Raw genomic sequence first — 71,786 nt, forward strand, 5'->3', positions numbered from 1 at the left:
GCAGTGTGCGCGATTGATCACCGCTCCACAGGAATGGCTCAGCAGTGCATGTGCTCGACCACCGCTCCACAGGAATGGCTCAGCAGTGCGCATGCTCGACCACCGCTCCACAGGAATGGCTCAGCAGTGTGCATGCTCGACCACCGCTCCACAGGAATGGCTCAGCAGTGTGTTTGCTCGACCACCGCTCTACAGGAATGGCTCAGCAGTGTGCATGCTCGACCACCGCTCCACAGGAATGGCTCAGCAGTGTGCGTGCTCGACCACCGCTCCACAGGAATGGCTCAGCAGTGTGCGCGATTGATCACCGCTCCACAGGAATGGCTCAGCAGTGTGTTTGCTCGACCACCGCTCCACAGGAATGGCTCAGCAGTGTGCATGCTCGACCACCGCTCCACAGGAATGGCTCAGCAGTGTGCGTGCTCGACCACCGCTCCACAGGAATGGCTCAGCAGTGTGCGCGATTGATCACCGCTCCACAGGAATGGCTCAGCAGTGTGCGCGATTGATCACCGCTCCACAGGAATGGCTCAGCAGTGTGCGCGATTGATCACCGCTCCACAGGAATGGCTCAGCAGTGTGTGTGCTACCACCGCTCTGGAGATCCCCTTTAAGGCCTCTTTCACATGTCAGTGTCTCCAGTATGTGTGGTGAGTTTTCACACGTACTGGAGACACTGACACACGTAGACCCATTCAACTGAATGGGTCTGTGCACATATGTGTTTTTTCACGGACTGTGTCCGAGTGACCCACACGTAGACGTCCATTTTTGTGCAGCTGTATGGATCACACAGACCCATTCAAGTCAATGGGTCCGTGTAAACACGTACCACACACGGACGGCCGCCGGGGAAGAAGCAATACAGTAAGTGCATTAATGCAAATTCCAATTTCATAAAGTGTAAAATATAAAGAAAAAGAATAAATAGGATATAGTACACTGCTCAAAAAAATAAAGGGAACACTTAAACAGAATATAAATCCAAGTAAATCAAACTTCTGTGAAATCAAACTGTCCACTTAGGAAGCAACACTGATTGACAATCAATTTCACATGCTGTTGTACGAACGGAATAGACAACAGATGGAAATTATTGGCAATTATCAAGACACACTCAATAAAGGAGTGGTTCTGCAGGTGGGGACCACAGACCTCATCTCAGGACCAATGCTTTCTGGCTGATGGTTTGGTCACTTTTGAATGTTGGTTGTGCTTTCACACTCATGGTAGCATGAGACGGACTCTACAACCCACACAAGTGGCTCAGGTAGTGCAGCTCATCCAGGATTGCACATCAATGCGAGCTGTGGCAGGAAGGATTGCTGTGTCTGTCAGCGTAGTGTCCAGGGGCTGGAGGAGCTACCAGGAGACGTGGAGGGGGCCGTTGGAGGGCAACAACCCAGTAGCAGGACTGCTACCTCAGCCTTTGTGCAAGGAGGAACAGGAGGAGCGCTGCCAGATCCCTCAGGAGACCATCCGCCGCCTCATCAGGAGTATGCCCAGGCATTGTAGGAAGGTCATACAGGCACGTGGAGGCCACACACACTACTGAGCATCATTTCCTTGTCTTGAGGCATTTCCACTGAAATTGTATCAGCCTGTAACTTCATTTTCCACTTTGATTTTGAGCATCATTCCAACTCCAGACCTCCGTGGGATATTAGTTGTGATTTGTTGATAATTTTTAGGTTTTATTGTTCTCAGCACATTCCACTATGTAATGAATAAAGATTCACAACTGGAATATTTGATTCAGTGATATCTAGGATGTGGGATTTTAGTGTTCCCTTTATTTTATTTGGGCAGTGTACATGTACCGGTGGTATATATCATCCCATCATATCACGTGCCACAATATTCAGCATAAATTAGAGCAGCTGCGCTCATTCTCTTATCCTCTGTCAATACCCTTATTGGCCAGCAGGGAAGGGGGCGCCAGAGCTACAATTTCCTGACTAAAAAAGGTGTTTGCGTGACAGACGTTAAGGGTTAAAAGCTGACCAGCGGTTTCTCCTCTTTAAAACAAAATTTACAATACCATTTTTTTTTAGGGACCACCTCAAGTGAAGTGACTCTAAGGGACTTTGATAGAAAATACCGAAAAGTGACACCATCCTAAAAACTGCACCCCTCAAGGTGCACAAAACCAAATTCAAGAAGTTTATTAACCCTTCAGGTGCTTCACGAGAACTAAAGCAATGTGATAGGAAAAAATGAACATTTAACTTTCACAAAAATGTTACTGTACTCCACTGTGTCCGGGACAGTAGGGACTAGAGATGAGCGGATGGATTCCTGGGTCTCTGGTCCAGCGTCCAGGTCAGTGCTCACTGGCGGCTGGATGGGAGGCCGCAAATCTTACCATCCCCAGCGCGGTTTTTCCCCAGGGTCAGAGCAACGTCATCTGTGTGTCCTGCTCGACTCTAGTTGTGGATTATTTTTTGTTCCTTCATTCACAGTCGGAGCTGCCATAACTTGTTATCACTATACAACATCTGGCTTTTTTGTCTGTAAGGCCATGTTCACATCTAGCATAAATCCTGTGTTTTTCCCATTACCCATGACCGCACCATGCAGAGAGAGAGGATCTGCCCCAAAGACAGGAAACCCTACAGTGTTAGACAAGCCCTCTAGTACGCTTCAGTGGTTTCCTGTCCTTGAGGCAGAACCCACGGATCGCGGGTGCTGCTGGGGGAGCGGAGTCCCGCCAGAGCGGAGTCCCGCCAGAGCGGAGTCCCGCCAGAGCGGAGTCCCGCCAGAGCGGAGTCCCGCCAGAGCGGAGTCCCGCCAGAGCGGAGTCCCGCCAGAGCGGAGTCCCGCCAGAGCGGAGTCCCGCCAGAGCGGAGTCCCGCCAGAGCGGAGTCCCGCCAGAGCGGAGTCCCGCCAGAGCGGAGTCCCGCCAGAGCGGAGTCCCGCCAGAGCGGAGTCATCTTCCCAGGAGCACGGTCGTACCAGGCATTATGCATCCCCGGGAGTTGGCTGAAGTGGACTGACATTAGTTCCGGGGGCAAGGCATGGTATGGTGCAGTGCTTCCATTCCCTACAGACTCCATCCTCTTCCTCATGTCTCTCCTGCTCAGATCCTGGCACATTCACTACAGACCTCATCCTCTGCCCACTGCCTCTCCTCATATCTGGGCACATTTTGTATAGACCCCCCCCCCCTCCTCTGCCTCTACTGCTCACTTCTATGCACACTCCCTACAGACCCCTCTCCTCTGCCCCATGCCTCTCCTGCTCACATCCTGGCACATTTGCAATAGACTCCCTCCTCTGCCTCCTGCATGCCCTGCTCACTTCTGGGCACATTCCCTACAGACACCTCCTGTCTCTTCTTCTCACACTGGGCACATTCCCTACAGACCCCCTCCTCTGCCTTCTGCCTTTCCTGCTCACAGCCTGGCACATTCAATACAGACACCTCCTCTGCCCCTGCCTCTCCTGCACACATCACAGCACATTCGCTACAGACATGTCCTCTGCCTGTTTCCTCTCCTGCTCACATCTAGGCATATTCACTACAGACCCCCTCCTATGCCCCCTGCCTCTCCTGCTCACAGCCTGGCACATTAAATACAGACGTCCTCTGGCTCTCCTGCTTACAGCCTGGCACACTCCCTACAGAAGCCCTTCCTCTGCCCCCTGCCTCTCCTGCTCACATCACAGCAGAATGTGGTTTCACAATGAGCTGTTCAAGCTCTGAAGATTCACCAAGAAATGGACAAAATTGAGGACCATGGACAGTGTTCATCCAAAGAATCTTGGTGCAGCAGATGACACCTCACTGTTACGTCCCTTCAAAGTCAGAAGACGTCTAGCAGTGGCATCCGCTCAGAACGGGCAGCAACCAGTGGGGTCGACTACACCATCTACTGCGGAAACGTCTGACAAGAAGTCTTCTTTTATAAAAGAATTACAGCCAAAACCCCTAAACTTTCTATAGGGAAATCAGAAAAGTGACTCTGTGCACTAACACAGAAACTTGGATCAGAAAAATCGAAGCTGGTCTCCAGACTAAGGATAAAAATGTGAAATGTTTGGCTGTAACCAAAGCAGATTGTTCCCAATGGACAGGAGATCGGCACAATAATGAGGACCTGTAAGAGCAGTGAAGAACGGTGAAGGGTCTGGAAAGTTTGGGGCAGCATTTCATAGACTGGGCACACTTGCTCATCATATAATGCCATTACGGAGGCATCTGACTGGCTCCAAATTTATTGTGCAGGCGGACAGTGACCCACAACAGCCAATGATGTTAACCTCCAGGATCTCACATCATCCCGTCTGTCTGGGATCATATGATGAGACAAAAGATCCTCAGATACCTCGTACACAAAAGATCTGGGCTTAGTTCTCCAATATGTTTGGAACAACCTCCTACAGAGTTCTTACATCACCTGTGTACAAGTGACTGAGAAGTGATGGCATGGTCACCATATACTGGTGAGTGAGGAGACAGGTGATCACTGGATACTGATGATGGAAGTGGCGGGCGGCCACTGGATACTGATGACAGCGGAGACGGGTGTGTAACTGGGTCTACCAAGCTGGGGTACCTCTTTCAGTACCACCCCGTGTTTCAGGAGGTCCACTCTGCTTTGGCTGGAGTCTGAATGAAGGACGCTGGCTGGAATTGCTTGGTTACATGGGCGCATATAAAAGATCACTGCTTCTCTCTGTATTTCCAGTCTGACAACACTTTATTCACAGGACACAGAATATATCACACAGATACAGAGGGCAGGCCAATAGAAAAGCGGCAGGCCAGACATACATTACAATAGCCGCAGGTGGCCGGAGCCTGCCGATATTTACTGTGGGAATTACAAAGGTGGGGGAGGACAGAAGGGGAATATTGTGTCCCCTCTGCCCAGGGGCGCAGCCTGTGGACTGATGCATCTACCATGGAACCTATTATACATACATATAACTGCACAACATATTCTGGTGCTGAGTGGTTCCGTAACACGGTGATCACTGGATACTGATGATGGAGGCGGCGGGCGGCCACAGGATACTGATGAGAGGAGACGGGTGATCACTGGATACTGATAATGGAGGCAGCTGGCGGCCACTGGATACTGATGTCGGAGGCGGCGGGCAGCCACTGGATACTGATTGAATTTAAATTTCTTTCATTCACTTTGCATTAATTGATAAATAATTGTCTGATACCTCTTAAGAGCTTCTCTATTTAATTAGTATATTGTATGCACCCCCATCTGTAAATCTACTAAGTGGAGCGGTGTCAGTGATATACGTCCTTACTGTTGGTTTAACATGTCATAATTCACCTAGGGCAGTGATTAATCCATGGGTGTCTGCTGCCTCCATCTGTGTCAAGAAAGCTCAAACTATGGTAAGTGCCGATGGTTCCCCACATCAGATACAACTGGGCAGGAGCTTTGAGTTTACACTCCCTGCATCTATATCATGGACTGAAAATAAAAATTCAGGAGATAAATCCGTCCTGATTCTTCTGAGTAAAGTTATCACTATTGTATATCGAAGTAGTGGAAATTCCTTTGGCCACATTCTAGGTTTACATACACGACACTGCTCTGAACACTCAATCTTTATGCTCTTGTGTTTGAACTTGACGATTCTGGACTTGAGTTGTCTTTTTTTGCATTCTTAATAGACACGTCTCGGTTCTTTTTTGTGAATAGGGGAGAAAATGGCAACCATGGGCATGATGGAAGAAGACTCAACAGAGAGGTGATTGAATAACCTGCCGTTGTGATGGAAGATGGCTGCATGACCTTGGGTGTTACTGTTGGGTTTGGTGATGTTTGTCTGATCTTCCTCTGGTGTGTGGGATATTCTGATAATGATTTTTTTTCTGCAGTTTTGTGGATCTATCGGAGTATGATGAAACCATACAAGATGAGCAGCAGCATCGGGAATGTCGAGAACTGTCTCATGTGAATTATGGCCAAAAACCTGATGCATCTCAGGGTGTCACATATGACCATGAGACACCAGTGGAAAAAGACCTGTTGTACAGAGAAGAAAAACAATCAGATGAAACTACTGAACTAGTCAAGATCACAGAACACCAGGAGACTCCAGAAGGCAACAAGGAAGAGGGACCTGAAAACTCTTCGACAGTTGACTCCTCTAATAAAGTCCTGCATGCACCAAGTGACACCTTGTGTACAGGAAAAGATGCTGCTCAGGACGTCCCAGTTGGACATGACACAGAGGTAGCTAATGAAGGCAATCCAAAAACCCAAACACATCCACAAGAAACCATAAGTGAGGGGTCCCAAGATGAAGATAAGGGAAGTCATAATAAAAAAATTGCTCCAGATAAACCAGGAATTCACAGCACACAAGGAGACAAAGGGACAACTAGGATGACAGACTCTAAAGAGGAAAATGGTCAAAAAGCTATAAGCAGGGAACAAAGGAGACCTATCAATACAGAAGAAACAATAGAATATTCTCAGAAGTCTAAGGAAGCCAAGAAGGAAGCGCAACATGATCATGAAATGATTGATGAAGAAGCTCAGGAAAGCAAAGATGGGACTCTGGAGGAGCAGAAGACCACACATGAGGACCAGGAACAATCAGAGGAAATCGGAGAGGACATGTCTACATGTGAGGAGCAGTCCCTGGTGATACCAAGGTTGGACAGTGCAGGTATGTGTGATGGAAAGAAGCTTGATTGAAACCTAATTAACCTTTGCCAGAACTGTACTCCATACTTGTCCTTTACTAGGCCGTACACTGTCTGAGTCTATGTGGACATCACGAGTTGATGGAGTTGTAACTTTGAGAATGGAGAAGTCTGGACCATCTGCTCTTTGCTCACTCACAGCATCCCAGTTCTTCTCAGAAGCGGTAATGAGGCACGGACAGAAAGTTGCCTTGTGTGTAAAGGAAGCCGATAAGTGGAAGGGGATCACCTATTCTGAATATGGGCAGCAGAGCAGGGCGGTGGCCAAAGGTTTTCTGAAGGTGAGACCCAAACAGATGTGTTCTTCAATAGACTGACAGTGAAATCTGCCATATTAAGAGATTGAGGGGCCTGTAAAGGAAACTGTACATGACAGCACTGAGCAGAAAGTGTCCTTGAGTCCATGTATGTACGCAAACTCCCGCAGACCGTAATCTGAAGCTCTTGGGTAATTCGGTGAGTGCAGTGATTCTGAGCAGTGTTGAGGGCCTTACACACAAGCAGACCACGAATTCCTCAGATTTATAAGAGACTTCCTTTCAAACATGGGGACTTTATTGAACTTGATATGGGTTATGTACAAATGACAGCGGGCGCAGAGTCTTATGCATGCTTCCTTCACAGTAAGAAGCCTTCTTATTCCCTCTGTATCCTTCCTCTGTAGGCTTCTCAGGGCGCTGCAGCTTATCTGTTTCATCCTACATCACCACAACCCAGGTTCTAGGCCACATTTCCTGATCGGCGAGTTTCCCTCTACTCACTCAACGGTTCCACGTCCTTTCTTCATGGATGCCACCCAAGACCCTAACTAGTCCCATGCTCTGTCCTGTTTAGGTCCTTTAACTTCGCCAATAGCAAGCTCTTGGGTATGCCGTAACTCTACTTCTTGTCCACTAATGCTTTCCGGAAAGTTTCTCATCAGTAGCTCTTTTCATGATCTCGCTCCTGTCTCGTCTAGATGTAGATCACCCTTTGCAGCACTGCACACTTGTTACAGTCCAAAATCCAGCTCTACTTGCACGCACGCACGCGCGCACAGTCAGGAAGCCGTGTCCATTCCCTGACACTAGCCCCTGGTTCTGTGGACTAGTCCCAAACATTAACTGTATCTGTACTTGCAGATTGTTGCCAGGAAGATCTCCCTTACAAAACACCATACATCTTTATAACACCATGCATTATGTAACATAGTAACATAGTAACATAGTTAGTAAGGCCGAAAAAAGACATTTGTCTATCCAGTTCAGCCTATATTCCATCATAATAAATACCCAGATCTACGTCCTTCTACAGAACCTAATAATTGTATGATACAATATTGTTCTGCTCCAGGAAGACATCCAGGCCTCTCTTGAACCCCTCGACTGAGTTCGCCATCACCACCTCCTCAGGCAAGCAATTCCAGATTCTCACTGCCCTAACAGTAAAGAATCCTCTTCTATGTTGGTGGAAAAACCTTCTCTCCTCCAGACGCAAAGAATGCCCCCTTGTGCCCGTCACCTTCCTTGGTATAAACAGATCCTCAGCGAGATATTTGTATTGTCCCCTTATATACTTATACATGGTTATTAGATCGCCCCTCAGTCGTCTTTTTTCTAGACTAAATAATCCTAATTTCGCTAATCTATCTGGGTATTGTAGTTCTCCCATCCCCTTTATTAATTTTGTTGCCCTCCTTTGTACTCTCTCTAGTTCCATTATATCCTTCCTGAGCACCGGTGCCCAAAACTGGACACAGTACTCCATGTGCGGTCTAACTAGGGATTTGTACAGAGGCAGTATAATGCTCTCATCATGTGTATCCAGACCTCTTTTAATGCACCCCATGATCCTGTTTGCCTTGGCAGCTGCTGCCTGGCACTGGCTGCTCCAGGTAAGTTTATCATTAACTAGGATCCCCAAGTCCTTCTCCCTGTCAGATTTACCCAGTGGTTTCCCGTTCAGTGTGTAATGGTGATATTGATTCCCTCTTCCCATGTGTATAACCTTACATTTATCATTGTTAAACCTCATCTGCCACCTTTCAGCCCAAGTTTCCAACTTATCCAGATCCATCTGTAGCAGAATACTATCTTCTCTTGTATTAACTGCTTTACATAGTTTTGTATCATCTGCAAATATCGATATTTTACTGTGTAAACCTTCTACCAGATCATTAATGAATATGTTGAAGAGAACAGGTCCCAATACTGACCCCTGCGGTACCCCACTGGTCACAGCGACCCAGTTAGAGACTATACCATTTATAACCACCCTCTGCTTTCTATCACTAAGCCAGTTACTAACCCATTTACACACATTTTCCCCCAGACCAAGCATTCTCATTTTGTGTACCAACCTCTTGTGCGGCACGGTATCAAACGCTTTGGAAAAATCGAGATATACCACGTCCAATGACTCACCGTGGTCACTATATAGTACACAGGAAGACATTACATTTTACGTGGCACATTATATGATGATATTCACAAAGATGCAGGACACTGTTCACAACACACAACATTGACGCAATTGGCGTCTTCAGGGAAAAGGATGCAACAGCGCAGTTCACACCCCTTACATCACCCCAATATGTAGAGAAAATGAAGGTTTAGTAGCAGCTCCCTGCCGCCTCCACCAGTGGTTTCCTGACCTTATGGTTACCTAACATGGCTCCGGTGATGGAGTATTAGCAAAAATGTTATACTCGGCTGTTCTCAGAGGACGGATTGTTCTACCTCACACCTCATTAGGATTTTCCCATCTTCAGACTAGTCATTGATCCAGCGCTGTACAGTAATGCTGAAATGGGTCCTGATCTTCTGGCTTCAGTCCTCACATGAGTTCCCAGTCAGTGTCTCATCCTGCTTGCGGTCTCCCTCCTCCTCCTCCTCATAGGTGATGTTACAGCCTGGCATCCAGACTGTGCCATGAGCATTAGTCACATGTGTTGTTGTGAAGTGACTGCTTCCAGTTTGTGGTCCAGGACCTGGATTGTGGTGGGATTCACTTCTGGCTGTGGTGACGTCATTGTCAGCACCGAGAAGGATGGAGTATCCAGCATTTGGGCACTATTGTGACTCTGAACAGGCTCTCTTATTTTTCTTCTGACTGGTTCACCTTGAGTTCTAGATTGGACAGAAGACTTACTATTTCTAATTAGATGATGGTTCTGTAGGTCCCATTGGCCGCCTATGAAGCTTCCCTTATTGACGATCCTCTACAGGTAGATTGTTTTTTTGTATACTACTTCTGTGAACCTGAGGCTACTTTGTCCCATTCTGGATCTACAGAGGTCAGTGTGAACCCTAGCCCAGTAACTAGATGGTAGGGGAATTTCCCTTTCATTTACATACCTGTCCTGGATATCCCAAGTTCTTCCTCCATCCCGAGTCTGCTGCCCTCTGCTTTGCTCCACTTCATGTTTGGAAAGTTGCCTGGAGGGGATCTGTGATCAATCGTCTTGGGATTGACACCTAGTCTAGATTTAGTTGTATGTTTGGTGTGCTCCACCATCTGTGCTTTTGTGTTTTAAACTTGCATTTGTTTCTGCTTGGTTCCACTTCTTTCGTCCTGCTGCTTCAGCGATTCCTGTGTGTTCCAAGTCCTCGCTGCCCACGTGCTTTCCTGCTCACAGCATATGGGATCTGCGTGCCCAGGTAGACTAGGGGTTTTGGAGAATCCACCTCACCTGTGCTCCTGATAGTATCCCAGGACCATTGATGCCACAACACTGTTGCCGTGGGACAGCCTAATGCTTACCAGGGACTTTCTGCCTTAGAAACATCTTCACATTGGTCCTTTCTTGCCGTAGACATTAAAGCCTGCCGGGGCTACGTGAACCAATGCACATGCATTGAGTTATGTCATCAGCAATTTTTTTGCTGACCGTTTCAAAGTGGCCCATGTTTTTTCTTGCTCTGTGGACACTTTAGCGTGGGCTGTGCCATTGTGGGAGTGGGATGACCATATGATGCATTCTGTGATCTTTACTGCAAACTGGAAAGGGTTTGATTGAACCAGGTTGTGCCCACTCCACTTCTGGTTCCATATGGCGGCCCAGGCAAGGGACTAGTTTTGTCGGACACTATGCCTTCCAGTTCTGCGCCCTGACTGCTGAATTTACCTTTAATCTCTTCTGATGCAGCGGTGATTTTACAACTGACTATATAGTTACGCGCTCTGACTGATCGTCCAAACAGATCTCCCAGTGGGGATCATTTTGTTCTTATGACTGCTTCAAAATGTCACCTCCTCAGAACCTCTGCTCCATCTAATATGTCTGCCTCCTATCAGGACTCCACAGATGTTTTCTCCAAGCATATGTAATAGTATGCAGGTACTGAGTATGTCACCACGGAACAGACAGACCAACAGTTGAGGGGTTTAATAACAGTAATAAGGTTCTCGCAGGAAGGAAGCAATGGAAAATAACTGGCAATAAAATAGTGCAAAAATATGGGAGTCAAACAGTGTAACAGAATTAAGCAGGATTTTCTTGAGAAAAGGACACTTATCAGTCTGATGAGGACTTGCTTGAAGGGTCGTCTTCTCCAACGTAGGCGTCGAGAAACAGCAGCACTTGTCGCCCCTCTGTTGTCCGTAGGCTGAGTAGTCTCTAGGAGCCCGCTGCCTGGGGTTCCGTGCGTTAATGTGGTATGCACAGGCTCTGAGTCTTTAGCCTTTACAGCACAGCAGGAATCAGGGGCTCTGCACTGTTAAGTCTCTGTACCAGGAATCAGTGGGTCGCAGTCTCTATACGGGCCGATGTCTCTACATGGGTCTCAAAGCACCCCTCACCAGTCACAGCAGAGTCCGCTTTCAGGTACTCACAAGATGCAGTCTTTCTGGGCAATCTCCCTGTATCTGTCCTCTGACCGGGAGATTTCTCTCTCTCCAAGAGCGCAGCTGCACCCTGCTCTGATCTCTGCTCGCGCTGCTCTGTCCCTTGCCTGCGTGCCTTTCCCGCCCTCTTCCTGGCTTTCTTCCTGTACCAGTCTCTAAGTCTGTCCCCTGGGGAACCTGCAGCACAGCTCAATGGTTCCAGGCACAGAGCCGAGAAGGTAACCGCCCCCAGACTCTCATTGTGCTTCACCTCCTTACATTCCCCCCCTCTTTCTGCTCGCCATTCCACGGGCGAGATTTTCAGGAGTTCTTGTTGGCAATCTTCCAGTCCTTGCACAATCTGCTGTCAGATGAACTCTGTTATGTTTGCTAATGACAGGTGTTATGAAGGCAATCCAGAAACACAGTGTGCTTAGCGATCAGAGCGCACACAGTGATCTGACAAATCCAAAAATACAAGAACGAGCTCTGAGACGTGGAAACTCTGTAGACTGCACACCTGATCCTATCCTAAACACAACTAAAAGCGGCTGTGGATTGCGCCTAACAACTACCTAGGCAACTCGGCACAGCCTAAGAAACTAGCTAGCCTGAAGATAGAAAAATAGGCCTGACTTGCCCCAGAGAAATTCCCCAAAGGAAAAGGCAGCCCCCCACATATAATGACTGTGAGTAAGATGAAAAGACAAAACGTAGGGATGAAATAGATTCAGCAAAGTGGGGCCCGATATTCTAGGACAGAGCGAGGACAGTAAAGCGAACTTTGCAGTCTACAAAAAACCCTAAAACAAAACCACGCAGAGGGGGCAAAAAAAAACCACCGTGCCGAACTAACGGCACGGCGGTACACCCTTTGCGTCTCAGAGCTTCCAGCAAAACAAAAGACAAGCTGGACAGAAAAAAGGCAACAAAAAAGCACTTAGCTATACTGAGCAGCAGGTCACAGGAACAATCAGGAGAAGCTCAGATCCAACACTGAAACATTGACACGGAGCAAGGATAGCAGCATCAGGCGGAGTTAAGTAATGAAGCAGTTAACGAGCTCACCAGAACACCTGAGGGAGGAAGCTCAGAAGCTGCAGTACCACTTGTGACCACAGGAGTGAATTCAGCCACAGAATTCACAACAGAACTCATCCTGATTGTAGCGAACAGGGTGTACACCAGCCGTCGAACGTTCAGAGCGTCTTAAATCTGCAGGGGCGGTGATGTCAACTGCTGTGGGAGGAGTCGAGGCTTCCTCCGATACGTTGGTAGTTTCAGGCACCATCCCTGTTTCTGGGTTCCCTGGTAGAGATTGGGAGTCTTCCTCATCTTCCACATCTACATTGATCATTGGTGCAGCTGGTGGGGGTGCTGGAGCCAATTGGACTGATTCAGGATCTCGAGACAAACATGGACGCAACATATTCCTGTGCAGTGTGTCCCTCTTCTGTTTCAGGCTGGACCTCATAAACGTGACCCCCATTGCCGAGCTGCCGCTTCACTCGGCACGGCCTTTTCTCCCACCGGTACTCTAGTTTGTTGTGTGGGCGCTTTTCCCTCACTAAGACTCGGTCTCCAGGCCGCAGGGCCGTCCCCTTTTGAGGAGCTACCTGAGAATGCTCCAATTCTTGCAGCCGGTTCTGCACTAGACGTTGAATTGTCCGCAGCCACCGCCGATGTTCTTGAACCCAGGAGTACACCCCCGTCCGTGGGTATTCCTCCTCGGGTTCCAGATCCAGCTCTGCCAGCCCCTTCCCAGGTCGGCCAAAGAACAAAGAGTAGGGGGTGAATCCGGTGGCGCTGTGTTTCCGATTGTTATACGCCCACACCAATTCAGGGACGGACTCAGTCCACTTCGCCTTCTGGTCCTCTTCCAGGGTCCTCAGCATTTGAATCAGAGTGCGGTTAAATCTTTCACAAGCCCCATTCCCCTGTGGATGATATGGGGTGGTCTGGGACTTATCGATTTTGTACAGCTGGTGTAGCTCCTCCATCACTCTTCCGAGGAAACAGGCCCCTTGATCAGAATGGATGCGCTTGGGGCACCCATACACCTGTATGAAGTGTTTGCAGATTGCATGAGCAGCAGACTCAGCAGTCTGGTCCCGCGTGGGCATCACTACGGCAAATTTAGTAAAGTGGTCTATCACTAAACAATGCTCATAGCCTTGGTGTGCTGGTCCAATTGTCAAGTAATCTATTGCCAGTAGATCCATGGGGCCAGAAGACCTCACTGTCTCTGTGGGAGCTCGTTGTTCTGGTGGTTTAACCAGCTCACAACTTCTGCATTGCTGACATACTTTCTCCACAATGTTCCTTAAGTGGGGATGATAAAATAGGCGCTGTAACCACCGGAAAGTTTTTTCTGGCCCAAAGTGTGCTCTGTTCTCATGTGCTTCCTTAGCCACCTGGTCTATCAAGGACAAGGGAATCACCGTCTGCCAAACAAGACTGAGTTCTGTTTGCAGGGATACCTTCCGGTACAGGATACCATCCCGCAACTGGAGCCTCTCCCACTGGCGTAGCATCTTCAGTAGTTCAGGTGACATGGACCTCCTCTCGTGCCGATTGGGCATTTGTTCAGACACGACCCACTTTCTCAACTGAACTAGCTCTGGATCCTCTTGCTGCACTCGGACCCACTCATCGCGGGGCTGCTCCAGCAAATTCACACAGGCCTCATCCTGTTCAATTTCCCACGCCGCTGCCACCGTCCTGGCTCTCCCTCCAAAACCTGGAACCTCCATATCTTCCAGATCTTCATCTTGGCTGGGTGCTGGTTTGCGATTGTTCATGCGGATGCCCTCTCTCAAACTTTCTCAGCTCCTCTTTTATACGAAATTCTGTATCGGAACTTTGCCATTCGGGCTTCCCAACGTTGTTCTAGGGCACCTAACTTGGCATTCTCGAGATGGGCCAACGGATTGTTATCGGTGCGTACATGAACTTCTGAGCCAGCCAGATATTCTGCGAATTTCTCATTTATTACCCACACCAGTGCCAACAACTCCAGCTTAAATGAACTGTAGTTTTCTGGATTCCTTTCCGAGTCATGCAAAGACCGACTGGCGTATGCGATGACGCGCTCTTTCCCGTCCTGCATCTGCGATAGTACGGCCCCGAGGCCCTGCAGGCTCCCATCAGTGTGCAAGATGAACGGTTGTGTGAAGTCAGCGTAGACCCGCATGGGGGGCCTTCTTCAAAGCCAAGAATGCCTCCTCCTGACGCTTCCCCCACTGTATGTTCCTGTTTTTGGCACAAGAGGGCACTCCCCTCAACAACTCCTGGAGTGGATTAGCAAGGCGGGTAAAGTGTTTTACGAAGCGTCTGAAGTATCCTGTGAGTCCCAGGAACGCACGCACATCTTTCACAGTTTTTGGAGTTGGCCACTCGTGTACCGCAGCGATCTTCTCCGGGGAAGGCCTCACCCCCTCAGCGGAGACAACGTGTCCCAAGTATTCAATCTCGGTACGGAAGAGGTGACATTTCTGGGGTTTCACTTTCAAGCCATACTTCTGTAGTCGACTCAGAACTTGCTCTAGTCTCTGCAGATGCTCCTCAAAGGTGGGTGCAAAGACGATGATATTATCCAAGTAGATCAAAGTGGCTTCAAAGTTCAGGTCTCCCAGACATCTCTCCATGAGTCGCTGAAATGTTCCTGGGGCATTTGCTAGGCCGAAGGGCATCTGGTCGAACTCATATAGTCCCATTGGAAGGATGAAAGCAGTCTTGGCTCGGTCTTGTTCAGACATGGGCACCTGCCAGTAGCCGCTGGCCAAGTCTAACGTGGAGAAATATCTGGCATTCCCTAGCGCTGTCAGGGACTCCTCTATCCTGGGCAGTGGGTACGAGTCCCGCACTGTGCAAGCGTTGAGCCGGCGATAGTCCACACAGAACCGCAAGGACCCATCTTTCTTTCTCACCAAGACTATAGGGGCAGCCCACGGGCTCTGACTCTCGCGTATAACTCCATTCTTCAGCATGTGTGATAGCATTCCCTTCACCTCCTCGTACATCTGTGGGGGTATTTGGCGGTACCGTTCCCGGATTGGTGCCGCATCCCCGGTGGGTATCTCGTGGGTGATGGCCGTGGTATGTCCAAAGTCATCTTCATCTCTGGCGAACGCCTCATGAAATCTCCCCAATACGGCTTCCACCTGAGGTACCTGCTGCGGAGTAAGTTCTGAGAGCTCCACCCTCATGCGTTGTAGTATCTGGCACCCTTCTTGCAGTAATTTGGGCTCTGGAGCTGCCTCTGCTTTGACGGTCACCAGCCACGGATCTTCTGGCTTTGCGGTCAGCTGTACCGCCTCAGTTGGAACCAGCTCGTCTGGGAGGCCCAGGACTTGAGCGACTTTACTTCTAGGGTGCAAAGTTGTATCTGTCTCTCCCAAATTTATGCAGCGCACAAGGACAGTTCCATCCCGCATGGTAGCCAGGGACCGTGCGACCAATATTCCTGACGGCAGCTGGTCGGCTCTGCTGGGCTCAATTTGGACTTCGACCCCTTCCAGCGGGATGCCAGCTCGTATAGGCAGGGGAAGCACAGTCTGCCCAGGGGGCAACACTCGATTGACTGAGGCGGGGGCGACGACTTTGCCGAGTTCCTTTCTGTCTCTGTATGCTTCCCGGACCTGGGCGGTCCGTATCAATTGTTGAAAGACCCTTCTCTGGGGGGTTTGGTCACTCCATTGTTGCAGGAACTGTTCCGGGGACTCGTTGAAAACCAGGCTTCCGAGGTCTTTTAACACATTCATGCCCAGGGTAACGGTATGGTCTTTAGCTACCTCTCCATCCACAAGTACCACTCCTCTTCTCCCGAGGTCTTTTCCGCAGACCTCTATGTTCATCCATACCACCCCTGCGACCGGGATGGGCAAGTGATTGGCTGCCATAAGTTTGATCACAGGGCCCCATTTGGGCCGTAGCGCCTCTGGGAAATAATGGCGGAAATATCTCTCAGGCATGGTGGTAACTTGTGAGCCGGTGTCTATCAAGCACCGCACTGCCCTTCCATTGATTTCTGCCCAGACCAGAGGGCACGTGGAAACAAGGCTGTGGGGACTTTCACTACTCCTCCTCTGTTCTTCACGCTCCGAGCGGTGCCCCTCGAGCTCAGAGCCACCTAATATTAAAGGAGGGCGCGGGGACGGTCGGCTCCGCCGGGGACACCATCTAGCAATGTGGCCGGATTCTCCACAAGTGTAGCATGTAAGAGGGCTTCTCCTCCTGCTAGTTTCACCCTCCCTTCGGGGGGCAGCTTCTCTGTCTTGCACCAGAGGACCGGGCCCTTCTGCCATACTTCTTCTGGAGGCCGCCATTTCTTCACGGACCTGTCTAATCTCCATTCTCAGGTCCTCCGCCCACTGGGGGACATTGTCTGCGGTGGTGGTTACCTCCCCGCTCTGCACCCTTCTCACCAGTCCCGTTACTCCCTGTTCTTGTTCTCGCACACACGCCTCACTTCCAACCTCAGAGAAAGTCATGTCTGGCTTTACTCGCATGCGCTCTCGCAGTGCCTGTTTCATCATTGCATCACGCAGTCCCGTCACCAGCTGATCTCTGAGCACCACATCAACTGACCCAACCCCTACAGCGTCCTTTCGTCTGATAGCAGTGTGAAGCTCTTGTAGGGCATTCATGAATTGGGTCACGGTCTCCCCCTCCCGTTGTACCCGGTGAAACAGTCGAATGCGAAGTTCCCCTACGTCAGTGGGGTCCCCATGCGTCTCAAGTATGCGCAGCACTTTATCTAGGGTATCTCTCGGGGGGACCTATGTATGACAGAATCCCGCGCCTCCCCCTCCAGGGCCATCAATGCAATTTCTGCCTCCAGGGCTGGTGTCATGGGATGCATCCGCATCATTCCCCGGATACGCTCCGTCCAACTCCACAGCATTACATTGTTCCCAGTGAACCTCGGCAAATTATTCAACATGGCTCCCAGGAAAATGCTAGACCTGGGAACTTCCCCAGCTGCTTGGTCTGCCCTGTCCGCGCTACCATGTGACATCCTGCCGACTACGCCAAATGTAATAGTATGCAGGTACTGAGTATGTCACCACGGAAAAGACAGACCAACAGTTGAGGGGTTTAATAACAGTAATAAGGTTCTCCTCGCAGGGAGGAAGCAATGGAAAATAACTGGCAATAAAATAGTGCAAAAATATGGGAGTCAAACAGTGTAACAGAATTAAGCAGGATTTTCTTGAGAAAAGGACACTTATCAGTCTGATGAGGACTTGCTTGAAGGGTCGTCTTCTCCAACGTAGGCGCCGAGAAACAGCGGCACTTGTCGTTCCTCTGTTGTCCGTGGGCTGAGTAGTCTCTAGGAGCCTGCTGCTTGGGGTTTCGGGAGTTAATGTGATATGCACAAGTTCTGAGTCTTTAGCCTTTACAGCACAGCAGGAATCAGGGGCTCTGCACTGTTAAGTCTCTGTACCAGGAATCAGTGGGTCGCAGTCTCTATACGGGCCGATGTCTCTACATGGGTCTCAAAGCGCCCCTCACCAGTCACAGCAGAGTCCGCTTTCAGGTACTCACAAGATGCAGTCTTTCTGGGCAATCTCCCTGTATCTGTCCTCTGACCAGGCGATTTCTCTCTCTCCAGGAGCGCAGCTGCACCCTGCTCTGATCTCTGCTCACGCTGCTCTGTCCCTTGCCTGCGTGCCTTTCCCGCCCTCTGCCCGGCTTTCTTCTTGTACCAGTCTCTAAGTCTGTCCCCTGGGGAACCTGCAGCACAGCTCAATGGTTCCAGGCACAGAGCCGAGAAGGTAACCACCACCGGACTCTCATTGTGCTTCACCTCCTTACACATATGGCCAAAGAACTGTAGGGAAGACGTAACTGAGCCACAGTATATTCTTCTTCCTCTTCGCTTTGTAACTTTCCATCAGTAGGTCATCCTCTGGCCTTCATAAAGTCCTCTTCTACAATCAAAACAAATCCTGATTCTACTTCAGACATGACAATAGTTGCTTAACAGAAGCCTCTTCAGATACTGCCAGCCCAAAAAACAAATGTTCCTGGGCAGAGACGAGTCTTTTGTCCCTAATGGCTCTTCATCTAAAAGGCTCAAATAATATTCGGGTAGATTTTGTGATCCAAAAACAACTAGACCCTGGCTAATTGAGTCTAGACATCAAGATGTTTGAGCTAAGATCCAGGATGTGGGGTTTATTGGAAGTGGATTTTTTTGCAGCTTGAGGAATTGCCATAAATTCATTTGTGAGCTAGATTCTATTCACATGGAACAGTCTAGTGCAGGGGTGTCAAACTGCATTCCTCGAGGGCTGCAAACAGGTCATGTTTTCAGGATTTCCTTGTACTGCACAGGTGATAATTTAATCACCAACTCATTATTTGTGTAGGTGATTAAATTATCACCTGTGCAGTACAAGGAAATCCTGAAAACATGACCTGTTTGCAGCCCTCGAGGAATGCAGTTTGACACCCCTGGTCTAGTGGATCTTCAACTTGGCTTAGTCCTTTCCCTTTATCCCACTCCCTCTGAATCTTTCAGATGATAACAGTAGAAGGTGTGACGAGGCGTCTTGCTGCTCCTCTCTGTTCTGACTACTGAACAGCTTAAAGTTGGAGGAACCTTTCATTCTTAGTCTATAAGAATTCCCTCGATCAAGGTCCCATTTTCCATCCAGATTTAGGGACATTGTGGCAGCATGGCTTCTGTAAGCACAATTCTAAAAGCTAGAGGTTTGTCAGTCATTTTAACACTCCAAAAAAAGCAGGAAGAAAGTTACCTATTCCATTTAAAATCGGCTTTGAAATATCTTTTCTAACTTTTTGGAAATGCATTTGGACAGCAAGGTGGATTGCTGTTAAGGGAACTAGAGAAAAAAAAAAATCTATAAGTCTTCAGCATAGCGAGTGTGGCCTGAGTGTGAGTGTGGCCTGAGTGTGAGTGTGGCCTGAGTGTGAGTGTGGCCTGAGTGTGAGTGTGGCCTGAGTGTGAGTGTGGCCGGCGGTAAGTGTGACTTTGGATCAGGGAGTTTCCAAGGGAGAAATTACTGAATTGCTGTCTGTTTCTTATTAATACTTTGTATTTATGTTTTATTTTTTTATTATTTAACGTTCCTGTCTGGTGCAATCCTGATTGGGAAATGTGCTCCACTCTTGTTAATGCCTCCAGTGCACATCTTGCCACATGTATGCAATCCTTGATCAGCCGGTGGAGGGTGCACACTGCTGTGCGAGATGTGAGCACGTTGTGCATTTGGAAACCCAGATTCTGGATCTAAATGTGCAGCTGGCAACACTGAGATCCATAGACAATATGGAGAGGAGTCTTCTGCTCACGGAGCAGACGCTCAATGGGACAGATGAGGGGGGGGATGGTGGGATGGAGCTGCAGGACGGTGAAGTAGCAAGCTGGGTGACAGTTAGGAAGCGGGGTAGAGGGAAGAGTGCCAGGGAGGCTAGTCCTGATCTGTTGGCAGATGAGGGGGGTGCCAGTACAGGGGTAGCACTGCTGCAGCCAGGCATGTCCTCTGAAAGCTGGAGGAGTGACTGCTCCAGTAAGGAGGGAAATAGGAGCGCAGGGCAGGCCAGACAGGTGCTGGTAGTGGGGGACTCAATTATTAGGGGAACAGATAGGGCAATCTGTCACAAAGACAGGGATCGTCGGACGGTGTGCTGCCTACCTGGCGCTCGAGTCCGACACATCGCTGATCGGGTGGACAGATTATTGGGAGGGGCTGGTGAGGACCCAGCGGTCATGGTGCACATTGGCACTAATGACAAAGTTAGAGGTAGGTGGAAGGTCCTTAAAGATGATTTCAGCAGAGTAAAGGTACCGTCACACTAGAAGATATCGCTAGCGATCCGTGACGTTGCAGCGTCCTCGCTAGCGATATCGTCCAGTGTGACAGGCAGCAGCGATCAGGCCCCTGCTGGGAGATCGCTGGTCGGGGAAGAAAGTCCAGAACTTTCTTTCGTCGCTGGACTCCCTGCAGACATGGCTGAATCGGCGTGTGTGACTCCGATTCAGCGATGTCTTCACTGGTAACCAGGGTAAACATCGGGTTACTAAGCGCAGGGCCGCGCTTAGTAACCCGATGTTTACCCTGGTTACCATCGTAAAAGTTAAAAAAACAAACACTACATACTTACCTACCGCTGTCTGTCCCCGGCGCTGTGCTTTCCTGCACTGGCTGTGAGCACAGCGGCCGGAAAGCAGAGCGGTGACGTCACTGCTCTGCTTTCCGGCTGGCCGGCGCTCACAGTCAGACCAGAGAAGCAGAGCGCCGGGGACAGACAGCGGAAGGTAAGTATCTAGTGTTTGTTTTTTTTAACTTTTACGATGGTAACCAGGGTAAACATTGGGTTACTAAGCGCGGCCCTGCGCTTAGTAACCCGATGTTTACCCTGGTTACCGGCATCGTTGGTCGCTGGAGAGCGGTCTGTGTGACAGCTCTCCAGCGACCAAACAGCGACGCTGCAGCGATCGACATCGTTGTCTGGAACGCTGCAGCGTCGCTTAGTGTGAAGGAACCTTTAGGCTGCAAGCTGAAAGCAAGGACCTCCAACGTGGTATTCTCCGAAATACTGCCTGTACCACGTGCCACGCCAGAGAGGCAACGGGAGATTAGGGAGGTTAATAAGTGGCTCAAGAATTGGTGTAGGAAGGAGGGGTTTGGGTTCCTGCAGAACTGGGCCGACTTCTCAGTTGGCTACAGGCTCTACGCTAGGGACGGGCTGCACCTCAATGGGGAGGGTGCAGCTGTGCTGGGGGAGAGAATGGCTAGAAGGTTGGCGGAGTGTTTAAACTAGGAATTGGGGGGAGGGTATTCATTTTATAGGAGGGGAAGATAGTGCAGACAGAGACCTGGGCACAAATAAGGAAGATGGGGGTGGCGGTGGCATGGGGGGTGGGGGTCAGAACAGTTAATAATTTAAGAAAGAATAGAGGTACAGGGAGGAACATCAAGTGCATGTATACTAATGCCAGAAGCCTCGCCAACAAAATGGAGGAATTAGAACTAATGGTGTTGGAGCATAATTATGACATGGTGGGGATATCTGAGACGTGGCTGGATGAGAGCCATGACTGGGCTGTTAATTTACAGGGTTATAGTCTGTTCAGAAATGACCGTACAGATAAGCGAGGGGGAGGGGTGTGTCTATATGTAAAATCGTCCTTAAAACCCATCCTGCGCGATAATATAGGTGAATTTAATGAAAATGTAGAATCCCTGTGGGTGGAGATAAGTGGAGGGGGAAAAAATAATAAATTACTGATAGGGGTTTGTTATAAATCTCCAAAAATAATGGAAGCAATGGAGAATATCCTCGTAAAGCAAATAGATGAAGCTGCGACTCAAGGAGAAGTCATTATTATGGGGGACTTCAACTACCCTGAAATAGATTCGGGAACAGAAACCTGCAGTTCCAGCAAAGGTAATCGGAGTCTGACAACTATGAGAGACAATTACCTCTGACAACTGGTTCAGGACCCAACAAGAAGGGGGGCACTGCTAGACCTAATATTAACCAACAGGCCAGACCGCATAGCAAATATAAGGGTTGGGGGTTACTTGGGAAATAGCGATCACAAAATAATAAGTTTTCATGTCTCCTTTAACCCCTTCATGACCTTGGGATTTTTCGTTTTTCCGTGTTCGTTTTTCACTCCCCTCCTTCCCAGAGCCATAACTTTTTTATTTTTCCGTCAATTTGGCCATGTGAGGGCTTATTTTTTGCAGGGACAAGTTCTACTTTTGAACGACATCATTGGTTTTAGCATGTCGTGTACTAGAAAACGGGAAAAAAATTCCAAGTGCGGTGAAATTGCAAACAAAGTGCAATCCCACACTTGATTTTTAGTTTGGCTTTTTTGCTAGGTTCACTAAATGTTAAAACTGACCTGCCATTATGATTCTCCAGGTCAATACGAGTTCATAGACACCAAACATGACTAGGTTATTTTTTACCTAAGTGGTGAAAAAAAATTCCAAACTTTGCTTAAAAAAAAAAATAAAAAAAAAAATTGTGCAATTTTCCGATACTCATAGCGTCTCCATTTTTCATGATCTGGGGTCGGTTGAGGGCTTATTTTTTGCGTGCCGAGATGACGTTTTTAATGATAGCATTGTGGTGCAGATACGTTCTTTTGATCGCCCGTTATTGCATTTTAATGCAATGTCGCGGCGACCAAAAAAACGTAATTCTGGCGTTTCGCATTTTTTTTTCGCTACGCCGTTTAGTGATCAGGTTAATGCTTTTTTTTAATTGATAGATCGGGCGATTCTGAGCGCGGCGATACTAAATATGTGTAGATTTAATTTTTTGTTTATTCATTTATTTTGATTGAGGCGAAAGGGGGGTGATTTAAACTTTTATATTTTTTTTTATTTTTTTCACATTTTTTTTTACTTTTTTTTTTTTTTACTTTTGCCATGCTTCAATAGCCTCCATGGGAGGCTAGAAGCTGACATAGCACGATCGGCTCTGCTACATAGCAGCGATCATCAGATCGCTGCTATGTAGCAGAATTGCAGGTGTGCTGTGAGCGCCGACCACAAGGTGGCGCTCACAGCTGCTGGGGATCAGTAACCACAGAGGTCTCAAGGACCTCTATGGTTACTATTCTGAAGCATCGCCGACATCCGATCATGTGACGGGGGTCGGCGATGACGTCATTTCCGGCCGCCCGGCCGGAAGCGGTAGTTAAATGCCGCTGTCTGCGTTTGACAGCGGCATTTAACTAGTTAATAGGTGCGGGCAGATCGCGATTCTGCCCGCGCCTATTACGGGCACATGTCAGCTGTTCAAAACAGCTGACATGTCCCGGCTTTGATGCGGGCTCACCGCCGAGCCCTGCATCAAAGCAGGGGATCTGACCTCGGACGTACTATCCCATCCGAGGTCAGAAGGGGGTTAAAAAGTTGTGTAATAGAGGGGTTACAAGGACACTAAACTTCAGGAGGGGAAATTTCCAACAGATGAGAGAGGATCTTGGTGCAATTAACTGGGACGATATCCTGAGACACAAAAATACACAAAGACAATGGGAGACATTTATTAGCATCCTGGATAGGACCTGTGCACAGTATATACCGTATGGGAATAAACATACTAGAAATAGGAGGAAACCAATATGGCTAAATAGAGCTGTAAGGAGCGCAATAAGTGACAAAAAGAAAGAATATAGAGAATTAAAGGAAGTAGGTAGTGAGGAGGCATTAAATAAATACAAAAAATTACATAAATTCTGTAAAAAGCAAATCAAGGCAGCAAAGATTGAGACAGAGAGACTCATTGCCAGAAAGAGGAAAAATAATCCTAAAATATTCTACATAAATAGAAAGAAACTAAAAAATGATAGTGTTGGCCCCCTTAAAAATAGTCTGGGTGAAATGGTGGATGAGGATGAGGAAAAAGCCAATCTGCTAAATTACTTTTTTTTTCATCAGTATTTACACAAGAAAATCCCATGGCAGACAAAATGACTAGTGATAAAAATTCCCAATTAAATGTCGCCTGCTTAACCCAGCAGGAAGTGCGGCGGCGTCTAAAAATCACTAAAATTGACAAATCTCTGGGCCCGGAAGGGATCCACCCTCGAGTACTGCAGGAATTAAGTACAGTCATCGATAGACCATTATTTGTAATCTTTAAAGACTCCATAATAACAGGGTCTGTACCACAGGACTGGCGTATAGCAAATGTGGTGCCAATATTCAAAAAGGGGACAAAAACTGAACTCGGAAATTATAGGCCAGTAAGTCTAACCTCTACTGTGGGTAAAATCCTGGAGGGCCTTCTAAGGGATGCTATACTGGAGTATCTGAAGAGGAATAACCTCATGACCCAGTATCAGCACGGGTTTACTAGGGACCGTTCATGTCAGACTAATCTGATCAGCTTCTATGAAGAGGTAAGTTCCGGACTGGACCAAGGGAAATCAGTGGATGTAGTGTATATGGACTTTTCAAAAGCTTTTGATACGGTGCCACACAAAAGGTTGATACATAAAATGAGAATAATGGGGATAGGGGAAAATATGTGTAAGTGGGTTGAGAGCTGGCTCAGGGATAGGAAACAAAGGGTGGTTATTAATGGAGCACACTCGGACTGGGTCGTGGTTAGCAGTGGGGTACCACAGGGGTCAGTATTGGGCCCTCTTCTTTTTAACATATTTATTAATGACCTTGTAGGGGGCATTCAGAGCAGAATTTCAATATTTGCAGATGTCACTAAACTCTGCAGGGTAATCAATACAGAGGAGGACAATTTTATATTACAGGATGATTTATGTAAACTAGAAGCTTGGGCTGATAAATGGCAAATGAGCTTTAATGGGGATAAATGTAAGGTCACGCACTTGGGTAGAAGTAATAAGATGTATAATTATGTGCTTAATTCTAAAACTCTGGGCAAAACCGTCAATGAAAAAGACCTGGGTGTATGGGTGGATGACAAACTCATATTCAGTGGCCAGTGTCGGGCAGCTGCTACAAAGGCAAATAAAATAATGGGATGCATTAAAAGAGGCATAGATACTCATGAGGAGAACATAATTTTACCTCTAAACAAGTCACTAGTTCGACCACACTTAGAATACTGTGCACAGTTCTGGTCTTCGGTGTATAAGAAAGACATAGCTGAACTAGAGCGGGTGCAGAGAAGAGCGACCAAGGTTATTAGAGGACTGGGGGGTCTGCAATACCAAGATAGGTTATTACTGTCATGATATGTACTTTTGCCCTGTCCTGTATTTGAATAATATGCCATTTGATGTATGTAACTGTTCTCTGGTTTCTATTAGCTGTAATTTATGTATTTTCTTGTGCTGGGAGTTCACCTGTAACAATGTCTCCTTCCCCCAATACTTGCAGCCCTAAGCTATAATGTAATTAAGCTTTGTCAACATCACTAGTGGAGGAATAGCCATTCCTCCTCACAGCAGGTGGCTAATCATATGTACATCCTACATAGACTACTTGGAGCCCACTAGTCTAGAATCTTCTGGTGGACCCAACCATTGAATAGAAGGTGTGACCCCCTACCCCCCTTCATGGGCAGATCCCAGGAGCGCAGACAATCCATTCTTATTTTGAGATCAGATGTGAGTTGATCCTTAAAGGAGGAGTGGGGATTCTTAGCTGAGGCAAGACCCCATGTCCAGCTGTGACTGCGGAAGCGAACGGGGCGAGACTTGAGCTGAGGACATATCTCGTCGTTCGTGAGATTGTTTTGGGATCCCTTGGACTCGTGTGGACTATTGCTTCGTTAGCTGGCACAAGGATTATCGGGAGGTGTCCCCGAACCTGTTCCATTGGACTAATTGTGGACTCTGTAGATCTACCTGCATGTGTTGTTCCAGCGTTCTTGATAATAAATCTGTGGAATCATCCCTTGGCCTGTTGCCCCTTCTTGCTCTGCTGTACACCCCGTCACAAACTGGTTGGCAGCAGAGGGATCAGAGCAGAAGGAATGGAGGACCATGGCCCAACATCGGGAACCAACACCGCAGAGTACAAGAACTGGACTTTGGGGAGCCTACAATCAAAGGCCCGTGAAGTAGGAGTCCGTTTTAAAGGACTCTCCAAGGAGCAGCTAATTGAGGCTTTGGAAGGAGTTCGCCTGCAAGATGACACTGAGGAAGGATCCTCACATCAAATGGAGGAAAGACTGCAGCCGGAGGTAAATACCCCAAAAAGTCAGTGGGTTGTGTGGTACGAGGAGGAGTTGGCATTGCTGGGAGAAGAGGCCACCACAGACTATAAGAGGGAGGCCATTCACAGAGCTCAGGAGAGGGAGGCCATTCACAGAGCTCAGGAGAGGGAGCCCATTCACAGAGCTGAGGAGAAGGAGAGGGAGGCCATTCACAGAGCTCAGGAGACGGCATTGCTGGAGAGGCAGATCGCTTTGGAAGCAGCTAGAAGCTCCAGACAGACTGTAACCCCAGCACCCACCATGACGGAACTTCCCAGAGTGTCCCACAAAGACTTCAAGCCCTTTAATGAGGCTGCAGGCGACATTGAGGGCTTCTTCCAGGACTTTGAGCATCAGTGTCGATTAATGGAAGTCCCGGAAAGGGAGCGAGTCCGACATCTGGTGGGGCTCTTAGAGGGTGGAGCTGCCGCAGCCTATAGAGCTATGGACCCTTGGGGGAACTGTGAGTATGCGGAGATTAAACGGACTATTCTAGAACATTATGCTGTTACCCCAGACACTTACAGGACTCAGTTCCGTACTTTAGCCTGTGATGAGGAAGTGTCTTTCAAGATGTATGCCCACAGACTCAAACAAATGTCATCGCTGGCTGGAGGCAGAGGAGGCCTTAACCTGGGAGACCTTCCTCCAGGTTATCCTAAAAGAGCAGTTTTACGTTAAGTGCCCTGCTGAGGTCCGGGAATGGGTGCATGAGAGGAGACCAGCCACTGTGGAGGAAGCTGCAGCTCTAGCTGATGAGGCTCTCACCATCAAGCCTCAGTGGAGGGTTCTGTTGGAGGATGGAGAGAGGCCTACCAGCTCCACAACACCAGTGGCCCCCTGTTCTTCTGTCCCCATTGTTCCCCGTTCCTCTAAGCCACCACCTCATGCTGATACCCGTGTAAATGTGCCTCCAGTTGCTTCTACTGCGTTTTCTGGAATACGACGAGGAGAGGAAGTAGCAGAGCGCAGGTGTTATGGTTGTGGGCATCCGGGTCATCTGCAGGCCTCATGCCCAGCCAGCCCATGGAGGAGTCGTCCTCAAAACCCTACAGCACCTTCAGGTGGGGGCCGGCCTCCAGGTTCCCTTACCCCTCGCCCAAGAGGACGCCTTGGATGTAGTGAGACCCAGCACAGATGCTATCGATGTGGACAGCCGGGGCATCTGCAAGCCTCCTGCCCAGCTGTTCAAATGAGGATTAATCCTGTACCCAGTCGTATTAATTATGTACAGCCAAGTGCCATGGAGGACGACGTGTCACCACTACGTGAGGACTGGCCTAGTGCCTCACCCACCCATGTTGCACCACTAGGAGTTTATGGTGTGCGACCCGCAGCTATGATGACTTCTGCTCATCGAGGTAAGCACTTGCAGGAGGTCGTACTGGATGGACAGACTTATTGGATTTTGTGACTCAGGGGCTTTCCTCACACTGGCTGATCCTCGAGTGGTTCGGCCTGAGGCAATCCATCGAGGACCTGGGATTGTCATTGAACTGGCTGGTGGACAATGGAGGACTATTCCCACAGCCACTGTGGATCTGAACTTTGGTTTTGGGGTCAGGCGATGTGTGGTTGGGGTGATGGGTGGTCTGCCTGCAGATGTTCTCCTGGGCAATGATGTGGGAGAGCTACGATGCCAATTCGTGGCTGCATGAAGCCACATGTAAGTTACGCTCTGCCTGTGTGTACTTAACCAGCGACCTGTAGAGGTCCCTGGTACATACACAAATTGGGAGGGGAAGGGATTGTCATGATATGTACTTTTGCCCTGTCCTGTATTTGAATAATATGCCATTTGATGTATGTAACTGTTCTCTGGTTTCTATTAGCTGTAATTTATGTATTTTCTTGTGCTGGGAGTTCACCTGTAACAATATGTCTCCTTCCCCCAATACTTGCAGCCCTAAGCTATAATGTAATTAAGCTTTGTCAACATCACTAGTGGAGGAAGAGCCATTCTTCCTCACAGCAGGTGGCTAGTCAAATGTACATACTACATAGACTACGTGGAGCCCACCAGTCTAGAATCTTCTGGTGGACCCAACCATTGAATAGAAGGTGTGACCCCTACCCCCCTTCATGGGCAGATCCCAGGAGCGCAGACAATCCATTCTTATTTTGAGATCAGATGTGAGTTGATCCTTAAAGGAGGAGTGGGGATTCTTAGCTGAGGCAAGACCCCACGTCCAGCTGTGACTGCGGAAGCGAACGGGGCGAGACTTGAGCTGAGGACATATCTCGTCGTTCGTGAGATTGTTTTGGGATCCCTTGGACTCGTGTGGACTATTGCTTCGTTAGCTGGCACAAGGATTATCGGGAGGTGCCCCTGAACCTGTTCCGTTGGACTAATTGTGGACTCTGTAGATCTACCTGCATGTGTTGTTCCAGCGTTCTTGATAATAAATCTGTGGAATCATCCCTTGGCCTGTTGCCCCTTCTTGCTCTGCCGTACACCCCGTCACAATTACACTTGGGGCTATTTAGTTTGGAAAAACGAAGACTAAGGGGTGATCTTATGTTAATGTATAAATATATGAGGGGACAGTACAAAGACCTTTCTGATGATCTTTCTCTAGTCACCTTCCACGACGGCATATGGAGGTTGTCTCTTTGCCCTAATGGGGAACAGGAAACACAGAGAGGTTTAAAAGGACCTTCCACCTCCCACCTGCCAGTGTCTTTCCTGTTCCCCATGGGACAGGGAGAGGTCTCCAGGTGCTGTTGTGGCCGGCGACTGCGGTACCTTTGTGCAGGCTCTGCCTGTTATAGCCGGGCAGCTGATGGTCGCGCTCCGCCTCCTCCCCTGCTGCTCCCGTCGTCCTGCTATGCAGGTGCCTCAGGGACCCCCTCCCGGCCTTCCCGCGCCCCCACGAGGGCAAAGCAGGCCTGGGATCCCTCGCCGGGCTCCTCCATGAGCTGCTCGGCGTTCTCCCCCTCCATTGCCGGCTCGGCGTTCCGGATGTGACGTCGGCGGTCGCGCGCGTCACTTCCGGTCCTTCGTTCTCCTGGAGGCCGCTTCTTCCGGGTTCGCCGGCCGGCGTGTCGGACTGATGGCGTCCCCTCACATGGATCCCGGAGGGGGAGGGGGAACTGTTGATTGCTGGAGGCAGGTGCGGACAGCGTTCTTAAACCCTGCTGAACCACCACTGAGGTAAGACTATTTTTCCCAGTATGGATGGTTCCTTGTGCCCTGCATCTGCGGAGCCCAGCGCTACCCCTGCTACAGTAAGTGTTTTGCAGGGATAGGATCTGGGAGGTAGTACCTATAGGGGGTTTAATGTCCTCACTCCCCTCTCCCTTGTCATTTCAGGGAGAGAAGTCTGCCCCTAAAGCCGCTATTAAAAAGAAGTGCCCAGTCTGTTCTACTAAATTCCCTCTTAACTGGGACAAAAGACTCTGCCAGCCATGTACTGACAAGATTGTAAAAGCTGAGCAACCATCTCTGCTGGATGAAATTCGCTCCTTAGTAAAACAGGAGGTGCAATCTTCGTTAGCAGCTTTTACTACTCCTCCACCTCCGCCACCACATTCCCCAGCTAAAAAGAGAAAAATTCAGGTGGTCGAATCGGACTCTGATTCAGACCTCTCCCATACTTCATCTGTGGGCTGGGAAGATCCTGTATCACCTAAAGCTGAGGTCAGGAAATACCTCTCTTCCTCAGATTATATTGAGGATTTAGTATCTGCTGTCCGTAATACTATGGGCCTAGAAGAGGAATATGAACCACAGTCCGTACAGGATCAGATGTTTGGTGGACTCCGATCGGAGAAGAGAGTGGGGTTCCCGGTGCACGCTAACATCGTTAGTATGATTAATCAGGAATGGGAACAGCCTGAGAAACGCCTCACTACCCCTGCAGAAATGAAGCATAGATTTCCTCTAGAGGGTGAAGTAATCAAATTGGACATTCCAAAGGTTGATGTGCAGGTGGCTAGAGTCGCCAAAAGAACAGCACTCCCTTTTGAGGATTCTTCACAATTAAAGGATCCTATGGACAGAAAGATTGAAAGTCTCCTAAAGAAATCTTGGGAAACTTCTACGTCTATCCTTAAGGCCAATGTCGCTTCCACTTGTGTTGCCAGGGCCCTCTCCTGCTGGTTGGAGAAATTAGAGTCTCATATATCTCAGGGTACCCCGAGAGGTGAGTTATTAGATTCACTTCCCATCTTGCATAGAGCCTCTGGGTTTCTGGCTGACGCTTCTCTAGAATCTGTTAGAGTGGCTGCCAGATCTCTCGTACTCTCCAACTCTGCTAGAAGAGCCCTCTGGCTTAAAATATGGAGCAGTGATATCACCTCAAAGGCCAAGTTGTGTGCTATACCCTTTAAGGGAGATTATGTTTTCGGTCCGGCCTTAGACGATATTCTTGACAAGGCTACTGACAAGAAAAAGGCACTCCCGGAGCAAAAACAACCGAGAAAACGGTTTTTTCGTGCCCCACAGTCTCAGCCCCCTCAAAGAGGGAAAGGCAAAACCGGCAGGTGGAGTTACGCAAAAGGTAGAGGGAAAAATATTTTTGTCCCCCAGCAGCAGCAGCAACAGTCCCAACAGGACAAGCAATGACTCCGACCCGGTAGGGGGGAGACTCTCGAAATATGTGGGTCAGTGGGAAAATATCACCAGTTCCCACTGGGTCCTCAATGTCATCAAGGAGGGCCTATTAATAGAGTTAATTTCTTCCCCCCCCCTCAGGGTCTAAAAATTACTACCCTGCCGACTTCAAGAGATCACAGTTTATTGACGTTAGGTCTCAGGGATCTTATGAAATCAAATGTGATCTCCCCAGTTCCACTTTTGGAACAGGGAAAAGGACATTATTCCCGGCTGTTCTTAGTACCCAAACCCTCAGGGGATGTAAGAATTATTATAAACCTAAAAGGTCTAAACCAACATGTGAAATATCGCAAGTTCAAGATGGAGTCTGTAAGATCTGCAATTCCTCTGATAGGACATCACTCCTTTATGGCAACCATCGACCTAAAGGATGCATATTTTCACATCCCTATCCACCCGAGACACAGAAAATACCTCAGGTTTGCGATACAGGGGAGTCATCGTGTGGAGCACTATCAGTTTGGAGTCCTTCCCTTCGGCATTTCCTCAGCACCAAGAGTATTCTCCAAAATCATGGCAGAAGCAGTGTCATTTATCCGGAGTCAAGGTGTCTGCATAGTGCCCTACCTGGACGATCTCCTGATAGTAGCCCCCACCGAGATGACCCTGATGTCCCATGTGTCAACCACTTTGGAGATATTGAAGTCTCTGGGTTGGATTCCAAATATGAAGAAATCACAGCTTCAACCCTCAAAAACCAGAAAGTTCTTGGGTGTGGTTCTGGACTCAGCAAAACAGATGTCCTTTCTCCCAGACGATCACAGGCTACCATTAGTAGCAAAAGTCAGAAGATTCAAGGAGACGAGATTTCCTACTCTTCGGGAGGGAATGTCTCTCTTAGGCTCCATGACAGCCTGCATACAATCAGTGGCTTGGGCTCAAGCTCACTCGAGAATTCTTCAAACCCACATTCTAGACAGATGGGATGGTCGTCCTGGCACTCTAATAAAAAGGATTCACACACCCGGTTGAGTGAAAGCATCCTTAACATGGTGGATGAATTCCACAAACCTCCTGAAAGGTGTAAGTTGGATTCAGCTTCCGCTAGTCACAATCAAGACAGATGCCAGCAGGAGGGGCTGGGGAGCCATAATAAATCATGTTCCTTACCAAGGTCTTTGGAACCAGTCAATCAGCAACAAATCGTCAAATTTCAGAGAACTCAAAGCTGTGGAAGAGGCCCTGTTGGCAGCAAGCCGTCAGATTTCTGGTCAACATGTCCAGATCTATTCAGACAATATGACCACGGTGGCTCATATCAAGCACCAGGGCAGTACAAAAATCCTCAGTCTGAAAAAGATCTCCGCTCGAATTTTTTATTGGGCCGAAAAACACTTGCTGTCCCTGACGGCAATTCACCTAAAAGGGACTGCAAATATTCAAGCAGATTACCTGAGTTGCCAGGACATTCATCCTGGCGAATGGAGCCTGGATCTTCAGACGTTCAATATGCTAGTTCAAAAGTGGGGTCTTCCAGAGGTCGACCTCTTTGCCTCTTACCAGAACACAAGTCAAAACCTTCTTTTCCTTGAACCCAAGAGGCAATCCCAGAGGTCTGGATGCCCTAGTCCAAGATTGGCACTTCCAGCTTGCCTACGCATTTCCACCAATCCCAATCCTGGCAAAGGTTCTAAGGAAGATACGATCAGAAGGGACTCCGACTATCTTGATAGCTCCTTTTTGGCCCAAGAGAAGTTGGTTCAACTTGGTCATCCAACTACAAGTGGATGGACCGGTAATATTACCTCAAAAGAACAATCTCCTCTCTCAGGGTCCTATTCTCCACGCAGACCCTCAGAAATGGAACTTAGCAGCGTGGTTACTGAAGCCCACGTGTTGAAAGCAAAAGGTCTATCGGACCCCGTCATAGCTACTCTCCAAAAGTCGAGAAAGCCAGTAACCAACGCCATATACAACAAAATATGGAAAAAGTTTTCGTCTTTTTGTTTACCTAACCTTCCAGACCCTCTCAAGCCTAATATACCTAACATCTTAGATTTTTTACAAAAAGGCTTAGAAATGGGTCTTAGGCCCAGTACTCTCAAAGTCCAGGTCTCGGCACTTAGCTCCTTTTTTGATCAAGATCTAGCAGGTCATCGCTGGATCAAAAGATTCTTAACATCAGCAACTAGGATGAATCCTAGAAAACAGATAACACAGGTCAACAACAACAAAAAAAATTTCTGGTGTCCAAAATATTTTAATGAATTTGGGGTATTTTTGGGGTGCTGATTCTGAATATGTCATCAGTTTTGCCAGATTGGCTCAAGTTTTTGAGATTTTTGGTATCTTATTTATAGCACTTGTTGGTAAATGCGACACATCATCTCATTAATTTCTTTTTCTAATTTTGGGTTAGTACTTGAACTGAGCAGTTCTCAATATAGTTTTGTGTTAATTAGTGTTCTAAAAGTTTGTTCATAGCTTGATTTTTGCACTAACTTTATGTTGTTGTCTGTTTTCCAGTGAAAAGCATGAACTCATCAAGAAGAAGTTGTCTTAACGATCCAGACTCATTCTGTTACATTTGTGGTGAATACACACTGCCAATACACACTTCATCATCATCAGGTGGGGGAAGGTCAGGTAACATGGTAACCACAGGTACAGGCACATCTTCACAATGAGGGACAGGCCTTCTTGCAGATTCCATGTTAGGTTACTCCCATTTTCGTTTCTTATGCTTATTGAATCCTTGCACTTGCACTGCACAGAAATAACAGTCATCATGATGATTTTTTTGCTCTCTCCACACCATTGGAACACCAAATTTGAAGCTTTTTCTTTGTCCTTTGCTCCATTTTCGTAATAATTCGATACATGCTTTGCACACTGTGTGGTGCCCAAAACTTGTCTTGGTCCCCAAGCATAACCCCAAAATAGGCAAAATACACTTTTTTTACGAAGTCTGTTATGTTTCTTCTATGTTTTGGCAGTGTGTATTCACCACAAATGTAACAGAATGAGTCTGGATCGTTAAGACAACTTCTTCTTGATGAGTTCATGCTTTTCACTGGAAAACAGACAACAACATAAAGTTAGTGCAAAAATCAAGCTATGAACAAACTTTTAGAACACCAATTAACACAAAACTATATTGAGAACTGCTCAGTTCAAGTACTAATCCAAAGAAATTAATGAGATGATGCGTCTCATTTACCAACAAGTGCTATAAATAAGATACCAAAAATCTCAAAAACTTGAGCCAATCTGGCAAAACTGATGACATATTCAGAATCAGCACCCCAAAGTTACCCTAAATTCGATGAAATATCTTTGGCACCAAAAATGCTGTTGACCAGTGTAATAGTTCCCCCATGGGATCTTAATGTGGTGCTTCAAGGTCTTACAGGCCCGCCTTTTGAACCTTTGTCCTCCTGCTCTCTTCAAAATCTTGCCTATAAAACTGTGTTTTTGGTAGCCATAACTTCGGCTAGAAGAGTGGGTGAACTACAAGCCTTATCTATAAGAGAGCCGTATCTTCTAGTGAGAGATGACTCAATAGTACTTCGTCTAGATCCTTCTTTTCTTCCGAAGGTAGTCTCTGATTTTCATCGTTCCCAAGAGATTGTTCTACCAACCTTTTGCCATAATCCTGCAAATTCGGAAGAAAGAAGATTCAACACTCTGGACGTCCGACGTATTGTGCTGCAATACTTAGATCAGACCCGTGCTTTCAGAATCGATCATAACCGCTTTGTCCATCCCTCTGGGCAAAATAAGGGTAAAAAAGTAGCTAAAAGTACCATTGCTACATGGATCAAAAAGGCTATAACGGAAGCCTACCTTGCTCAAAACAAAATACCTCCAGTAGGGATCAAGGCCCATTCAACAAGATCTACGTCAGTCTCCTGGGCAGAAAGAGCAGGTGCATCCCCAGAGCAGATCTGCAGGGCAGCAACGTGGTCTTCACTTCATACTTTCTCTAAACATTACAGATTAGATGTATTGTCCAATAAGGACTTAGTCTTCGGCCATAAAGTTCTGCAGGCCGTTGTCCCTCCCTAGTGCCAAATTAGTTGGTATTCCTCCATATGCCGTCGTGGAAGGTGACTAGAGAAAATAGAATTATTCTTACCGTTAATTCGGTTTCTAGGAACCTTCCACGACGGCACTAATTTCCCACCCGATACATATTCCTGGACTAGTTCTGGGATTCAGAAGGTAAACCGGTGCTATGGTTTCAGTTGTAAGTCACTGGCAGGTGGGAGGTGGGAGGTCCTTTTAAACCTCTCTGTGTTTCCTGTTCCCCATTAGGGCAAAGAGACAACCTCCATATGCCGTCGTGGAAGGTTCCTAGAAACCGAATTAACGGTAAGAATAATTCTATTTTTTAATCATAGACCTGAGACAGGAACAAGGGGGCATCCTCTACGTCTGGAGGAAAGAAGGTTTAAGCATAATAACAGACGCGGGTTCTTTACTGTAAGAGCAGTGAGACTATGGAACTCTCTGCCGTATGATGTTGTAATGAGTGATTCATTACTTAAATTTAGGAGGGGACTGGATACCTTTCTGGAAAAGTATAATGTTACAGGGTATATATACTAGATTCCTTGATAGGGCGTTGATCCAGGGAACTAGTCTGATTGCCGTATGTGGAGTCGGGAAGGAATTTTTTTCCCCAATGTGGAGCTTACTCTTTGCCACATGGGTTTTTTTTGCCTTCTTCTGGATCAACATGTTAGGGCATGTTAGGTTAGGCTATGGGTTGAACTAGATGGACATATAGTCTTCCTTCAACCTTAATAACTATGTAACTGGAGTGGACCTGCCCCTCCAAATCCCGTACATCCCAATATTTGAAATCCTGGTTCAGAATAGCCTTAAACACCGCCTAAAGCCTTGTACACTGGAGGCTCAGTTCGTATTGTGAATGGGATCTAGTAAATAATTGCGGAGCTAAGTTTTTTTTTTTTATTAACTTGTCCTATGTTTAATCGGCTTTTCAGGACATGTACTAGGAGGTCTCTCCTTACTCCTCTTGGAACCTCTCTCCTCAACCGACATTTCTGCCTAACGTGTTCTCAGATTTTCCACTTTAAAGTAAATGGTCTCACCTTCAAAGTAAAAAGTGACTTATTAAAATGCAAACGATTATTCTGAGCCTTTGCCTTAATCGGTGTGTACCTCGAGCCATGTAAGTATGACTTTAGCAGGATGTTCTCCAGACCCTGGGACTAATGACCTATCACATTTCTCTTTTCTTTGCAGTTGGGCTTGCAGCGGTTTCATGCGGTTCTGATTCTTGGGTTTAATTCTCCGGAGTGGTTTATGGCTGCGATGGGAGCGATTCTGGCTGGGTATGGAGATATTGTGCTTCTCTTCAACCATCTGGGGCACATGTTCTAATATTGTGATCTGCACTCCGACAGGGGCTTGGCCGTTGGCATTGATCCATCATCAACTGCATCCACTTGTCTTAAGTTGGCGTTAGATTCTCGGGCTCAGATTGTCCTTGTGGATGACCACAACCAGCGGGAGAAGATCCTGCAGGTGCATTTTTTTCCCTTCTCATACAAATGTTACTGGTGCTAGGATCCATTTTTCTATTGTGCTTTGCAACATTTACCCAGGCACCTTTTGTGGCGTCTGCCCGTCACTGCAGTGGTGTCACCATATATCGGCACAACCAGTGATAAATGATGACTGCTTTATTCCGTTCAGACTTTTAGCCAATATATAAAATTCCACACGTTGGTGATTTCTTCCACTCGGAATTGAATGGCTGTGGCTTGGTTCTCTTTCGCAGCTGACGGTGTCGGCTAAGTCTTGCACTTTGTTTTTCACTCTTGACCATTATTTTACAGATACAAGACAAGCTGCCTAACCTAAAAGCAGTCGTACAATGGCGGGAACCAGTGGTGGAGCCATGCTCTGGAGCGTACACGGTAAATCTGCCGCCTCCATACCTTCTCAGGTTTTCAGTCTGACTCCACTTATGTATACACAGAAATCCAGATATCATTTCATCTGTTTCAGTGGAACAAATTATTGGCTTTGGGCTCCGAATTGGAAGAATTGCATCTGTGTGACGTCACAGCAAGCCAGAAGCCGCACCAGAGCTGTGCCATAATGTATGCAATGGATGATGCTGGAGAGGCGCGAGGAGCCCTGATAAGTCATGACAATGTGAGGACGATCCCGGATTCAGGTTCTCAGAGTATATTCTACATGTGTCCATGATCAGGACCGGCTGTACCTTGGCTGCTGGTCATTATGGTGCCTTGTTACTGTGTCCAGATAACTGTACCAGTTAGTGCCCAGACAAAGGGATACAGCAGGCGCCAAAAACACGCCTGTGTTACTAGCAATGCTGCACCGAGCAGTGTACGCGGGTGGCAGCAAAAATGTGACATAAGGAACGTTCATCGTGTATTCTCTATTACTCGCGTATCTAGTGACTTCATACTCAACATCTTTACAGACATCATCACTGTCCCCACTGGGGCTTACAATCTACATTCCCACATCAGTATGTGGAGTGTGGGAGGACGAACCCAGAGACGACGCCAACTATCCAGAGATTCCAGGACTGTCCATTAAAGCACTTTTTTGCTCTCAGTAAAAAAAAAAAAATCTGAATTTTTTGAAGCTGAAGGAGCTTGTACAGATTATTAGTATTGCAGTTGTCTGCTCACCATGAATATGCTGCATATAGAATTCCGTGCGGTTTCTCACTGCTCACCCTTGTTTCTTTATAGGTGACTTGGACGTCCCGGACCATGCAGAAGATGCTGGGTTTGGGGTCAGCGGAGGTGGTGGTCAGTTACTTGACCCTTAGTCGCATGTCTGTGCAGATGTTGGACCTCTGGCTTCCTCTGTCCTGTGGAGGTACCACATATTTTGCAGAATCTGATGCTTGGAAGGTGAGAACCTTAAACTCAAAGACCAGATTTACGAAGCTGAAGAATTGCGTCCTCTCAGGATGAATAGTGGCATGGCTGTATAGCACTGTCTCTCAACCGGTGTCTCGGGAGCCATGTGTGGGCCCACAAAGCGTTCGTGTATCTCCACAGCTACAGATACTACGACACTAGTAAGGTTGGGCTATGACACTATTTCATAAAGACTTGGCACAAGGATAAATCCATTTTACTTGAGTCTTATGTAGTTGTTGCGGTGTGTAAAAAGGTGGGTCATTTGTGATAGCAGGACATACAAATGTGAGACGTGGGCAAGTGCGTACACAGATGGTACTGGGGCCCTGGAGGTAGAATACCACCGTATAGATCCCTCATATGTGCACGGTTCACAGGGCTCTCTCCTGTCTACACTGCGCGATGTTCACCCCACCCTCTTCATGGGATTCCCTGGACTCTGGAAGAAGGTGAACAAGCAGTGGATATTGAATGAGAAGGAGGCAACACCATTACAGAAGATGACCATTAGGTGGGCCAGGAAGAAAGGTCGCCTTTCCTACTCAAGGTTGGTGAATGTGACCTATTGGGTTAGGGCTGTCTCCAGCCTCCAGATAGTGGTGCCCCACACACACAGACATCATTATCTGCTGGCTATGACCATGTGTGCTCATACAGTGACATGTGAAAGTTTGGGCACCCCTGGTCAAAATTACGGTTATTGTTAACCATTGACCAAAATGAAATGATCTCTAAGGCTATGTGCATACGTTGCAGATTTCCTGCGGATCCGCAGTGTTTTTTACCGTGCAGAAACGCTGCAGATCCGCAAGTGATTTACAGTACAATGTAAATCAATGAAGAAAAAAATGCTGTGATAATGGTGCGGAAAATTCCGTGCAGAAACGCTGCGGATTAAAAGAAGTAGCATGTCACTACTTTTGTGCGGATTTGCAGCGTTTTTGTACCCATTCCATTATAGAAATCCGCAGGAGTAAAAACGCAAGAAATCCACACAAAATCCGCATAAAAAAACGCATCAAATCCGCACCTGTGTTTTCTGCCAAAAGATGCTGAATCCACACAAAAAATTCCAGAGGCAAATCCTCAATGTGGGGACATGGCCTAAAAGGCCTAAAGTTACAGATGACAGAATTCCTTTTGTATTTTAGGCAAAAAAATATGTACTACAAAAAGGGCTGATGCAAAAGGTTGTGTGCTCCGATAATATTGACCAAGGTTTCAGACCTTGATTAGCCTGTTAGGGTTATGGCTTGTTCACCATAATCGTTCAGAAACACCAGGCGGTGTAACTTTCCCAGCTTCATAAAAACCCAGCCTCCTCTAGCCTTGTGCCAAAAAACAGCAGCCATGGGTTCTTCTAAGCAGCTGCCCAGCTCTCTGAAAATGGTGGAGGCCCACAAAGCAGAAGAAGGCTATAAGAAGATGGCAAAGTGTTTTCAGGTTCTGCTTTCCTGAGTTTGAAATGTAGTTAAGAAATGGCGGGTACCAGTACCAGTGGAGGTCAAGATAGACTGGAAAACCAAGCAAAATTTCACTGAGAGCTGCTCGTAGTAGGATTGCTAGAGAGGCAAATCAAAACCCCTGCTTGACTGCGAAAGACCTTCAAAAAGTTTTTCCAGACTCTGGAGTTCTGGTACATTGTTCTACTGTATAGAGATACCTGCACAAATATGGCTTTCATGGAAGAGTCATCAGAAGAAAACCTCTCCTGCATCTTCATCATCAAATTCAGTATCATAAGAATGCAAAAGAACATCTAAACAGGTCTGGTACATCGTGGAAACAAGTCGTGTGGACCGATGAGGGTAAAATAGAAATCTTTGGCCACAATGATCAGAGGTGTGTGTGTGTGTGTGTGTGTGTGTGTAGAAAAAAGGACACATAATTTCAGGAAAAGAACATCTCACCAACCATTAAGCATTGGGCTGATCAATCAATATTTGGGGTTGTTTGTCAATGGCATGGGGAACATTTCCACAGGTAGGGGGAAGAATGGATTCAATGACTTTTCAACAAGTTCTTGATGCAAACATAACATAATCTGTGAAAAAGCTGAAGGTGAAAAGAGGAAGCGGATGGCTTCTACAAATGGATAATGATTATAAACACATGTCACAATCCACAATGGATGACCTCAAAAGGCACAAGCTGAAGGTTTTACAATGGCCCTCACAGTCCCCCAATCTGAACATCATTGAAAATCTGTGGAGAGACCTCAAAATAGCAGATGATGCGACATGCCCCAGGAATCTCACAGAACGAGAAGAATTCTCCAAGGAAGCATAGAGGAAAATCCCTCAGAAGAATGGGAAGACTCTTGTCTGGCTACAAAAAGCTTTTACAAGCTGAAATACATGCAAAAAGAGGCGCTACTAGGTACTATCCATGAACGGTGCACAAACCTTTGCATCAGCCCATTTTCCTTTTTGTAATTTTTAAAATGTAAGATGAATATGAATATATCAAGGATCACATGCCGATCTCATGGTTGCCTCTCTCCTCTACAGGTCTGGTTCGCTGTCCTGGGGACATAGTATTGCTGATCGTCTTGTCTTCAGGCCTGCCCGCATGGCTCTGGGGTTGGATCGGTGCACTCACTGTTTTGTGGGCACAGAGCCCATCTGTCACAATGTGATGGAGTATTTTGGAAGCTTGGGGATTGATCTGCTGGAGTTATCTGGGAAGAACGAGACCAGTGGGCTTCAGAGCGTTGTTCTGCCTTCATCGTGGAGGACAGGAAGGTAAGATTTCAGCATCATTGAGCTCAATATATCTTGCTCTCCAAATAGAATACCAGAAATGTCTTAAACCTGCCCTGCTGGAAATCTGAGAATATCCATAATTTCTGGAGCTCAGAAATTGGTGTTTACACCTGTTGGTATATAGGATCAGAATGTGAGATGTTTGCACAGTAACATTAGCACTGTGGTGATCACCCCCATTGACCAGTAACTGCTGCAGGGATGATGGTTGGCCTCCCCACAATGTCCGCTGCAGTGTTAATACTGGCGTTCACAAAGACCAGTGGTTGCTGCCCCACAGTGTCTGCTGCAGGAATGATGGTTGGTGTGGGAAAACGGGGGTCAGCAGGCGCCCAGGATCCGCTTGCTGGGACCACATGGACCAGGTATTGACCCTCCTAACGCTTGCTCTCCTGTTAATGTATACATAACACTACTCGGACAACACAGGGTGTGGGTAAAACAGGGTGTCATTGCTTTATTGAACCACAAAACAGGCAGATAACACGTAGAACAGTCCCAGCAAAATTCCTCAAGATGGTGCACATTGGTCTCACCCTTCCGCTGACCCGCCGAGATAATGGCAGATGTTACATCAGAGCTCCCAGGGACGCTACTCCACCTGTGATACACACACACACACACACACACACACACACACACACAGGAGGTAACGACAAGATGACAGTCCATCCGTTTCGCTCAACCCCAAATGGCAGATGTTACATCAGAGCTCCCAGGTTTGCTACTCCACCTGTGATACACAGAGGAGGTGGTAACATGCGTAGGGAGATGACAGTCCATAGAGTCCATACAAGGTCCAAAACCACTTGATACGAGATTCATTACCTGGCTTATCAGAACATCTCCATGGAACCAGGTGACCAGTGGGTCCCAATCCTGGCATTCTCCAAACATATCCATGGTTCAGCGATGGTCAATGGAGTAGATCTGTGTCCTTTCACCCGGAGCCAAAAACCCCTAGGTTGTTTCCTATTGAATGACAGATCCGTGTCCCTCGTGATGGTGCCATGATTAATTGGCTGCAGTCTTGTCTCTCGTCCGTTGGGTGTTTTGCAGAATGTCCAGCTGTGTCGCTCTCTGCTCATCTGAGAGATTGAACAAATGTCCTTCAGTCCAGCATCAAGATAAGGGAAAACAAAGGTGATGAGATCAAGTAGCATTACTTGACCATTCAATCTATTTGCAGTCTTTCTCTCTCTGCTTTTGAAATCAACAAACTGGCTACATAATACAATGCACAATTAGGATATCAGCAAACATCACTAGTCATCAAAGATAAACACACACTGTGTATATATGAAATATCAGCTTACAAGGGGAGTGCAATATTTGGGAAGATGCTGAGAAACTTGCTGACCGTACCAACATCCTCCGTGATTCCTCTGTGCCTTTTAATTATTGGGTATCCAAGCTGGACACGTGGCATGAACTGGCTCTCTACACCTTGGAGGTCCTGGCCTGCCCTGCTGCTAGCGTTTTGTCAGAGAGGGTTTTTAGTGCCGCTGGAGGAATTATAACTGATAAGCGCATCCGCCTGACAACTGAAAATGCTGACAGGCTGACTCTTATAAAAATGATCAAGGGCTGGATTGGGCCAGACTTCTGTACACCACCAAATGACAGTGATACCTTTTTTTGGGAGGTATATTCCCTTGCACCTCTTCACACCCACACATGGGTATACGCTTCCTGATTTTGGCTATTTGGCGTTATCCTCCTCCTTCTCCTCATCCTCCTCATCCACCACCACTAGAACACCAGGGTGAGCGTGTTCCGTGATGCTACAGCCACTCTAGTTTTTTGTAAGGGTGTTCATGATGCCCGTAAATTTTTATTTATTTTTTTAAAATATGTACCCCCTAGGGGAAAATGTTTGTCAGCCCATACACTTAGTGTATCGACATTCCAAGTATAGGAAACCCGCTCCTTTATAATGGGAACATTGTTTTCAGGAGGCCCACCTCTAAGTCTCTTCCAAGGCTTATTGGGGTGCGTGTGAATTTGGGGCAGGCCTTTCATTCAATGCATAGGCAAACAGTATGGCAGTACCAAATGAATACTGGGAACTAGGTTTTCCTGTGGCCATCCAGTACGTGGGCTCAAAGGGTTATTGGGATGTGTGTAACTTTGGGGCAGGGCAGGCCTTGTATTCATTGCATAGGCAAACACTATGGGAGACACACTTTCTTACAATGGGAACATTTTTTTCAGGAATCCCCCCCTGTACATCTCGTGAAAGAGGTATTGTGGCGCGTTCTAATTGTTGGCAGCCCAGCCACTCACTGAATAGGCAATAACACTGTAGGAGACCCACTGTTTAATAATGGCCCTTTAAGAAGATTAATGCCGCCTGATGCTCCTATAAAAATAGGCTTTGTGACCGAGTCCCTCCTTCATAAATGAAACAAGTTGGGTCTGCTTGTGTCACACACCACATTGCCAGCTAGGGTTGCTAAATGTTACAATGACATTTCCCAGTGAATGCATTTCTATTGGTTGAATGCAATGTTAAAGTTGAAAAACGCATCAAAAACGCTGCGTGTGAACATAACCCCATAGCCCAAGTGGTGGAGGTCCTTTTTTTTTTTTTTTTTTGTGGTGGTCTTTATTTTGCCTTACCTACAGATTATTACCCTGGAAAGAATGTTCCTTAACATATTTCCCAGGAAAATCCATTTTGGTGTTGTATTTTAGAACCAGAAACACATGGGCTACTTGCACATTGAACAAGTCTGTAGGAACCTGTTCACACACCACCAAGAAATTTGAAGACACAAAAGAGCCCAGTGAGGCCAAAAATACAAAAAAATCACAGTAATAAGCAAGTGCCAGTCAAAAGATGGAAAAAAACGGGGTATTTAGTTGATACCTTTTTTTTTTGCAAAAAAAGTGTACTAAGCTGCTCCACCAGTCGTCAAGGTATACCCTTATAGAGCAGTCCTGTTGTGAATTCTGTTGTCAAGCACCCTCCTGTGGTCATGAATGGTACATGGTGATTCTGCCCCTGTGTTGTGCCAGCCAGATGTTTCGCTCCCGTTTCAGGATGAGGTAGGGCACTGGATTTGGGCTCATCAAATACATCCCGGTAATCCGACAAAAACTCCGGGACTTCAGAAAGGGTGGATGGGTTGCAGCAGATTTGGACTCATGTGGTGGACAATTTCACATTGTCCCAGGAGAAGGCTCAACGTTTCGCTAACCGCCGGCGCTGTGTGGGTCCCCGACTTCGTGTTGGGGATTTGGTTTGGTTGTCGTCTCGTTATGTTCCTATGAAGGTTTCCTCTCCTAAGTTTAAGCCTCGTTTACATGGCATTCCGGAGAACTGTTATGACCTGGTGGTTAGGACAATAATGGACCTGGTGGTTAAGAGCACACGGAATGACCTGGCCGTTGCCCAGCGGAGAAACTGTTTGTCCCTGATAAATGGACTAGTAGAGTTATCTCTGAGGTTCAATGTTCCAGTATTGGTCTAGTTCGCTCCTGGATCGTTCTTGTGACCTGTCTTCCCAGCAGAAGCTAAGTTCCTGCTTGTTTTTCTCTGGTTTGCTATTTTTCTGTCCAGCTAGCTATTTTGATTTTTGTCTTGCTTGCTGGAAGCTCTGGGACGCAGAGGGAGCGCCTCCGCACCGTGAGTCGGTGCGGAGGGTCTTTTTGCGCCCTCTGCGTGGTCTTTTTGTAGTTTTTGTGCTGACCGCAAAGTTACCTTTCCTATCCTCTGTCTGTTCAGTAAGTCGGGCCTCACTTTGCTAAATCTATTTAATCTCGGTGTTTGTAATTTTCATCTTAACTCAGTCATTATATGTGGGGGGCTGCCTTTTCCTTTGGGGAATTTCTCTGAGGCAAGGTAGGCTTTATTTTTCTATCTTTAGGGCTAGCTAGTTTCTTAGGCTGTGCCGAGTTGCATAGGGAGCGTTAGGCGCAATCCACGGCTATTTCTAGTGTGTGTGATAGGATTAGGGAAGCGGTCAGCAGAGTTCCCACGTCTCAGAGCTTGTTCTGTATTATTAGTAACTATCAGGTCATTCCGTGTGCTCTTAACCACCAGGTCCATTATTGTCCTGACCACCAGGTCATAACACAGTCCTATCTCATGTATATAATCCCTATCTGATGTATGTAAAAACCTGATCATCTGTATAGTAACCTGTATAAGCAGGGTTCAGAGAGGGAATATCCATGTGGACATGCTGGATGGAACAGCTTAAGTGCAAATGACCCACAAAGGAGTGGTGGACTCCCCAGTCTTGTAGAAACAAGAAAAACAAGAGAACAGTTATAGAACCAGAAACACATGAGCTACTTGCACATTGAACAAGTCTGTAGCAACGAGCACCCGAGCATTTTAGTGCTCGCCCATCACTAGAATGGGGTGTTGCTGGAGTTTTCAGGAAGCCTCCATTATATCAAGTGACCATCACTAGATCATAGAGCGCTTCTTCTTACACTGCCATCTTCCGGCTGTGGTGTGTGATTTTGGGCTGTATTGGTGACTGAAGGGAATCTCCAGTGAAGTTAACAGAGCCCATCCTGGCACAAGTCGGGAAAAGTTTGGGGGGATATCGGGCCGGTGTCCTCAGATAGAGAATGTCTGTCTTACCTTGCAGAACTGAACATGCTGGATTTAAAAGCCGTGAGAACCAGGATGGATTCGGGCTTTGCCTGTGGGGGCGTCATATCTTTCTGGGTTACCTGGGAATGGAGCAGGCGACGAGTGAGACCTTCACAGATGATGGCTGGCTCATCACAGGTAATGAGAGAGGAAGGGTGAGATGATGGTGAGATGATGATCCTCTCTCCTCCTGTACTTGTGTGTGCCTTGTTTTACTCATGTTTATTCACATGTAAAGCGCCATGGAATAAATGGTGCTATAAAAATGAATAATAATAATAATGGCAATGCTAGAAATGCTGAATTCTTGGAATACTACAGACGGATGGTGAAAAATAACAATGGGGCCTCATTGGTAATGGGTAATTCAGAATTAATTTCCTCTTCTCAGGCCATCAACAACCTTTGAAGAGGAGACGAGATCTGTACATGGAGCTCTGACGAAGTGGGTGATGGCCGCCTCCTCTGTGGCCGATGCATTCTGTACTTTTTATAATAAACTCTTCATTGCCACTCCTGGTTTCATCTGTTCTAGCATCGTCCGTTGTTAGCGATGGTGGCGGCCACTGTGAAGTCATAGTAATAGACAAGTAACTCACGAGCTGTAGAGACTTACACCCAGATATCACTATTAACCCAGAGCTCCACGAGACTTGTCCTCAGTCACCTCCAGAGCTGCAGGCACAACTGATTCTGAACACACATGGAAGCTCGCCCAGTGCATGGCAGTATGTAGGAGCGCAGCGCTGGATGTGACACTACTGTGACACATGCTTTATATTAAGTCCATGTCATGATCCAGACTGGATTTTGATTCTTGTTTTCCCTTTTTCCCAGTATGGTGATGTCAAGATTTAACCTTTCTCAGCCTCTGTCCGGGTTCAGGTCGGCTATTTATCGCCTCTGCTTCTTGCATACGATGTCAGTTATAGTTTTTGCCTAGTGCTGCTGTAGCGGACTCTGATTGCTCTGATTGATCCTGCTGCGTTTGCTGTCTGAACCCGTCTCTGTTTTCCCCTATTGCCGTCTTGACTCCGTGTTTCTCTTTAGTGTGCAGACTCCCTGGTTTTGACTTGGCTTGTAATCTGACCTGCTTCTGTCTTTTCTTATCCTCTCCTGACCGTTAATGACTCCCTGGCTTGTCTCTGACCGTGAGCTCGCTTATTCCTTTGGTACGTACTCCGCTACAGTCTAGGATTTGACCCTGCTTATTTGACTATTGTTGCCACCTGTGGTAGCCTCACTGCTGCAGTGCAGGGCCGCTCTGTTTAGGTGCAGTTCTGCTTCCACTCTACTGCCATCTAGTGGAGCCTGCACCTACCTACCTGCAATGCAGCAACATGACATTATAACTGACCAGAAACACAGGTTTTTTTTTTTCTCTGCTCTGCTCCATACCTTGGTGGATCAAATGATTAGTTTGACACAAATGATGCAGGATCTGTCTGTGGAACATAGGGCCTTGGCCACGTCTCATAACCACCTGCAAAGAGAGCTTCCTGACACGTAAGATCTTTGCAGGAATCTTCTTGCCAGTCTGGCTGTAAGCACTCTGACACTGTTGATGTCTCATTGCACTCTCCTGAACCTACGGCTAGGCTCCCAAATACCTTCTCCGGGGAAAATGAGAGGTTCTGTACGTTTAAGGAGAGTTGCAAGCTATTGTTTTCTCTTAGACCCTGATCTTCTGGAGATGAGTCAGCGAGTGGGGATAATCATTTCCTTACTTCGGGAGGGACCTCAATCGTGGGCTTTCTCTTTACCTGCTTCTGCTCCTGAACTTGTGCCTGTGGATAGTTTCTTTGAGGCCCTAGGACTTATTTTTTATGAGCCTGAACTGGGTCAGAGTGGCAGGGGACACAATCATGAGCCTCTTTCAGGGTAAGTTCTTGGCTGAATGGCATAGCTCAGAGTTCTGTCGATGGTCCACTGAGGTGTCCTGGGATGACTCTGCGCTGAGATGTCCGTTCAGGAGAGGACTGTCAGATCACCCGAAGGGACGCTCTGGCTCTCCATCCACCACCCAGCTCAATGGAGGAGGCTGTGACTCAGACTATCCGTATGGATCGGAGGTTGCGGGAGAGAGGTGTTACACAGCAAGAGGTTCCGTTGCTCCCTTCTTATCCTGTTGTCTTGCCACTCTCTAAACCTCTGAAGGTGGGGGCCTCCAACCTCAATGAGAAAGAGAGGAGACGGCGATGTGAAGGAAAGCTGTGTTTTTACTGTGGAGATCCCGGACGTTGGAAAAAGGACTGCCCCTCCTGCCCACCAACTAACAAGCGACTGAGTGGGGGTGATTGTCGAGGAGGTCACCCAGACTCTCAGGTACCTTTTTCCTCACTCTTTAAAGTATTGTTGGAAGTGGAACTTGGTTGTGGGAGTTGCTTCACACCCACTTCTGCTTTCGTGGACTGTGGGTCATCCATGAACTTTATTGACTCTACTTGGTGACCAAGTATAAGTTAGGGACAGTTAGGCTAGAGACACACCACTGATTGTCTGTCCGCAGTCTCTGACATCATGTCCGCTCTCTATCTGAAACTCAACCTCTCCAAAACTGAACTTCTTCTGCTCCCGCTATCTACTAACCTCCCTAAATCTGACATTTCCCTCTCCATGGGTGGCACCATAATAACACCCTGGCAGCAGGCGCGCTGTCTGGGTGTTATGTCTGACTCCGATCTCTCCTTCATCTCCCATATACAATCTCCTGCCCGCTCGTGCTGCTTACACCTAAAGAACATCTCTAGAATCCGCCCTTTTCTCACCATGGAAACAACAAAAACTCTCACTGTAGCCCTAATCCACTCCCGTCTGGACTACTGTAACGCTCTATTAATTGGCCTCCCCCTCACTCGACTTTCCCCTCTCCAGTCCATCCTTAATGCAGCAGCCAGGGTCGTCCATCTGGCTAATCGTTACTCGGATGCGTCCGCTCTTCGCCAGTCGTTACACTGGCTGCCCATTCATTACAGGATACAATTCAAAGTACTAGTTCTCCCCCACAAAGCTCTCCACAGTGCGGCCCCCCCATACATCTCCTCCTCCCTCATTTCTGTCTATCGGCCTAACCGACCGCTGCGCTCTGCAAATGACCTTCGACTAACCTCTGCACTAAACCGTACCTCCCACTCCCGACTACAAGACTTCTCCCGCGCTGCGCCAATCCTCTGGAATGCTCTACCCCAAGAAATTAGGACCATCCACAATTTGCATAGTTTTAGGCGCTCCCTCAAAACACATTTGTTCAGAGCGGCCTATCACGTTCACTAATCAAAGTCATGTTATGTTTGTGTGTGTGTGTGTGTGTGTAGCCCATTCACTATCTCCATCTATCCCCCACCCCCTGAAGATGGCTGGACCATCATTGTAAATACATCACTGTAAATACACATCTGTACTTTGCATCTCCCCCTCCTCATTGTAGATTGTAAGCTCTCACCAGCAGGGGCGGCTTATTGTGCTTTAATTATTGTATTGTTAACATTGTTACTTATGACTAGTGTTGAGCGATACCTTCCGATATCGGAAAGTATCGGATAGGATCGGCCGATATTCAAAAAATATCGGATATCGCCGATACCGATACCCGATCCCAATGCAAGTCAATGGGACCAAAATATCGGAATTAAAATAAACCCTTTCTTTCCTTGTAGGTTCATTCTACATGAAGGAAAACAACTAAGAATAATGCAGGATGTATTTGGGGAGGTGGCGGAGACATTAAAGTCATAGAGGTTTAGCCCAATCAAATAGAATAGCCTTTTTTTTTTTTTTTTTTTTTTTTAAAGACGTTCGTAGTGACTAAGATATTGACTATGTAACTTTTTTTTTATTTTGTCAGATATTGATGTTTCACTATTCCACGCCCTTCCCCTTTTTTTTTTTTTTACTTTTCCCACACTTTCATCATCATCATCAGCATCTTTGACATCAACTTCTTCACCTTATTCATCTTCTTCATCTTCTACCTATTTTTTTTTTATTACATTCTTCATATTCATTTTCTTCAACTATTATTATTCTTCCTATTCTACATATTCATTTTCTTCAACTATTATTATTCTTCCTATTCTACTTCTTCATCATATTCTCATTTGTGACAGGCATTCCCGTAGTTGTTATCTATAAAAGTTTGAAGATTACACCTTCCGTTCTGCCAGTCACAAAAGTTACATTTGTCCGCGTTCAGTTTGGCCTGCAGCATCAGGCTTTATCCAGGGGGACCACGAGGAGGAACGGACTCACCCCCATACACTGCTTAGTCTTCTTCTGCATATAATTTAGATAATCTTTTGCTCTGATATTAAGTGTTATGCTTAATGTTCTTCTGCTTATTGTTCTGCAGCCTCTTGTTCTTCTGCTTCTCGGTCTTCCATGTCGTCGTCTCCAGGGTCGTCGTCTACGCCGTCGTCGTCTCCGCCGTCGTCATCGGGGTGGTCTTCCGGGTCGTCGACTTTAGGGTCTTCAACTTGGAAATGTAGCAGAAGGTACAAGAAGGCTGAGAAAATTCCAAGAACCAGCTGATGGAACTGGAACTCGGATGGCTACCCGAAGGTTCAAGAGCCTATGGAACTACCGAGGACCAGCTGACGTTACTGGAACCCGGTTACTAAGCAGGAGGTACCCGTGCTAAAAAGCACTACCAAGGACCGCCTGACGTTGGCGGAACTCGGATACCCAGAAGGAGGCACCTAAGCCAAAGGCTCTGCCCGGAACCAGCTGACGTTACTGGAACCAGGATGAGGAGCAGAAGGTACAAGAGCCAATGGAACTACCGAGGACCAGCTGACGTTACTGGAACCTGGTTACTAAGCAGGAGGTACCCGTGCTAAAAAGCACTACCAAGGACCACCTGACGTTGGTGGAACTTGGATACCCAGAAGGAGGCACCTAAGCCAAAGGCTCTGCCCGGAACCAGCTGACGGTACTGGAACCAGGATGGGGAGCAGAAGGTCCACAGGAGAGGAGAGAACAGCTAGGCCGCGAGGCAGCCGCAGTTACCGAACCCCAACAGTCCTACAGCGGGAGCTTGGCCTACTGGCACTACAGAACCAGCCTTGACTGCCAATTCACACAGCCCACATAGGAAGCTCCTAAACTGAAGGCACCCTGGAGTTGGCTAACCCGACCGCAACACGACGGGGCAAGCATAGGCGTCTCAGTGAGTTTGACACTACCCGGAAACAGCTGACGGTGCTGGAATCAGGCTGGGCACGAGGGAGTACCCATGACAAAAACACTGCCGAGAACCAGCTGGCGGTGCTGGAACCCAGATGCGTTGCCCCAGTGTGCAAGAGCCAATGGCACGACCGAGGACCAGCTGACGGTGCTGGAACCCGGTTACTAAGCTGTAGGTGCCTGCGCTTAAAAGCACTACCAAGGACCGCCTGACGTTGGCGGAACTCGGATACCCAGGAGGAGGCACCTAAGCCAAAGGCTCGGCCCGGAACCAGCTGACGGTGCTGGAACCAGGTGGTGGACCACAAGGTCCACAGGAGAGGAGAGAACAGCTAGGCCGCGAGGCAGCCGCAGTTACCGAACCCCAACAGTCCTACAGGGGGAGCTTGGCCTACTGGCACTACAGAACCAGCCTTGACTACCAATTCATGCAGCCCACATAGGAAGCTCCTAAACTGGAGGCACCCTGGAGTTGGCTAACCCGACTGCAACACGACGGGGCAAGCATAGGCGTCTCAGTGAGCTTGACACTACCCGGAAACAGCTGACGGTGCTGGAACCAGGCTGGGCACGAGGGAGTACCCGTGACAAAAACACTGCCGAGAACCAGCTGGCGGTGCTGGAACCCAGATGCGTTGCCTATTAAAGATTGTCTTCCTAGAGCCCCAACTAGCGGTGTTGGAGCAAAGGGTAAGCAGGGGGAGCAGAGTGTAGGCCGAAGCCTGCACTGGAGGCAGCTTTGTGTCTGCGTTGCGTTTGCAGGACACTTTGCCGGCTACACAGTGGGGGAACAGCTGGCGTTGCTGAACCCCACAGACACAATGGCGGGTGTTTTTCTCTGTGCAGCTAGCACTTCCGGGCAAAAACTAGCGGTGTTAGAGCCCGGGGGCAGCAGGAGGAGGAGGAGAGGAGCAGAGTGTAGGCCGAAGCCTAGTTGAACCAATTTCAAAGGTAACCTTTAACCCCCCCTCAGGTGTTGCAAGGTACAAGAGACACACCTTGTGCAGTATTAATGCTGCACAAGTGAAAGGTTGCTCTATTAATTTGTCTACTTGCACACGCTGAATGAAAGACGTACACAATTTAGCCCATTCTACAGTCAAACTGTAGTGGAGGCGTGACTTGGTTTTTTAAGGAGACGCAGCACAGGTGTCCCAAATAACGCCTTGGTGCTTGGCGCAGCTTCCTGAGCGTTATTTGCTGTACAGGAGTCTGCGCTCTTGTTATCCCTTGGCAATGCCCTGTTAGCGCTGCCCGTCTTATGACCTCATTTCATGTTGGCCGTTGCGGTTAATGATGGCCATAAATCCCAGACCCACAGTGCCTTTTCATAAAGTCACACTGCGGTGCTGGGATTCGTGGCCTTGAGCAGTAAATATTTTCGCCGCTCACACACGTCCTTACACCTGCTTCAGACTGGGCGGCCTCTGCTGATCCCTTCTCGCATGCCGCGGCCATGAGGCTGCACAGTCTGAAGAAGGCGGAAGGAGATGAGTGATGACAGGCGAACATATGCACTGCTCGTGCCCATAAACCACACCCTCGCTGACAAAATAAATAAGAAAGCGAGGGGCGTTGTTTCGAGCAGGGCGGACGCACAGGCGCAGCCATCTAACCAATGATGTCAAAAGACGGGAAGCGCTACCAAGGGTGGTGCTGCGTATCATTAGAAAGGAAAGTCACACCTCAGGGACAGTGGAATGGTCTCAATGAGACACATTTTGTACGTGTTGAGTTCCACGTTGGCAAGGATAAAAAGTCAGCCACCTTGTACAAATGCAGCAGTACTGCTGTACAAGGTGGCTGTTATACATAGAAACACCTGGGGGTGGGGGGCAGGCTTCCTTCAATTTCAGTTCATGTGCCTGCGTGGCGTTTGCAGGTCACGTTGCCGGCTACACAGCAGGGGAACAGCTTGCGGTGCTGAACCCCACTAACACATTGGCTGGTGTTCTTCTCTGTGCAGCTAGCATGTCCGGGCAAAAACTGGCGGTGTTTGAGCCCAGGGTCAGCAGGGGGAGGAGAGTAGCAGAGTGTAGGCCAAAGCCTAGTTGAACCAATTTCAAAGGTAACCTTTAACCCCCCTCAGGTGTTGCAAGGTACAAGAGCCACACCTTGAACAGCATTAATGCTGCACAAGTCAAAGGTTGCTCTCTTAATTTTGCTCCTTGCACACGCTGAATAAAACACGTACACTATTTAGCCCATTATACTGTCAAACAGTAGTGGAGGCGTGACTTTTCTTTTTAAGAAGACGCAGCACAGGTGTCAAAATTTACACCTAGGTGCTGGGCGCAGATTCCTGAGCGTTGTTATTTGCAGTACAGGAGTCTGCGCTCTTGTTATCCCTTGGCCATGCGCTGTGAGCGCTGCCTGTCTTCTGACCTCATTTCATGTTGGCCGGTGCGGTTAGCGATGGCCATGAAACCCAGACCCGCAGTGTCTTTTCTTTAAGTCACACTACGGGGCTGGGATTCGTGACCTTGCGCAGTAAATTTTTTCGCCTGTCACTCATGTCCTTACACCTGCATCAGACTGGGCGGCCACAGCTGATCCCTTCTCGCATGCCGCGGTCATGAGGCTGCACAGTCTGAAGAAGGCGGAAGGAGATGAGTGATGACAGGCGAAGATATGCACTGCTCGTGCCCATCAATCACACCCTCGCAGTCAAAATAAGTAAGACAACGAGGAGCATTGTTTCAGGCAGGGCGGACGCACAGGCGCAGCCAGCCAACCAATGATGTCAGAAGACTGGAAGCGCTACCAAGGGTGGTGCTGCGTATCATTAGAAAGGAAAGTCACACCTCAGGGACAGTGGAATGGTCTCAATGAGACACATTTGGTACGTGTTTAATTAAACGTGGGCAAGGAGAAAAAGTCAGCCACCTTGTACAAATGCAGCAGTACTGCTGTACAAGGTGGCTGTTATACATAGAAACACCTGGGGGTGGGGGGCAGGCTCCCTTCAATTTCAGTTCATGTGCCTGAGTGGCGTTTGCAGGTCACGTTGCCGGCTACACAGCAGGGGAACAGCTGGCGATGCTGAACCCCACTAACACATTGGCTGGTGTTTTTTTCTGTGCAGCTAGCACTTCAGGGCAAAAACTAGCGGTGTTAGAGCAGGAGGAGGAGAGGAGCAGAGTGTAGGCCGAAGCCTAGTTGAACCAATTTCAAAAGTTACCTTTAACCCCCCCTCAGGTGTTGCAAGGTACAAGAGCCACACCTTGTGCAGCATTAATGCTGCACAAGTCAAAGGTTGCTCTATTAATTTTGCTCCTTGCACACGCTGAATAAAACACGTACACTATTTAGCCCATTATACTGACAAACAGTAGTGGAGGCGTGACTTTTCTTTTTAAGGAGACGCAGCACAGGTGTCAAAATTTACACCTAGGTGCTGGGCGCAGATTCCTGAGCATTATTTGCTGTACAGGAGTCTGCGCTATTGTGATCCCTTGGCCATGCGCTGTGAGCGCTGCCTGTCTTCTCACCTCATTTCATGTTGGCCGGTGCGGTTAGCAATGGCCATGAATCCCAGGCCCGCAGTGGGTTTTCAAAAAATCACACTGCGTGGCTGGGATTCGTGGCCTTGTGCAGTAAATATGTTTGCCGCTCACACATGTCCTTACACCTGCTTCAGACTGGGCGGCCTCAGCTGATCCCTTATCGCCTACCACAGCCATGAGGCCGCACAGTCTGAAGAAGGCGGAAGGAGATGAGTTAAGACAGGCGAACATATGCACTGCACATGCCCATCAATCACACTCTCGCAGCCAAAATATGAGACAACGAGGGGGGTTGTGTCGGGCATGGCGGACGCACAGGCACAGGCAGCCAACCAATGATGTCAGAAGACGGGCAGCGCTACCAAGGGGGGTGGTGCGTGTCATTAAAAAGGAAAGTCACACCTCAGGGACATTGTAATGGTCTGTAACGAGACACATATTTTACGTGTTTAATTCAACGTGGGCAATGAGAAAAAATCAGCCACCTTGTACAAATGCAGCAGTACTGCTGTACTAGGTGGCTGTTATACATAGAAAGACCTGGGGGGGTGGGGCCAGGTTCCCTTTAATTTCAGTTCAGGTGCCTGCATGGCGTTTGCAGGACACGTTGCCAGCTACACAGCAGGGGGAACAGCTGGCGTTGCTGAACCCCACTAACACATTGGCTGGTGTTTTTCTCTGTGCAGCTAGCACTTCCGGGCAAAAACTAGCGGTGTTTGAGCCCAGGGGCAGCAGGAGGAGGAGAGGAGCAGAGTGTAGGCCGAAGCCTGCACTGGTGGCAGCTTTTGTTCTGTTGTGCCAGCGTGGCTTGTGCTGGACACGATGCCGGCTACACAGCAGGGGAACAGCTGGCGCTGCTGAACCCAACTAACACATTGGCGGGTGTTTTTCTCTGTGCAGCTAGCACTTCCAGGCTACAACTGGCGGTGTTATAGCCCAGGGTCAGCAGGAGGAGGAGAGGAGCAGAGTGTAGGCCGAAGCCTGCACTGGTGGCAGCTTTTGGTCTGTTGTGCCAGCGTGGCTTGTGCTGGACACGATGCCGGCTACACAGCAGGGGAACAGCTGGCGGTGCTGAACCCCACTGACACAATGGTGGGTGTTTTTTCTCTGTGCAGCCAGCACTTCCGGGCCCCAACTGGCGTAGTTAGAGCCCAGGGTCTGTAGGAGGAGCAGAGTGTAGGCGGAAGGCTACTTGAACCAATTTCAAAGGTAACCTTTAACCCACCCTCAGGTGTTACAATGTTGAAGAGCCACACCTTGTGCAGCAGTAAAGCTCCACAAGTTAAAGGTTGCCCTTTAAGTTTTGCTCATTGCACACGCAGAATGAAAGACGTACACAATTTAGCCCATTGAACAGAAGTTCAGTTCTGTATTGGAGGTGTGACTTGTCTTTTTAAGGAGACGCAGCACAGGTGCACATAAATAACGCCTTGGTGCTGGGCGCAGCCTCCTGAGCGTTATTTGCTGTACAGGAGTCTGCGCTATTGTGATCCCTTGGCCATGCGCTGTGAGCGCTTCCTGTCTTACCTCATTTCATGTTGGCCGGTGTGGTTAGCAATGGCCATGAATCCAAGACCCGCAGTGTGTTTTCAACAAATCACACTGCGTGGCTGGGATTCGTGGCCTTGTGCAGTAAATATGTTTGCCGCTCACACATGTCCTTACACCTGCTTCAGACTGGGCGGCCTCAGCTGATCACTTATCGCCTACCACGGCCATGAGGCCGCACAGTCTTAAGAAGGCAGAAGGAGAGGAGTTAAGACAGGCGAACATATGCACTGCACATGCCCATCAATCACACCCTCGCAGCCAAAATATGAGACAACGAGGGGGGTTGTGTCGGGCAGGGCGGACGCACAGGAACAGGCGGCCAACCAATGATGTCAGAAGACGGGCAGCGCTACCAAGGGGGGTGGTGCGTGTCATTAGAAAGGAAAGTCACACCTCAGGGACAGTGGAATGGTCTCAATGAGACACATTTTGTACGTGTTGAGTTCCACGTTGGCAAGGATAAAAAGTCAGCCACCTTGTACAAATGCAGCATTACTGCTGTACAAGGTAGCTGTTATACATAGAAACACCTTGGGGTGGGTGGCAGGGTCCCTTTAATTTCAGTTCATGTGCCTGCGTGGCGTTTGCAGGTCACGTTGCCGGCTACACAGCAGGGGAACAGCTGGCGTTGCTGAACCCCACTAATACATTGGCTGGTGTTTTTCTCTGTGCAGCTAGCACTTCCGGGCAAAAACTAGCGGTGTTTGAGCCCAGGGGCAGCAGGAGGAGGAGAGGAGCAGAGTGTAGGCCGAAGCCTGCACTGGTGGCAGCTTTTGTTCTGTTGTGCCAGCGTGGCTTGTGCTGGACACGTTGCCGACTACACAGCAGGGGAACAGCTGGCGGTGCTGAACCCCACTGACAATCAGCTAGTGTTTTTTTCTGTGTAGACAACACTTCCAGGTGGCAACTGACAGTGTTGAAACCCAGGGAATCAAAGAGGAGCAGAGTGTAGGCCAAAGCCTGCAGTGGAGCAAGTTGAAAGGGAACCTTTAACCCCCCTCCTCCCCCCAGGCATTTGTTGCTGAAAGAGCCATCTTGTACAGCAGTAATACTGCACATGGAAAATGGTGGCTCCGAAAATTATGCTCCTTGCAAACGCTGAAGTACACACTCATATAATGTGTCCCCTCACACCGTCAAACCGTCCCGGAAGTGGGACTTTCCTTTGTAATGTGACACAGCACAGCCGTCATTCCAACCCCCTTGGTGCCGTGCGCCACCTCCTCAACGTTGTTTGGTTCTGTCACGGAGCCCGCGCTGTAATGTTATCCCTTGGCCATGCACAGTTAGCAGTGCCCGTCTTCTGACATCATTTAGGTGTCAGGCTGGCAGTGCCTGTGCGTCCAAGCTGCCCGAGATCCAACCTCGCAGTGTCATCTAATGTAATCCCACTGCGGGCCAGGGATCCATGGGCATGCGCAGTGCATATCATCGCCTCTCACTCACCTCCTTCCTGCTTCTTCAGACTGTGCGGCGTCACGGCCGTGGCATGCTATTAGGGATCAGCTGACGCCGCCTAGTCTGAAGAAGCGTGAAGAAGGGGATTGAGAGGCTAGTATATGCACTGCGCATGGCCATGAATACCAGGCCCACTGTGGGATCACATTAGACGACACTGCGAGGTGGGATTTCGGGCAGCGTGGACGCACAGGCGCAGCCAGGACGACAACAAATGATGTCAGAGGACGGGCAGCGCAAACTGTGCATGGCCAAGGGATAACATAACAGCGCAGGGTCCATGACGGAATCAAACAACGCTAAGGAGGCAGCGCACGGTGCCAAGGGGGTAGCAATGACGGCTGTGCTGCGTCACATTACAAAGGAAAGTCCCACCTCCGGGACGGTTGGACGGTGTGAGGGGACACATTACATGAGTGTGTAGTTCAGCATTTGCAAGGAGCATAATTTCAAGAGCAACCTTTTCCTTGTGCAGGATTAGTGCTGCACAAGGTGGCTCTTTCAGTAACAAACGCCTAGAAGGGGGGGGGGGGACAGGTCCCCTTACATTTTAGTTGTGCCAGCGTGGCGGTCGCATGACACGTTGCCGGATACACAGCTGGGGATCAGCTGACGTTACTGAACCCCAATAACAGAGGAGCGACTGTTGACTGTGCACACAGCACTTCCAGGCACCAACTGGCGGTGTTAGAGCCCAGGGACAGCAGTAGGAGCAGAGGAACAGAGTGTAGGCCGAAGCCTGATTGGAGCAAGTTGAAAGGGAACCTTTAACCCTCCCCCCCCCCCCCAAGACGTTTGTAGCTGAAAGAGCCATCTTGTGCAGCACTAAGGATGCAAAAGGAAAAGGTTGCTCTTTTAATTGTGCTCCTTGCAAACACAGAAGTAAACACTAAAAATGTGTCCCTTTATACCGTAAAACCGTCCCGGAGGTGCAAATTTCCTTCGTAATGGGACACAGCACAGCTGTCATTCCTATCCCCTTGGTGCCGTGCGCTGCCTCCTCAGCGTTGTTTTAAGCTGTCACGGAGCCTGCGCTGTTCTGTTATCCCTTGGCCATGCCCAATTAGCGCTGCCTGTCTTCTGACATAATTTGGTGTCAGGCTGTCAGTGCCTGTGCGTCCACGCTGCTCCAGATCCCACCTCGCAGTGTCGTCTAACGTAATCCCACTGCGGGCCTTGGATCCATGGGCATGCACAGTGCATATCCTCGACTCTCACTCCCCTCCTTCCCTCTTCTTCACACTGTGCGGTGTCATGGCCGTGGCATGCTATTAGGGTTCAGCTGACGGCGCACAGTCTAAAGAAGGCGGAGGGAGATGAGCGAGAGCCCGAGGGGAAGATATGCACTGCGCATGCCCATGGATCCCAGGCCCGCAGTGTGATTCAATCAGAAGACACTGCGAGGCGGGATCTCGGGCAGCGCGGCCGCACAGGCGCAGCCAGCCTGACACCAAATTATGTCAGAAGACAGGCAGCGCAAATAGGGCATGGCCAAGGGATAACAGAACAGCGCAGGCTCTGTGACAGCTTAAAACAACGCTGAGGAGGCAGCGCATGGCACCAAGGGGGTAGGAATGACGGCTGTGCTGCGTCACATTACGAAGGAAAGTCCCAGCTCCGGGACGGTATAACGGTATCAGTGAACACATTTTATAAGTGTTAAGTTCTGCGTGTGCAAGGAGCTAAACTAAAAGAGCTACCTTTTCCTTGTGCAGCATTACTGCTGCACAAGATGGCTCTTTCAGTAACAAACGACGGGGGGGGGGGACAGGTTCCCTTACATTTAGGTTGTTGTGCCAGCGTGGCGGTCGCAGGACACATTGCCGGCTACACAGCTGGGGATCAGCTGACGTTACTGAAACCCAATAACACTGGGTCGTATGTTTTTACTGTGCAGCCTGCACTTCTGAGCCGCAACTGGCGGTGTTGGAGCCCAGGAATAGCAGTTCAGGTGGTAGAAAGATGAACACAGCAGGAGACCTGGATGACACCCAATTACTTAATCAGGCAGAGGAGTGGCAAATTCCTGCGAGATCCAGGCCTGGTTCATTTTCAGGAAAGTAAGCCGGCACTAAAGACACGTTCCGATAAGACACTAGCCGCAGGGCAAGCCAGCACCTCCAATGCATACTGGCTTAGCTCTGGCCATGTATCCAGCTTAGAGACCCAAAACTTGAATGGGGAAGAGCCGTCTGGGAGTACAGTAAGAGGGCAAGCCATGTAGTCTGTCACCATCTGACGGAACCGTTGCCTCCTGCTGACTGGAGCCGCCGGTGATGGTGTAGACATTTGGGGCGGGCACACAAAAGTGTGCCAGAGTTGTGCCATACTGGGCTTGCCTTGGGCAGAGGCACTGCTTCTGCTCCCTCTTTGGGCAGAGCCTCCCCCACTGCCTCGACGCACTGAGCTGCTTTGTAAAGCACTAGCAGCACTCCTCTCAGTTGGACTGGAGAAGATGATGGAATTCACCAGTGTGTCGTGGTACTCCCGCAATTTACGCTCCCGGGTCAACGCTTGGATGAGGTTTTGGACGTTGTCCCGGTAGCGAGGATCGAGGAGGGTGAACACCCAATAATCAGGCATGTGGAGAATGTGGTCGATGCGGCGGTCGTTTCTCAGGCACTGCAGCATGAAATCCACCATGTGCTGCAGACTGCCAACTGGCCCAGAAACGCTGTCCCCTGCTTGAGACATGATCTCTGCCCGCTCGTCATCACCCCACCCTCGCTGTACACACTTACCACTGGACAATTGTGTCGCTCCCTCCTCTGGACGGAGCTCTTCCTCCTCCATTGACTCCTCCTCATCCTCCTCACAAAGTGGCCTCTGCGTACCCCTTTGTGAGGAACCACGTGGCGCTGACTCTCCAGAAGCTGATGGAAAAGGTGACTCCTCATCCTCCACCTCTTCCACAACATCATCCCTTAACCCTTGCAAAGTTTGCTGAAGCAGGCAGATAAGGGGGACAGTCATGCTGACTAGTGCATCATCTGCACTTGCCATCCATGTGGAATAATCAAAAGGACGCAAAACCTGGCAGACGTCCTTCATAGTGGCCCACTCTGTGGTTGTGAAGTCTGATCGGCGCTGACTGCGACTTCTTTGCGCCTGATGCAGCTGGTACTCCATAACTGCTTGCTGCTGCTCACACAACCGCTCCAACATATGTAACGTGGAATTCCACCGGGTAGGTAGGTCACATATGATGCGGTGTTCCGGAAGGCGGAATCGGCGCTGCAGAGCAGTAATGCGGGATCTGGCCAAGCTGGAACGCCGCAAGTGAGCACACTCTAGGCGGACCTTGTGCAGCAGGGCATCAAGATCCGGATAGTCCCTCAGAAAACTCTGCACAACCAAATTGAGCACATGTGCCAGACATGGGATGTGAGTGAGGTTGTGTCACGATATGGTATGAAATATCATAAGTAGTTCTCTAGCCTGTGTGGGCTAAGCCCCCCTTCTTGGAGCAACAGTTTGTAGCTGCAAATTCCTGGCTTTCCTTCTCTGAGAGTATGGGGGAAGAGAGGTTTTATTGCTCTGGGGTCGTAAATTCCAGGCTCAGAGGAAAGTCCCTCACCCCTCCCACATTCTCTAGTAAAAACTGGAAAAGTGGCTCCAAGATTCAGGAAAGATTCTTTGTTTAGTTTTTGTTAGATATTAGGCAAACGATTTAAGCGAGAAATACGAAAATATATATTTTTATTCTCACTCGGTGTATCTACACAACCCGCAAAACACGAGCTTCTAACTCCATCTGGTAAAGAAGTAGGGATTTCTCTGGAAATATGTATCCCAGATAGGACATATTTGATCTCATTAGAATGCTCACGTTAATCCGAGATGAATTATGGGTTTGGTATGACTCTGTCATGTTTTGTAGTGAAGTTATAGAAATTAGAGAGAATAGTTTAAAGTTTAGGCAGAATGTAGAGAGAGGAGGGTCTGGATAAGCCAGCCTTTCTGTGATGTCACAGCCTTAATGTTTTAAGGGTCTGGCAGGCTCTGAGGAGTCAGACTTTCTGCTGATTTCTCCTTCTGGACTGCTTTGTCCTATTGTCCTGGAAGAGCTGAGTACATCCCATGGACTGGGATGTATGGAAACTGCACTAGCCTGGATGCCTGCAATGCTTTTAATATGTGAGTGTTATCTTTTCTCATTTATTCCCTTTGTTATAATTACCCTTGTACATATTTGCAATTGTCTCATGTATAACATCTTTATAAACTATTTTTGATAACGCACTGCCTAGTTATTTTGAATGGGATATACTATTATATATTAGTTCGTTCTCCTGCTCTAAACTGTACCCTAAGTCTCTTGAAGGGAAAATTCGCTACTGTTACTGTTGAGTTGGGTTAGCTTCGGACCCGTTTAATCGAAGCTGGTGGCAGCGAAAGTGTGCTGACGGTTGGATTATGCTGAAGCAACTGCGGGTTTGATAATTATTGTTCCTGCCTGTGTGGGAGTAGTTATCGCGTCGCTGCAGCGTGCCCAATAGCCAGTACATAGCAGGCAGCCTTTCTGGCGACTAATTACCCAGGGTGCAGTACCTAATCTGACCTGAGAGTAAGGGGGCGCCAGAGAGCTGCAAGTGTTAAGTGGAACTGTAAGCGGGATATACATAAATCCCTGCAGTTCGTGGTATATAGAAAAGCAGTGGGATACCTAGAATAAGCCCCTGCTGTAAACTAAGAGGTCAATAGCCTTGTGTGTGGTTTTTCATCACATTGTTAGCAGTGGAGGGATAACTAAGATAAGCCCCCCTGCACATGTGATAGCCGTCTGTTGGCCTAAAGTCACCCTGATCCGTGACGTAGGGGTGACGGTCACGGTGTGAATCCTGACCCAGTGGTGACAGCGGTCAGGGGAATCGTGACAGGTTGCCAAGGGCCAAAGCTGCCACCAGATTTCGGCCATTGTCACACACTACCATGCCTGGCTGGAGATTCGCTGGCAGTAACCACACATCGCTCTCCTGCTTGATGGCATTCCAGAGCTCCTGCGCTGTGTGGCTTCGATTCCCCAATGAAACTAGTTTCAAGACGGCCTGCTGACGTTTGGCCACGGCTGTGCTCATGTCGGTCATAGGTAAACGTTCACGGGTCCATGTGGAGGTGGACTGTGACGGCTCCTGCAGAGATGATTCTGAGGAACTTGTGTAAGAGGAGGAGTCAATGCGTACAGACTGGATTCCTGCAATCCTTGGAGTGGGCAGGACACGTCCTGCGCCACTCGCACGATCTGTACCTGGCTCAACAACATTAACCCAATGGGCAGTGAGGGAAACGTATCGCCCCTGTCCATGCTGACTGGTCCACGCATCGGTGGTGAGGTGGACCTTGCTACTGACGGCGTTCAGTAGCGCATGTTTTATGTTTCCCTCAACCTGCCTGTGCAGGGCAGGGACAGCTTGCCTGCTGAAGTAAAAGCGGCTGGGCACCTTGTACTGTGGGACTGCCAATGCCATCAAGTCACGGAAGCTGTCAGTCTCCACCAGCCTGAATGAGAGCATTTCCAGGGACAACAGTTTGGCAATGCCTGCATTCAGAGCCTGTGCTCGGGGGTGGTTTGCCGAGAATGCCCGCCTTTTCTCCCATGCCTGTACTACCGATGGCTGTAGAGTAGACTGGGAGTGTGAGGATGACTGGGAAGGTGGTGCTGTGGGTGGAATTACACAAGGTCTCTGGACAACAGTGCCAGAGGTTCTTCCATGGCGATCCTGGGAGGAAGCCAAACCAGCTGTGCGTGAGCTGGAGGAAGAGGCAACACGAGCTGAAGAGGTGGTAGCTGCCGCTGTTGGTTGGCCTACATCTTCAGTGTGTTTCTGTAACTCCACCGCGTGCCTGGTCCGCACATGTTTCCACATATTTGTGGTATTGAGGTTGCTGACATTTTTCCCTCTTTTTACTTTCTGATGACACAGCTTGCATTTGACAAAACAAATGTCATCTGCAACTGTGTCAAAAAAGGACCAGGCACTGCAAGTCTTGGGAGCGCCCTTTTTGGCTTTGGAAAGAGACAGGCTCCTAACGGGTGCCAAAGTGGAGGCTACAGGCTCCGCAGTCTTCCCCCTCCCTCTCCCTCTTTGGCCCGTAAGAGGAAGCTCTTCCTCTGAGCTGCTCCCACCACCTTCCTGTTCCTCACGCCACGATGGGTCAAGGACCTCATCATCTCCACTACCCTCTGCCACCAACTGCTCCTCCTGGGTAGTCTCGGCAGCACAGTACGCACCAGAAAGCGGCACCTGAGTTTCATCATCAGATGCGTACTGCGCTGTGGTCACCGCAGGCACTGGCCCACCCGCCTCTTCAGAGTCAGAGAGACAAAGCTGTTGGGCATCACTGCACACTGCCTCTTCTTCCATTTCTCCAATGCTGCTTGGCTGGCCCCCTGTTTCCAAGCCAAGAGATTCAGAGAACAGAAGTAGAGACGGCTCCTGTCCTGGGCTCTCTGACTGCCTGGCCAATTTGGCAGGTGGTGAAGAGACAGATGGCTGCTCTCCAGTGCTCTGTGCCTGAGAGGATGTGGCACTAACTGAAGTCGATGCCGAGGCGTTAGCTGCCATCCACCCGACAACGGCTTCAATTTGGTCTTCACGCAGCAGCGGTGCACGGCGCTCTCCGACAAAGCTGCGCATGAAGGACTGTTCCCTGCTGAAACTGAGTGACGACGAGTCACCGGTGCCCGCAGCAGGCACAGAATCACCACGTCCTCTCCCTGCTCCTCTCCCTGCTCCGCGCCCACGCCCACGTGCCTTACTCCCTGCCCTCTTCATCTTGGTTGACAGATAAAGATAAGCAGAAAAGTACTAAGGCCTTAGTGTGCTTATTCCGGAAATGCTCCTCCTAACAGGTGTAAGAAACACTAATGTTGTAAAGTGTGGACTAAACTTTATTATTTTTCAAATGTGGCCTACACAAGTGTTAAGTTGTGTTTGGTGAACTTTACTTTTTTTTTTTTCTGCAGATCGGACTACAGAGCAAGTTTAACTCACACGGGGACCGTGCAGACAGCCGTAAACGGCGCTGCAAGGCCAAAAAACCCTCCTCTAGGTTATCCTATGTAGTGTTTTTCCACTATTTAGCTGGAGACGGGTGGAAAAACACTAATAGGAAATTTTTAAAAAAAATTTTAAACAGGCTGCACTATTTGAAAAAAAGGAAATTTTTTTCAAGGTATGAGGCAGTAACGAACCCTGAGCTGAATCCAACCGGCTATGGCTGCACACAGACTACAGGGCGAGCTGGGCTCACACGGAGACCGTGCAGACAGCCGTAAACGGCGCTGCAAGGCCCAAAAACCCCCCTCTAGGTTATCCTATGTAGTGTTTTTCCACTATTTAGCTGGAGACGGGTGGAAAAACACGAATAGGAAATTTGAGAAAAAATGTGCAGCAGGCTGCACTATGAGCAAAAAAAGGACAACTGTGTGAGGCAGTGTGAACCCCCCCCTGAGATGAATACAACCGGGTATATGGCTGCACACAGACTACAGAGTGAGCTGCACACACACACACAGAGACCTTGCAGAACGCTGTTAAAACAGTGCTGCAAGGCAAGAGCAAGGTGAACAGTGAAGAACACACAGCGTTTTGCTAAATTAGCCTTGGGAAAGGAAAATAAAGCAATTAGCTATCTCAACTGGCCCTCAGTTAGAACACAGCGTCCTGTCCCTAACTGAAATCACAGCAGAGTGAGCGCAAAATGGCGGCAGCGTTTTTTATAGTGCAGAGTGACATCATTTCAGCAGCCAATCACAGCCTTGCCAGTACTTACATGCCCACCATGCTAAACAGGATGTGCCCACACTTCCAATCATTCCTCATTGGCTGCTGCGTTCAGTTTGAATTCTGGGAACTTCCGATTCCGGTATCCGATACGCGGGAAGTATCGGAATTCCGATACCGCAAGTATCGGCCGATACCCGATACTTGCGGTATCGGAATGCTCAACACTACTTATGACTATTGTGTTTGAAACTGTTAAACTGTAAAGCGCTGCGGAATATGTTGGCGCTATATAAATAAAGATTATTATTATTATTATATTGTTGCCATTGACAAAACACCGCTGGCTAAGAATGTCATTAAATATGTCTTGGAGTTTCTCCTTAACCCCTTTACCCCCAAGGGTGGTTTGCACGTTAATGTTGGGGCCAATTTTTACAATTCTGACCACTTTCCCTTTATGAGGTTATAACTCTGGAACGCTTTAACGGATCCCAGTGATTCTGACATTGTTTTCTGGTGACATATTGTACTTCATGATAGTGGTAAAAATTCTTTGATAGTACCTGCGTTTATTTGTGAAAAAAACGGAAATTTGGCGAAAATTATGAAAATTTCGCAATTTTCCAACTTTGAATTTTTATGCAATTAAATCACAGAGATGTGTCACACAAAATACTTAAGTAACATTTCCCACATGTCTACTTTACATCAGCACAATTTTGGAACCAAAATTTTTTTTTGTTAGGGAGTTATAAGGGTTAAAAGTTGACCAGCAATTTCTAATTTCTACAACACCATTTTTTTTTTTAAGGACCACATCTCATTTGAAGTCATTTTGAGGGGTGTATATGATAGAAAATACCCAAGTGTGACACCATTCTAAAAACTGCACCCCTCAAGGTGCTCAAAACCACATTCAAGAAGTTTATTAACCCTTCTGGTGCTTCACAGGAATTTTTTGAATGTTTAAATAAAAATGAACATTCAACTTTTTTTCACAAAATTTAATTCAGCTCCAATTTGTTTTATTTTACCAAGGGTAACAGGAGAAAATGGACCCCAAACATCGTTGTACAATTTGTCCTGAGTACGACAATACCCCATATGTGGGGGTAAACCACTGTTTGGGCGCATGGCAGAGCTCGGAAGCGAAGGAGCGCCATTTGACTCTTCAATGCAAAATTGACTGGAATTGAGATGGGACGCCATGTTTCGTTTGGAGAGCCCCCGATGTGCCTAAACATTGAAACCCCCCACAAGTGACACCATTTTGGAAAGTAGACCCCCTAAGGAACTTATCTAGAGGTGTGGTGAGCACTTTGACCCACCAAGTGCTTCACAGAAGTTTATAATGCAGAGCCGTAAAAATAAAACAAAAAAATTTTCCCACAAATTTTATTTTTTTAGCCCCCAGTTTTGTATTTTCCCGAGGGTAACAGGAGAAAGTGGACCCCAAAATTTGTTGCCCAATTTGTCCTGAGTGCGATGATACACCATATGTGGCAGTAAACCACTGTTTGGGCACATGGGAGGGTTCGGAAGGGAAGGAGTGCCATTTGAATGCAGACTTAGATGGAATGGTCTGCAGGTGTCACATTGCGTTTGCAGAGCCCCTAATGTACCGAAACAGTAGAAACCCCCCACAAGTGACACCATTTTGGAAAGTAGACCCCCTAAGGAACTCCTCTAGATGTGTTTTGAGAGCTTTGAACCCCCAAGTGTTTCACTACAGTTTGTAACGCAGAGCCGTGAAAATTAACAAAAAAATCTTTCCCCCCAAAATTATTTTTTAGCCCCCAGTTTTGTATTTTCCCGAGGGTAAGAGGAGAAATTGGACCCCAAAAGTTGTCCAATTTGTCCTGAGTGCGCTGATACCCCATATGTGGGGGGGACCACTGTTTCGGCGCATGGGAGGGCTCGGAAGGGAAGGAGCGCCATTTGGAATGCAGACTTAGATGGAATGGTCTGCAGGCGTCACATTGCGTTTGCAGAACCCCTAATGTACCTAAACAGTAGAAATCCCCCACAAGTGACCCCATATTGGAAACTAGACCCCCCATGGAACTTATCTAGATGTGTTGTGAGAACTTTGAACCCCCAAGTGTTTCACTACAGTTTATAACGCAGAGCCGTGAAAATAAAAAATCTTTTTTTTTTCCCACAAAAATTATTTTTTAGCCCCCAGTTTTGTATTTTCCCAAGGGTAACAGGAGAAATTGGACCCCAAAAGTTGTTGTCCTATTTGTCCTGAGTACGCGGATACCCCATATGTGGGGGGGGAACCACTGTTTGGGCACACGGGAGAGCTCGGAAGGGAAGAAGCACTGTTTTACTTTTTCAACGCAGAATTGGCTGGAATTGAGATCGGACGCCATGTCGCATTTGGAGAGCCCCTGATGTGCCTGAACAGTGGAAACCCCCCAATTATAACTGAAACCCTAATCCAAACACACCCCTAACCCTAATTCCAACGGTAACCCTAACCACACCTCTAACCCTGACACACCCCTAACCCTAATCCCAACCCTATTCCCAACCGTAAATGTAATCTAAACCCTAACTGTAACTTTAGCCCCAACCCAAACTGTAGCCCTAGCCCTAACCCTAGCCCTAACCCTAACCCTAATGGAAAAATGAAAATAAATACATTTTTTTAATTTTTCCCTAACTAAGGGGGTGATGAAGGGGGGTTTGATTTACTTTTATAGCGGGTTTTTTAGTGGATTTTTATGATTGGCAGCCGTCACACACTGAAAGATACTTTTTATTGCAAAAAATATTTTTTGCGTTACCACATTTTGAGAGCTATAATTTTTCCATATTTTGGTCCACAGACTCATGTGAGGTCTTGTTTTTTGCGGGACGAGTTGAAGTTTTTATTGGTAACATTTTCGGGCACGTTACTTTTTTTTATCGCTTTTTATTCCGATTTTTGTGAGGCAGAATGACCAAAAACCAGCTATTCATGAATTTCTTTTGGGGGAGGCGTTTATACCGTTCTGCGTTTGGTAAAATTGATAAAGCAGTTTTATTCTTCGGGTCAGTACGATTACAGCGACACCTCATTTATATCATTTTTTTATGTTTTGGCGCTTTTATACGATAAAAGCTATTTTATATAGAAAATAATTATTTTTGCATCGCTTTATTCTCAGGACTATAACTTTTTTAATTTTTTTGCTGATGATGCTGTATGGCGGCTCGTTTTTTGCGGGACAAGATGACGCTTTCAGCGGTATCATGGTTATTTATATCTGTCTTTTTGATCGCGTGTTATTCCACTTTTTGTTCGGCGGTATGATAATAAAGCGTTGTTTTTTTGCCTCGTTTTTTTTCTTTTTGTTCTTACGGTGTTTACTGAAGGGGTTAACTAGTGGGCCAGTTTTATAGGTCGGGCCGTTACGGACGCAGCGATACTAAATATGTGTACTTTTATGTATAAGTATATAAGGGGACAATACAAATATCTCGCTGAGGATCTGTTTATACCAAGGAAGGTGACGGGCACAAGGGGGCATTCTTTGCGTCTGGAGGAGAGAAGGTTTTTCCACCAACATAGAAGAGGATTCTTTACTGTTAGGGCAGTGAGAATCTGGAATTGCTTGCCTGAGGAGGTGGTGATGGCGAACTCAGTCGAGGGGTTCAAGAGAGGCCTGGATGTCTTCCTGGAGCAGAACAATATTGTATCATACAATTATTAGGTTCTGTAGATGGACGTAGATCTGGGTATTTATTATGATGGAATATAGGCTGAACTGGATGGACAAATGTCTTTTTTCGGCCTTACTAACTATGTTACTATGTTACTATGTATTGGTTTTTTTTTTATTTAGATAAAGAAATGTATTTAGGGGAATAATATTTTTTTTTTTTTTTTATTATTTAGGAATATTTTTTTTTATTTTTTTTTACACATTTTGAAATATTTTTTTTTACTTTTTTACATTGTCCCAGGGGGGGACATCACAGATCAGTGATCTGACAGTGTGCACAGCTGTGAAGCCACCTCCCTCCCTGCAGGACCCGGATCCGCGGCCATCTTGGATCCGGGCCTGGAACAAGCAGGGAGGGAGGTAAGACCCTCTCAGCAACGCGATCACATCGCGTTGCTGCAGGGGGCTCAGGGAAGCATCCCGCAGGGAGCCCCCTCCCTGCGCGATGCTTCCCTGCACCGCCGGCACATCGCGATCATCTTTGATCGCGGTGTGCCGGGGGTTAATATGCCGGGAGCGGTCCGTGACCGCTCCTGGCACATAGTGCCGGATGTTAGCTGCGATAGGCAGCTGACACTCGGCCGCGCTCCCCCCGTGAGCGCCGCCGATCGCGCTGGACGTACTATCCCGTCCGTGGTCATGGAGGCCCACCCCACCTCGACGGGATAGTACGTCCGATGTCAGATAGGGGTTAAAGTAGGTTTCTTGCACCAGGAACGTATTTCATGTTTTGTTCTGGACAATTTGCCTGCGGGACTGGTGTTGGGGTTCCCCTGGTTAGTTACATAATCGTGTGATAGATTGGGAATCTCGGGACATTGTCAAATGGGGTCCTAATTGTCAAAAATTGCCTTACTACTGTACTTCTGTCATCTGTTAATCTGGAATGTATTCCGGAGTGCCTGAAGGATTTTGAGGATGTTTTTTCCGAGAAGGAGGCTGAGGTCTTACCACCACACCGCCCTTTTGACTGTAGTATTAATCTGGTTCCGGGTGCTAAATTGCCCATGGCCCGTTTGTACAACCTCTCTGGCCCGGAGCGAACCACTTTGAAGGAGTATATTTGTGAAAACCTACGTAAAGGCCACATCCATCTCTTTATCTCTCCGGCTGGATTCTTTTTTGTAAAAAAAAAAAAAAAAGTTTGCGCCCGTGCCTCTATTTTCAGAAATTAAATAAGGTCACAGTGAGAAATGCCTAATCCCTCCCACTCATCCCTGATTTGTACAATCAATTGTCGGGGGCCAAATGGTTTTCTACATTGGACCTCAGGGGAGCATATAATCTAATCCGTATTTGGGATGGGGATGAGTGGAAAATGGCATTTCTCACTTTTGAATGGTTATTTGAGAATTTGATTATGCCCTTTGGTCTCACTAATTCGCCAGCTGTTTTTCAGAGTTTTATCAACCATGAATTTTCCGATTTTATTGGGCACTTTATGGTGGAATATTTAGATGATATCCTTGTTTTTTCATCTAACAAACAAGTTCACATGGATCATCTACGTGCGGTTCTCCAGAGGTTACTGGAGAACTCGCTCTTTGCGAAACCTGAAAAATGCATATTTTTTTGTCCAAGAATTGTCATTTCTGGGGTTCGTTCTCTCTGACAAGGGGTTTCGTATAGACCCTGAGAAGGTACGGGCCAATGTGGATTGGGTGCAACCCAAAGACTTAAAGGGTCTTCAACGTTTTCTGTGGTTTGCAAACTATTAAAGGAAATTTGTTAAGGGTTTTTCACATGTGGTCAAGCCACTCAATGATCTGACTCGTAAGGGGGCTGATCTCAAAAACTGGTCTGCTCCGGCTGTGAAGGCATTTGCTTTATTAAAGAAATGCTTTGTCTCTCTTTTGGTCCAGCCTGATCCATCTGAACCGTTCATCATTGAGGTGGGGGGTGGGGGCGGTGTTATCCCAAGGACCCCCCACTTTGACTAATCTGAGGCCCTGTGCCTTCTTCTCGAAAAAATTCTCTCCAGCTGAGAGAAATTACAATGTTGGGAATCGGGAGCTTTTAGCTATCAAGTTGGCCTTTGAAGAATGGAGGCACTTTTTGGTGGGGGTTGTTAATCGGATCACGGTGATTACGGACCACAAGAATCTGTCTTATATTGAGTCGACCAAATGTTTGACTCCCAGACAGGCGAGGTGGTCGCTTTTTTTTCACTCTTTAATTTTTCTATCACTTTTTAGCTTGGTTCCAAGAATGTCAAGGCGGATGCTTTATCTTGCAGCTTGGATCCGATATCACCTCCTTCCTCCATTCGTCAGCACGAGGTTGTGGTAGCAGCAGTGTCCTCAGAATTGAAACTGGAGATTTGGGAGGCTCAGTCTCTTGCTCCTCCATCTTTGCCTGACAATAAGCTTTGTCCCAGTTCAGTACCGGTTGAGGGTGCTCCAGCAGTTCTATGATTCTGCTCTTAGTTGGCATCCTGGTGTCACGACTCCCAGGTAATACTGCTGTGGGAAACGGTGCACACAGCAGCAAGGGAGCTGAGTAAAATGCCGAGTTACAAACAGGACCTGAACCATGTTACAGAGTGGGAGGTGGTTGGGGGCAGAGCCAGACGCCGAGGTGCAGAGAAGGGATAAACACATGAGTTGTCAAGCTAAGATCAGAGCCAGGAGATCACAAAGTACCAAAGGAGTGAGACAGGGGATTGTCAGAAGTGAAGCCAGAGGTCAGAAATCCAGAAGAACAAACAGAGTAACACATGGAGAGCAAGGAAAACACTTGCAAACCGGGCACACTCCAGGGGTCAGGCACACAGACTAAAACACAAAGTATAGCTGACAATGAATCCTAGTCTGGAGTGAGTATAAATATCCCTCCCAGATCGAAAGGGAGGCCAGCAAAACTAACCCTGAGAGAACAGGACATTAACCATGTCCTAATCATGACACCTGGAATCTCATAGAGCTATTGCTAGGCTGTTTTGGTGCTCCTCTATGGCTTCTGATGTCGCCGTGTCTTCCTGTGATACTTGTACCCATGCTAAAAGCTCTCTTAACCGGCCAGCCAGGGAATATTTAATAGCCCACTGTGTCTATACTGCTACATACTTAGGCAGTTAACTGGTTCATGCAGCTTTACATGAACACCTGAGCCTTACACTATGGCTGGTCCGAATAACTATAGCAATTGTTACCATCCACCTCTCGTGTCTCCCCTTTTCCTCATAGTTTGTAGCTTGCGAGCAGGGCCCTCATTCCTCCTGGTATCTGTTTTGAACTGTATTTCTGTTATGCTGTAATGTCTATTGTCTGTACAAGTCCCCTCTATAATCTGTAAAGCGCTGCGGAATATGTTGGCGCTATATAAATAAAAATTATTATTATTATTATTATTATAATATATGCCATGGCCAATTCCGGATAGACCTTTGATTCATTTGTCCATGGACTTTATCACTGATCTCCCTCCTTCCAATGGCAAAACTGTGGTCTGGGTGGTGGTGGATAGATTCGGTAAGCAGGCGCCTTTTGTACCTTTGGTGGGACTGCCTAATGCTGAAACACTTTCTAGGTTGCTTGTTGAGCACGTGGAGCGATTCCATGGTGTGCCTTTGAATGTGGTTTCAGATGGGGGGGGGGGTGGG

General features: G+C 47.9%; 2 protein-coding genes across 2 annotated transcripts; both read left to right on the forward strand.

The window, feature by feature from the left end:
* Nucleotides 1-19,173: 19,173 nt before the first annotated feature.
* On the forward strand, nucleotides 19,174-37,720 carry LOC138657559 (long-chain-fatty-acid--CoA ligase ACSBG2-like). The gene is made up of 6 exons (XM_069745325.1): nucleotides 19,174-19,182; nucleotides 36,003-36,091; nucleotides 36,164-36,284; nucleotides 36,599-36,679; nucleotides 36,771-36,920; nucleotides 37,493-37,720. Exons 1-6 carry the CDS (start codon nucleotides 19,174-19,176, stop codon nucleotides 37,718-37,720), a joined length of 678 nt encoding a protein of 225 aa, XP_069601426.1.
* Nucleotides 37,721-38,039: 319 nt separating this feature from the next.
* LOC138657561 (long-chain-fatty-acid--CoA ligase ACSBG2-like) lies at nucleotides 38,040-45,559 on the forward strand. The gene is made up of 4 exons (XM_069745326.1): nucleotides 38,040-38,216; nucleotides 40,180-40,413; nucleotides 45,042-45,184; nucleotides 45,438-45,559. Exons 1-4 carry the CDS (start codon nucleotides 38,092-38,094, stop codon nucleotides 45,485-45,487), a joined length of 552 nt encoding a protein of 183 aa, XP_069601427.1. The 5' UTR covers nucleotides 38,040-38,091; the 3' UTR covers nucleotides 45,488-45,559.
* The last annotated feature ends 26,227 nt before the right edge of the window (nucleotides 45,560-71,786 follow it).

This window comes from Ranitomeya imitator, chromosome 1, assembly GCF_032444005.1.
Source record: "Ranitomeya imitator isolate aRanImi1 chromosome 1, aRanImi1.pri, whole genome shotgun sequence".
Classification (NCBI taxonomy): Eukaryota; Metazoa; Chordata; class Amphibia; order Anura; family Dendrobatidae; genus Ranitomeya; species Ranitomeya imitator.

What these genes read in the sequence shown, in the direction of transcription:
- LOC138657559 (XM_069745325.1), top strand. An exon ending in ATGGGAGCGATTCTGGCTGG is followed by an intron (nt 36,092 to 36,163) that starts GTATGGAGATAT and finishes GCACTCCGACAG; the next exon opens with GGGCTTGGCCGTTGGCATTG. An exon ending in AGCGGGAGAAGATCCTGCAG is followed by an intron (nt 36,285 to 36,598) that starts GTGCATTTTTTT and finishes ATTATTTTACAG; the next exon opens with ATACAAGACAAGCTGCCTAA.
- LOC138657561 (XM_069745326.1), top strand. Translation starts at nt 38,092, where the DNA reads ATGGGATTCCCTGGACTCTGGAAGAAGGTGAACAAGCAGTGGATATTG. An exon ending in TCATCGTGGAGGACAGGAAG is followed by an intron (nt 40,414 to 45,041) that starts GTAAGATTTCAG and finishes CTTACCTTGCAG; the next exon opens with AACTGAACATGCTGGATTTA. An exon ending in TGATGGCTGGCTCATCACAG is followed by an intron (nt 45,185 to 45,437) that starts GTAATGAGAGAG and finishes TCCTCTTCTCAG; the next exon opens with GCCATCAACAACCTTTGAAG.